A 68,450-nucleotide genomic window follows, 5' to 3' on the forward strand; every position below is an offset into this window, starting at 1 on the left:
CGTTTTGTTTCCAATACTTGTTAAGGGGTGCATTTTTAGAATATGGAAAATACGTGTTTAGGGTGCTTTTCAAGACGCCGTGGTCGCGCATAGTATCCACTCGTCATGGAAGTGGCCCCTCCTGGTTCGGGACAGTGGTAATTAGCCAAGTCTTAGTGGATGTAGATCTTTATACAGTGTGTATCAAAAAAAAGTTTACACTTTGAAAATGCCCTGGGAATTAAAAAATATACCACATGAGGGAAATTTTTTCACATATAATGTTGGGTTTGGGTCTCATCTATCCAATGAAAGTAAAAGTTTTGACAGAATGTTACACTTGAGTGAGCACTGTCCATTTTTGTAAAGCTCGCAGAAATCTGATTGCGCAGAAATGCTCGTTTTCACGCTGTGTCGAAAGGAAAGGGCGAATGTCAAACTTACCCTGCGAAACATTTCTCATACATTTCCCTTGCTTTTTTAGTAATTGAAATAAAACGGATACATTCAAGCATTTTGTAACAATTTTGCCACCCAAATTGAAATTTCAACACTTAGTAAGCACAACCTTTACCCTTTTTCTGCCAGCTGGATCTGAGGACATAACTGAATCTGAACAAAAGTTTATATCAGACATCTCCAGCATTTTTTCATTTTAATAATCATTTAAAGTGGGTTTACATTTCATTTTTATTTAATACTTGTTTCTCCACACTTTTCCCAAGCTTGACAATGATTTACAAAATGAAAATCAAGCCTAAGCCATTTCATGTAAATCACAGCTCAGTGTAAAGCAAATATCATCATGATGGCCTCGGTGTGTGGGTGAGTGGGGTGGGGCGCAATGCACTCTTCGAAGTGTTTTGGGCAAGGAAACAAGTTTTAAAAAAGTAAAAGATATCTTCAAATCAATTTTACTTGCTAAATTCCATGTGTTCTTCATGATTAAGGTCTACTGTTATTCGCATAACTATTTCAAAGTTCTGCGCAAATCATTTTTCACTAACTTTTCAAAAGTCAGTGGTGCTCACTCAAGCGGAAATATTTTTCGACAGTTATATCGTCATTTGCTTAAATGGATCTGTACCAATCTTTAAATGTGGAAAAATTTTCAGGATATTACAAATATATAATTTTACAGGATTTTTTCTAAGTGTAAACTTTTTTTTTATACGCACTGTATATGTGCATGTATGGATATATCGATAATATCCTGAGAACAAATGCAAATGTAATCTATAGTTTTCAAGTCAAGGGAATGTTTTGCTTCAAACCGAGATTAGTTGCCACTCCAGAGGGCCCTATTTTTCTTTAAAATCTTATATCTAATCTTAATAATTTGTACATTATATTCCTGTAGATGCGTCATGATTCTTCTCACTTTACTTTTTAATTTCTTACACAGGGATGGGGATCTTGAGAGTTTACGCCAGGAAGTCAGTGAATTACGGACCTCTTTGAAAGTAAGCAAGATTGAAGATTGCAGAATTTATAGTTTAAAGGAGCACAGGTATTAAGTCATGTCATAAGGGGTTTGATTGCAAGGATGAGTTAGAATTCCTAATTCCTAATTTCTTTATATTTCTAAACCCATCCCTCATTAAAGAAAGAATATTCAGACCTTTTTTCTACCTCATGACTTCAGAAATGGTTCAAATATTTTCTTAAATGTATCCTTAGTGCATACCAGCTTGCATTTTATGCTTTGAATTTGTGCTTGATCTAAAGATTTATTGTTTCTCATTCTCTTTCTATCTCTATATCTGCCCCCCTCGCCTTTCTCTCCTTACTCTCAGTCTGTCTATAGTTGTTCCCCTATTTCTCCCTCTTCTCATGGAATGTACTTGTGCAGTTGTGCTTACTTTATTTTACCCATTGTCATAATTGTATGATTGCTTCTCCCGGGGGGGCCACTTACATTGACAAGTGGATACCATGCGCGACCAAAAAAACACGTAAAAAGGATGTCTTTTTCACGATAGGGCACGTTACATACGTAACGTGATAAGGGTGTCAAAAACACAAAAATAATGAAAAAAGAGTATCTATTTCGCTCAGAAAATTACATGTTTAGGGTCGAATTTGTGGGGATGATAAAACAAAATTAAGATGTTTTATAAAGGATGTCCTTTTTGCCCCAACACTTCGTGTTTAGAGTCCGATTTGCGCGAGGTGTAGAAGGTGGGGTTGTACTAAACCAAATAAGGTAAAGCCGACGACCGAAGGACCCGTAACAATAAAACATTCCTGTACTTGTTTAGGGGTTCATTTCAGGGAATATTTGCCAAGAGTATCGTTTTGTTTCCAATACTTGTTAAGGGTAGGGTTTCACACGCCAATACTTGTTAAGGGGTGCATTTTCAGAATATGGAAATTACGTGTTTAGGGTGCTTTTCGAGACCCCATGGTCGCGCATAGTATCCACTCGTGAATGGAAGTGGCCCCCCCCCCCCCGGGTTGCTTCTCTTAAGCATAGTACAGCCCACTGGCTTTCTCCCTCCTTGCTTCTATCACTCTCTCTCTCACTTTCTCTCGCTTTCTTTCTCTTTCCCTCTCGCTGCCCCTCTATTTCTTTGCACAGGGTTTTTTCAGCTTGGTATACTAATTTAATATGCATGTGTGGTTTATTTTGCATGTTTGTCTTTTGTTTCTCTCTGAAGGAAGAAAAATGGTATGCTACTGAGTTGAAGAAGGAAGTGGACAGATTAAAGTCTGGGGAAGAGCCTATGTTAATAGTGAGCCAATTGTACACAAATATTTTAGCCTAGATTAAAAAAAATATCAGTTAAAGAGGAAGTTTACCCTTATGAAAAGTGTATTTTACTAAATGCAGGAAAAAAATATATATGTATTTGAAGGTATGAGCAAAATCCACCAAACCATAAGAGAGTCATGAATTCTCAAAGCTTTGATTTTGTGACATCATAAGTAATTAGATGTCCCGTGTAATTATAAATTCCATAAAATCCTGTTATGGTTCCTGGTGACTGAAAATATTTTTCTTAAAGAAGCTTGTATATGATAAGATGTCCAATGTGGAATGCACAGGTGAAGCAATTTTAGAGAAAATAGCATTTAATGGAATTTATATCACATGACATTAAATTTGTTTTCTTTCTTGTATAAAAACCAACTTCGTCAGGGGTGAACCTCTAACTAGGATTTTTTAAAATATATTTTGGAAGAATTTATATTCTTTTACTTCAGCAAAAAAGATTTTATACAAAGTATTAGGGTATACTGTTGCTAGATACTAATTGATCATTTTAACACCTGACAATAATTCATTTTCTGTTTTAATGTGACTGCAATGGAGAGTTAGAGGAAGCTATAACCAAACTTTGCAGACTTCATTACAATCATTATGGACTATAATACCCACTTTAAAATCTGGCATTCAAGAAAAGCAACTGTCCCTTCAATTTGATATTTTGTCTTCATAAAAATTCAAAGCTGATGTCAAGAAAATGTAGGCATTTCGTACAGATGGCAAACAGAATTCACACTAATATTTTGAGCACACTAATGGTATATGAATGTTGCTGTAACATAGTGTTTATACATGTATCAAACTACTCACTCACATATACCACGTTTACATACTACTTTATATGAATCATACATTACTAATTGTGACACCATTTATATAATTGTTTTCATTATGCATGTTATTTGATTAATATTTTGACAGGATGATACAGATTTGTTCAAAGAGCAATTGAAAAAGTCAGAGGAGAGCAGGTCACTCTGTAAGTACATGTTTACTGTGTTTGAAGCTGTCACAAAATTTGTAAAGCTTACTTGTTATAATTTTTGAAGATGTATAAATTCGACATTGAAAAACAATTATTAAGTTAAAGGAATCCATATGTGACTGAATAATAGGGAAAGAGAGGACCAGAAAAAATATCAAAATAATAATTTTTATTATTTTATCTTATTTCTTATAGAAAAATTTGTGCAGACCTTTTTTTCTGTTTGATATATCAACTGTAATTTACTATTATATGCAGTACCACACACTGTCCAGTCATATATATATATATATATATATATATATATATATATATATTTCTCTACATCTGTGTTTAAGACAAATATTTTTGTCTTCTTTCGTTGTTCATAATGCACCTTAACGCCCTCTACCTTCGTCTCGTGTATTATGACGGAATAAACCCATTCATAGACTTTGCCCTTTCGAAGGATATAGGCATATATATAAAATCATCTCTGAAAAAATTATCACAATTAAATTTTTACTTATGTATGTTTGTGAGTACATGGAAATTTATTTCAAGATTTGTGTTTCTTATATATGTGATTCTTATTTTAATGAGTCCCTGAATGCAATAATTTTCCGACATCACAATATACAATGATAAGCCATTACATCAGCTTAAAATATTATTTTGTCAAATGACACATGGCTCATTATTCCTACTTGCTTTAATTCATGATTATACAAACAGTATCTTCTGAGGTTGTACTTTTAAGACAAGATTTAGCAGAATCCAAACAAACAGCAGCTAATTATAAGACCATCAAAGATGCAATGGAGCAAAAGGCTGCTAGTTTGGTAAGAATAATATCATCTCTCTTCTATGTTATGATAATTTCCACTCTTCGTGAAAAAGATTCAGGGGTGGTATTCTAAAAAATCCTCATAATTTTTCTTGTAAATATTTTTCTAACTCAGCCAGATAACAGCTCGCTAAAATTCTGTCAAATTGGTATTCTGAAAATTGTCTTATCTCTGTAAGGACTTCCCTTATTTTATCTCTGACATGCCCCAATATGTTATCATCAACCAATCATTGAACTTTTTTATATGCTAAGGTCAACCAATAGAAGCATCTCTTCTGAAAAAAGTGCATTGTTGACATGAGGCGTAACTTCTCTTGCGCCCCTGATGCTATGCTTGTGTGCTACTGTGCTAAAAAGTACATGTAGCTGTTATCCCAGTCATATTTTCTCCAAAAAGATACATCATCTCAAATACCAATCTTTGATTGCTGAAAAGTCTACCAATCCGTCTCTGATATGTCTTCAAAATGTCTCTTTTTGTATAACTTGATGTTCTTGTGTGATGCAGCAAGAAATTATCATTTTTGACAGAGAAATATCACATGCAACATTAAGTCACAATAGCCCCATACCTCTTATAAAGTTTCTTGCATTTTGCAAGGAAGTTATTCAGGATGCAAAGATAAGAGAATTTTAAGAATACCTTTTATCTCAATATGTTATCTTGCGCACAGAGATATGAATTTGTTGTTTCTAACTTTACGCATCATTATTGCACTGACATCCTACACACTGAGTGAAAGTTACAAGAAAAGATACAAGAATTTTCGGAATTCGGATGTTATTTTAACTCTGAAGATACAAGAATATTTTTATTCAGACAATTTTTAGAATACGGCCCCAGTTTTATTTGATGTATCGCTGGCATAGCAGAAGCGAGATGCAGTGGCGGCGGCAGTGGTGGTGGCTATGGCGTTGGTGATGACATCATCAACATCAAATCTAAGCCAAGGTTAAGTTTTTGATATGTCATCTTAACTTAGATATAAGGACCTATTTCATGAAACTTGAACATCAGGGTAATTGAAGTACCACTGATCATGTCACATGAGTTTCAGGTAACATAATTAAGGTCAAAGGTCATTTTGGTTTAAACTACCTTTGACCATGTTGTAGTATCAATATTATAAATATTTTGAATTTTTAAGATAATTAAGAAAAATTAAAAGTCCCTAATCCATACAAAAATACATGTAATGATTATTGATTATCAGCAAATAGATGAATATAGTTTCGGGTCACTAAGCCAAGGTCAAAGGTCATATGAAGTCAGTTAACTAGTATCAACTTAAAACAAAAACTTAATTATCAGATACTTTTGAAACACAAGTCTTTGATGCGTAATACATTTTGATATAATGGTTAACATGTATCCCAAATCAAATGAGCATGATTAATAAATCTTAAGTTACTTGGTCAAAGTCAAAGTTCATTTGAGATCAATTAACTTTGATAAGAACTTTTATTTTGTCCTCACTTTAAAAGCAAATGACACTTGTGCAAGATGATAATTGGATATCACAAATGATACTCAACAAAGGAATAGCTTCATTCTATGCGCATTAAAATTGTGTATAAAGAGTTTTAGCCATGATGTGAGTAAAATTTCTGGTAATTCGATCAAGGTCATAGGTCATCTCATGTAAAAAAACTTAGATGAAAATTTAAGCAAATGGTCATATCCATTAATTTCCTTAATCCTTGAAACAAAGCATCCACAGCATTGATCCTCATGACCTCGGATTGTTAGATGTGTATTCCAGTGATAAATGAAAAATAGAAAATATTACATATTTCAATATCATAATGTCAACAGTCCTAAAATGTTGAATTGCATGATGCATGCAAGACTTCCAGAGGCATTTAACTTGTCTCCTTTTTTTTATCCTAACATTATGTTAGAATGAGACTGAAAGAATTAACTCACTGATTCCTTGTGAGAAATAGCCTTGTTAGAATGAAATGAAAACTCCATTGTAAAATATTATTGAATTATAGGGATATAGTATTAGTAATTAAGACAATGATAATGATAATGCAACATATGAAGCGTTCTTATCTCTACTGTGTGGAGTACTCAAGCAGCTAATTTTCATCATTATGCTTACTTTAGCATGTCTGCCATTCAGGCACCCATGTAAAAGCAATACAGCATGTAAACCAGTATTGTTAGAAAATAATTGGTATTGAAAATGCTTATGGTTCTTGGCATTAATTCTATTCTATAGACTTGATAATTTGTTGCACAGTATAGTATGTTTCAAGTCCTGACTGGTATTTTCCTTTGACGTCAATAGGCAGCTGATATTGCTACAATACGAGCAGAGCTAGATGAAGAGAAAGGACATCATTTAGCTCTCAAAGAAACCTTGCAACACACTCAAGTAAGTCAACATTTTGTATTTTCTTAGCCATTATGCTATTACTATGAAAATACAGCAGGATAATCAACTGCTCCTGATAAATTTGGGAGCTCTGTATGAAATTTTAATGCTCTTGTTGATATTATGTAGAAATATTAGAGTTATAGGTAAACAAGAAGAATGTCATCATGATTTTTCTGAATTTGTATATTTTATTCTTGTGTGTGACTGTTTTAAATCCATTTTATAACTTTCAGTTTGAGATGAGGGACAGGGAAAATCAAATCAAGGTATTGGAATCACAAGCATTACAAAGGTAATATCATTATCACAAATTAGCATGAAGTACACTATGAATGATAATATTTAGACATGAAATAATTACGCGCCTAGTTCAATGGTGTTTGTTGGTATTGGGTTTAGTTAATACACCAGCACCAAACATAAAATGATGCTGTTGCTAGAACTGATATTAATAGATGTGACAGTAAGAGAATACAACAGACCATGGCCCACACTGTTCATAAAAACATTAATTTGCTTATCATAAGTCTTGGAAAGATTCATTAAGCTTTTGCATGAAAATCTATCCTTCCTCCTCTGATTATACGGTATGTGTCTGACCAGATAACAATGGCAGCATGGTGTTATTGGGTGGTTTATAATGGTGATAAATTTATGTTTTATAATTGTTGGAATTTTTTTAAGAGCTCATATCTTGTATATTGCTTGAATTTTGCTTCATGAGTGAGTATTATTATTTTGAGATAACAAGCTTCATCATTTTTCAATATATTTTGTCGAAACAAATATTACATTAGAACTGCTGATGATGACATCCTAGTTTTAAAGAAAGAGTTGGTTAGTATACAAACTTTGATGGACCAGATGAGTCTTGAAGCTGAAGCAGAAAAGAAGGAGCTAGAGAAACAGTGTGGTGAACTCAAAACAAGGAATGAAGAGTAAGTTTACCAATATATTTTTTATTTATTTAATCTCAATATTGTCCTCAGAGACAATGTGTGTCAGTAGATGCATCAATGTAACTTCCATGCTCTTTGTTTTAGGATTTAATGTACTGTTGATCCCTAATGAACATAGATACTTCATCTTCATGGCCATGTTTTTATAATTTTGTGTAATTTATGTTTCTTTTAATACAGTATGGAAAATAGTTTGAGCTGGTCTTTTCATAGACTTGAAACTGAAATCCTGCAACCAAACGGCAAACAGTAAACAAGCTTGTGTCAGGTTTAATCTTAAAGGTTTTTCTCATCATCTCAAAGACTTCAATCTAGTTTTGATTAATGAAAACAAAAGGTTTGATTGTTATAGCATTGTTCATAGAATATTGTCAAGGCAATATTTTACAGAACAATAGGAAAATTTCATAGTGTGAGTTATTTCCCCATTGCTGCATTTTACTTCTTGGCAGACTCTTCATGTGTATATGTGGAATCATGGACTTGTGAGAATTGCCCAAGCCTTAGCACAACGACTTTACAAGTTTTGCATGGGCCCTCCTCATTCATCCTATCTATGTATGCATTTGTTTCCTCATTAATATGTATACCTATTGTTATGTAGTATGTATTTAACTTCCTGTTATCCTTTCAGTCATTAACCTTCACTTGTTACAAACTCCCCCAATGTCATCTAAGAATTCCCAAACCCCCAATACCATTTAACTCCTAAACCTTGACCATAAATGACCAACCCTCAGTGACGTCAGCTAACTTCAAGGAACAAAAGTTCTAAGAAGTATGACTCACACTTCCAGCCCCAGTCACTTGCACAGAGCATCACCACATCCCTTATACCAGAGAAAGTTTGATAGACAGTTACCGGTAGACCAATCAGATCAAATTTAGATCACTCCCACCTTAAATCGTTACACCCCCAAAACTAATGATATAAATAAGACTTCTTGATTATTGGAGATAGAAAATATACAGTAGAATACTACACCCACACTCATCCATAGAGACTGACTGACTTCAAGACTTAGACGTCCATCGAATATTAATTTAACTTCACAATCTCAATCTGAAACTTCTTAATTATTTTATATTCATCGTCTCCTATGATATCTGAATCTTCATGTACTTCGAACTGTAGCTGAATATTGATGATTAAATACTCTGTAATTTGAACTGTATAAATTTCTCCAAAGTTCCTTATTACGCTTCCCTATATTATAATTACCGATCCCAACACGACACTATCTTCATTACAGTGCAGATGCTCCTCATTAATATGTATACCTATCTTCATTACAGGGCAGATGCTCCTCATTAATATGTATACCTATCTTCATTACAGGGCAGATGCTCCTCATTAATATGTATACCTATCTTCATTACAGGGCAGATGCTCCTCATTAATATGTATACCTATCTTCATTACAGGGCAGATGCTCCTCATTAATATGTATACCTATCTTCATTACAGGGCAGATGCTCCTCATTAATATGTATACCTATCTTCATTACAGGGCAGATGCTCCTCATTAATATGTATACCTATCTTCATTACAGGGCAGATGCTCCTCATTAATATGTATACCTATCTTCATTACAGGGCAGATGCTCCTCATTAATATGTATACCTATCTTCATTACAGGGCAGACGCTCCTCCTTAATATGTATACCTATCTTCATTACAGGGCAGATGCTCCTCATTAATATGTATACCTATCTTCATTACAGGGCAGACGCTCCTCATTAATATGTATACCTATCTTCATTACAGGGCAGATGCTCCTCATTAATATGTATACCTATCTTCATTACAGGGCAGATGCTCCTCATTAATATGTATACATATCTTCATTACAGGGCAGACGCTCCTCATTAATATGTATACCTATCTTCATTACAGGGCAGATGCTCCTCATTAATATGTATAGGGGAAGGCGGGGTAAGTTGAGCATAGGGGCAAGTTGAGCCACAACCCCCAAGCCAATAATGAATGAGTCAGACATTGTGGTGGTGTCATGTATTGATGACCCATTGCATAAACCCTAACCCCACCACATTTTTTCAACTTTGAAACAAAAAATACTTTTTTAGAGGGAAAAATACAACTTTAGGCAAAAAAAGTAAAAAAGGGTTTGAAATAGATAAGTGCTTTTTACACACACACACACATCTTTAAATATAATAAAGACATAAGAACAACATTGTTAGTCCAGGCATGGATCTTCATTCTTGCCATAGTCTTTTACATGATGGATGCATGAGAAATGTGTGGATGCAAAATTATCGCATTCAGTTCGGACTATGGTAAGTTGAGCCAGCCTTCAAGGGGCAAGTTGAGCCATGGTAATTCTTATGGTAATGTATATTTAAAAAAAAAACCTAAAAAGCCATCGATATGCAGACAGAAAGGAGCAAATTCACATGACAGTTCTTTTACTTTTAGAGGATGTTAGTATTTATGAAGAATAAGCAAGTGAAAAGACTTTAAATAAAAATTGACATGCTGGTTCTTCCCGCATACATTTTGTACATAGTTTTTATGGCTCAACTTACCCCAGAAGGTGGCACAACTTACCCCACAGATGGGGCAAGTTGAGCCATTTGACATCGTTTTTTTCAAAGGTCACAATGACTTTCAGTGTGGGGGTAGAAAGTTGTATATAGGTGAAAAAATATTTCCCAAGAATCAAATCTAGAGGCAAGGTACTTATTTCTACAATATTATTAGTCATATCAATTCTAACATGCAAAATGCAAAAAGTGTCACAACTTACCCCGCCTTCCCCTACCTATCTTCATTACAGGGCAGACGCTCCTCATTAATATGTATACTATCTTCATTACAGGGCAGATGCTCCTCATTAATATGTATACCTATCTTCATTACAGGGCAGATGCTCCTCATTAATATGTATACCTATCTTCATTACAGGGCAGACGCTCCTCATTAATATGTATACCTATCTTCATTACAGGGCAGACGCTCCTCATTAATATGTATACCTATCTTCATTACAGGGCAGATGCTCCTCCTTAATATGTATACCTATCTTCATTACAGGGCAGATGCTCCTCATTAATATGTATACTATCTTCATTACAGGGCAGACGCTCCTCATTAATATGTATACCTATCTTCATTACAGGGCAGATGCTCCTCCTTAATATGTATACTATCTTCATTACAGGGCAGACGCTCCTCATTAATATGTATACCTATCTTCATTACAGGGCAGACGCTCCTCCTTAATATGTATACCTATCTTCATTACAGGGCAGATGCTCCTCCTTAATATGTATACCTATCTTCATTACAGGGCAGATGCTCCTCATTAATATGTATACCTATCTTCATTACAGGGCAGATGCTCCTCATTAATATGTATACCTATCTTCATTACAGGGCAGACGCTCCTCATTAATATGTATACCTATCTTCATTACAGGGCAGACGCTCCTCATTAATATGTATACCTATCTTCATTACAGGGCAGACGCTCCTCATTAATATGTATACCTATCTTCATTACAGGGCAGATGCTCCTCATTAATATGTATACTATCTTCATTACAGGGCAGACGCTCCTCATTAATATGTATACCTATCTTCATTACAGGGCAGATGCTCCTCATTAATATGTATACTATCTTCATTACAGGGCAGACGCTCCTCATTAATATGTATACCTATCTTCATTACAGGGCAGATGCTCCTCATTAATATGTATACTATCTTCATTACAGGGCAGACGCTCCTCATTAATATGTATACCTATCTTCATTACAGGGCAGATGCTCCTCATTAATATGTATACCTATCTTCATTACAGGGCAGACGCTCCTCATTAATATGTATACCTATCTTCATTACAGGGCAGACGCTCCTCATTAATATGTATACCTATCTTCATTACAGGGCAGATGCTCCTCCTTAATATGTATACCTATCTTCATTACAGGGCAGATGCTCCTCATTAATATGTATACCTATCTTCATTACAGGGCAGATGCTCCTCATTAATATGTATACCTATCTTCATTACAGGGCAGATGCTCCTCATTAATATGTATACCTATCTTCATTACAGGGCAGATGCTCCTCCTTAATATGTATACCTATCTTCATTACAGGGCAGATGCTCCTCATTAATATGTATACCTATCTTCATTACAGGGCAGATGCTCCTCATTAATATGTATACCTATCTTCATTACAGGGCAGACGCTCCTCATTAATATGTATACCTATCTTCATTACAGGGCAGACGCTCCTCATTAATATGTATACCTATCTTCATTACAGGGCAGACGCTCCTCATTAATATGTATACCTATCTTCATTACAGGGCAGATGCTCCTCATTAATATGTATACCTATCTTCATTACAGGGCAGATGCTCCTCATTAATATGTATACTATCTTCATTACAGGGCAGATGCTCCTCCTTAATATGTATACTATCTTCATTACAGGGCAGACGCTCCTCATTAATATGTATACCTATCTTCATTACAGGGCAGACGCTCCTCCTTAATATGTATACCTATCTTCATTACAGGGCAGATGCTCCTCATTAATATGTATACCTATCTTCATTACAGGGCAGACGCTCCTCATTAATATGTATACTATCTTCATTACAGGGCAGATGCTAAGATTAAGAATTTACAGACAGAGATAGAGAGTGCTCCTAAAAAGGAAGAAGTTTTAAAGTAAGCCAATTTATTATTTGTTATTTTTGTCACTGATAGAATAAACTTAGACAACCATATGATGTTGAGGTTTATATACTTCCCTTTTTTTGGGGGGTGTTGTATTAAATACATGTTTTGTTCTTAATTTTTTTTTTATTCTGATTCTTCATAATTTATCTAATTTTTTACAAACACCATTCTTACAATCAATTTTGTGTACTTCCATATTCTAATAGGTATCTATGTTATTTATCATCTTTTATTCTACTAAGGGAAAAACTCACTAGAATCTTATCTCTGTTCATTCCATTGTTAGATTGCAGTCCAGTATCAATGAGACATCGTCCAGTAGTCAAGCCTTACAACAACAGCTCAAAGAAACTACAGAGATGAATAATAGCTTACAACTCAAACTCACTGAGGTTTGTAGTCACTATTGTTATTATTATCAAAATATGAAAGTATGCATAATATGTGTATTCCTCATTTATTTTATCACTCTTCACTTTGGTCTTTCCCTTCATTTGTATACATGTATGTATTCCCCCATACAACAAACAGAATAACAACATTCACATGGGAACATACATTCAGGTATTTCAAGGGAAATTATCTTTCATGTATCAGACTGAGTGCATTTTTTTTTAAGATTAATACTTTATATCCCACATTATGTGCATCCTTGTGATTTTGTACACAGGTACAGGGACATTTAAGAGAAACAGAGGTTTTAAAGGAGAAAGTACAACAGGAGCTAGACTTCACCCGCCAGCAGTTCCAGCGAGATATAAGCACAAAAGACAACCAAAGTTCTGATCTACAGATACAAATGTCAAAGGTATGATAGGGGACAATGCAGGGGAGCTATATTTAAGTAAGGCAGCGTTTATGCGACCTCAAGCACGAATCACGATTTGAATCATGATTTGAATTATGATTCAAAAGACAGACATGAATCACAATACCAAAGAATCAGGGTTTAGACGACCTTCATTCTTAAAATGCTATTTCTCCTCGGATTCGGGCCAATCCAGTGCGCATTCACAATGCGCCGTTTGACACAGGTTTTTCACACGTGTTTCAGCTCTCGAAAAATCAGTCTTTTGCTTTCAGAATTCTTTCTATCATACCTCATTTTGTTTACTTCTATTCATCTTGTCGGTTTATAGAAGATGGTGTTTGGAAGTGAATTTCAGCGTCAATCCAATTTAATATTGACCCTGTTTACTCAAGAACAACTAAGATCATTGTCTGTCCAGTTACCTCATTTACTAGAACTTAAAGTTGAAGCCATGAAAAAAAAAATGAAAAGCCGTAGAAAATGCGATGACCAACAAAGAACTTGAAGTTGAATGCACATGACAAGAAATGCATTCATAGCACAGTATGACATACACTGAGCATAGCGTGCACCTTGATCTTGACAAGAGTCAAACCAGAAGAAGCCTGACACAGTGATGTCATAGAATCTTGATTCAAATCACGATCGCATTTATACGACCTTTTTCGTTCGTGATTCTACAGATACATCTTTCCAAACGCCCCTTTTTCTGTGTTTCATGTTTGTGATATGAAAGACGTTTATTTTTACTTTTGACCAAACGCAATCGTGATTCTGCAGAATCATGATTCTAGGGTTAAAAAAAGTGGCGCATAAACGCACCCTCATATTATTGAGCATATTTCTGTTCTGTAAATCCTTAGATTAAGTAACCTCACAATTTTATTTGATGTAAACTGGAATTCTTATTTGGTTTTAATTTTACATTGTTCTGAATGTATTTGGCATGTATGGTGTGTTTTTATGTAGCCAATTATTCAATACAAATTTCTTACTATGTCATATTTATATACTATGTTTATTTATGTCCTTCAGTACATTCTTCTTCTTTCCGTCTGTTTATACTTATTTGCACATTTTCTAACTCTATGTTACCTCCTCTAAATATATTTATTCTGTTCAAGATTTATTGAAACATATGATTGCAGCTTGACAGTTGAACTGATTCACAAAATAAAACAAGATACACATCCAATGAACTAAAAGGCAAAATTTCAAATATGGCATAATGCAAATGGTGATATTGGCATTACATCCATCTTTATTGTTTCCAAAGGCCAGTGATAAGCTACAGGAATTGGAAGTTGCCAATCAGAAGCTGAAGCAAGAACTTGAATTTAGTGAGCAGCAACATCAGCATCAACTCACCAGCAAAGAGAATCAAAATACAGAGTTACAACAGCAGGTAGACAAGGTATGTAGAATCATTTGCACGGGATTTGATGAATTGTCACAGACTAGCATGAATTAGATCTTTAACATGTTGCGTACTGCAATTAGATCACTCATGTAGAAGCCTGTGAGAATTCAGTAGTCTACAGGTTTATTGTGTATTATATCCATTATAATAATTATCTAGACAGATAAATGGTCTAAACCCCGTCATGTGACCAAAGATACTTCAAACCAATGCAACGAAATTGGCAAAAATGCCATGAATCCCAGCATCTGACGTCACAACCTGGGAATAGTACCCCAAGCCGCGACGTCAGAAGAAAAAGTTCAAAAACTATTTACTGGTGGGCTGGGCTTAACCCATACTCATGTGCACGTACAATGCGTGTATGTGATCAAGCCAGTGGCCTCACAAAAGCTAATAAAAAGAATTAATGAATTCTCTGTCAAAGATTCATTCAGTTATATCTACATTCCTAACTGATGTATTTAATTCCGATGACGGATATAAATCAAATATATACGGCCTTTGATCGGAGGTTTCAGGGTTTTTTTTTTGTTCAGGTTAATATTTCATGGTTTAATTTGCTGTTGGTTGAATAACCTCATTTTATTGTCTCGCCCACCGGAGGTGAAGGCGAGACTTAGGGATCCAAATGTCGTCCGTCCGTCGTCCGTCCGTCACAAACTTAATGACACATAACTCCACAACCGTAAGTCGATTTTCAACAAAACTTGGATGGTAGATGAACTTGGGGGACCTGCATGTTATGCTGCAGTCGGAGGTCACATGGTTAGGTCAAAGGTCATTTTCAGGTCAACGTTAAAGTTTACATGCAAGACTCTCTTATGACACCTAACTCCGCAACCGTAAGTCGCTTTTCAACCAAACTTGGATGGTAGATGGACTTGGGAGACCTGCATGTTATGCTGCAGTCGGAGGTCACATGGTAAGGTCAAAGGTCATTTTCAGGTCAACGTTAAAGTTTACATGCAAGACTCTTATGATACCTAACTCCGCAACCGTAAGTCGCATTTTAACCAAACTTGGATGGTAGATGGACTTGGGGGACCTGCATGTTATGCTGCAGTCAGAGGTCACATGGTAAGGTCAAAGGTCATTTTCAGGTCAACGTTAAAGTTTACATGCAAGACTCTCTTATGACACCTAACTCCGCAACCGAAAGTCACTTTTCAACCAAACTTGGATGGTAGATGGACTTGGGGGACCTGCATGTTATGCTGCAGTCGGAGGTCACATGATAATGTCAAAGGTCATTTTCAGGTCAACATTAAAGTTTACATGCAAGACTCTCTTATGACACCTAACTCTGCAACCGTAAGTCGCATTTTAACCAAATTTGGATGGTAGATGGACTTGGGGGACCTACATGTTATGCTGCAGTCGGAGGTCACATGGTAAGGTCAAAGGTCATTTTCAGGTCAACGTTAAAGTTTACATGCAAGACTCTCTTATGACACCTAACTACCCAACCATAAGTCACTTTTCAACCAAACTTGGATGGTAGATGGACTTGGGGGACCTGCATGTTATGCTGCAGTCAGAGGTCACATGGTAAGGTCAAAGGTCATTTTCAGGTCAACGTTATAGTTTACATGCAAGAGTCTCTTATGACACCTAACTCCGCATCCGTAAGTCGCTTTTCAACCAAACTTGGATGGTAGATGGACTTGGGGGACCTGCATGTTATGCTGCAGTCGGAGGTCACATGGTAAGGTCATTTTCAGGTCAACATTTAAGTTTACGTGTAAGGCTCTTATGACAAGTGTTATTCCATCCCAGTCATTTCACAATGCAGTTTCGATATAATTCTCTTGCGTGCCCTCGCAAATCACGATATTTCTGGTCATTTTCATAAGTTGGCGAGACGCAAAATTGCTTTTGTCTTGTTGTTCATGATACATGGTTCACCATCACTTAAGAGAAAATAAACATTATTTGTGATTACATGCTGCTCTATGTATTTTGTACCTTGCCTTACATAGCTCCAAGCATCCATCGATGACAGAGACGGTGAGATGGAAAGACTCCGGAAAAATTTATCTGAGAGTAGACTATCTGGTGAAGATCAAATCAGACAGACTGAACAAAGGCTAACATCTCTCAAACTAGAGCATAGTAAAGTAAGTTATAATTGAGTTACAGTCTTTTAAAAACCTCTCAAATAAGAGCACAGCAAATTGAGTCATAATTATATAATATTGACTGGCCTTGAGGGGAACGCCTAGTATATTGCCCTCAATAGAATCATATTGGCCCAAGTCTTTGGACGAGGGCAATATATTTGATGTTTCTCGAAAGAAGAGCCAGTCAATATTTTTATTATTATCCGAATCAGACATCTCGAGCAAAATCGTGAAAATTGACATATTTTACCCTTTAAGAATATGATTCGGTTTTTGTCTCACCTGCATAGCAGAGTGAGACTATAGGCGCCGCTTTTCCGACGGCGACGGCGGCGGCGGCGGCGGCGTCAACACCAAATCTTAACCTGAGGTTAAGTTTTTGAAATGACAGCATAACTTAGAAAGTATATGGACCTAGTTCATGAAACTTGGCCATAAGGTTAATCAAGTATTACTGAACATCCTGCCTGAGTTTCATGTCACATGACCAAGGTCAAAGGTCATTTAGGGTCAATGAACTTAGACCATGTTGGGGGAATCAACATCAAAATCTTAACCTAAGGTTAAGTTTTTGAAATGTCATCATAACTTAGAAAATATATGGACCTAGTTCATGAAACTTATACATAAGGTTAATCAAGTATCACTGAACATCCTGCATGAGTTTCACATCACATGACCAAGGTCAAAGGTCATTTAGGGTCAATGAACTTTGGCCGAATTGGGGGTATCTGTTGAATTACCATCATAACTTTGAAAGTTTATGGATCTGATTCATGAAACTTGGACATAATAGTAATCAAGTATTATTATAGAATGGATGGGAAAATCCCTGCAATCTGATTGGTTGAGAGCAATGCAAGAATTTTTACTGGGCTGCATGAACGATATCCCGATAATCAAACGATATCCACTGTAAACAAGCTATCGTCCGAAAAGGTCATTGTGATGTCATCGCGCATGTACTGTTACGCTTGTTTACGTCAAAATTTTGAATTTTCGATCAAGGCAGAATGAATCAAATAAAGGATGCAAAATGATCTGTAAGTACAAATACGTTACCGTAATTGTCATAGGGATTAAAACTGCCTGCATACTCGTTAGTTGAGAAGTCCAGACATACGATCTAACGTTTATAGATCTACTGGCACTGCCCTGGGCCGGGCTGGCTGTGCACAGCCAAATCTCCAGTGCGGGCCCAGGCAGCCGTAGGCACTGGCCACACACAGCTATGGCTGCCTCATAGTCATAGATCTAGTCAATGCAAAGCTGTATATGGCATTTTGGGTATAATGATGCCTTTGTGCCAACATATTATCAAGTTAGGCATACATATTTATGTTTTCCAGGGTTATCAAAGGGTCTGCATTACATTTTGGAATTTTCATGCATCCGGTAAAAAATCATGCGTCCAGTAAAAAAAATCATGCGTCCAGTAAATATTTTCATGCGTCCAGTAAATTGAATTTACTGGACGCATGAAATTATCATGCATCCGGTAAATCATTAATTTTTGTGGTTTATTCAATAAAATTTTTCCATTCTATAAAACAGATGATGCATGGGTTTCTTTCGTGGGTCAGTGGAACTGTGTGCACGCGGTAACTTTGGCATTATGGTCTAAACCCACTCGGCTGCGCCTCGTGGGTTAAACCATGCCAAAGTTACCTTGTGCACACAGTTCCTACTGACCCACTCTAACCCATGCATCATTTGTATACTGAACATCCTGTGCAAGTTTCAGGTCACATGATCAAGGTCAAAGGTCATTTAGGGTCAATGAACTTTGGCCGAATTGGGGGTATCTGTTGAATTACCATCATAAATTTGAAAGTGTGTTGGTCTAGTTCATAAAACTTTGACATAATAGTAATCAAGTATCACTGAACATCCTGTGCGAGTTTCAGGTCACATGATCAAGGTCAAAGGTCATGTAAGGTCAAAGAACTTTGGCCACGTTGGGGGTATTTGTTGAATTGCCATCATACACTGTATCTCTATAAGTGTATTGGTCTAGTTCATAAAACGTGGAAATAAGAGTAACCAAGTATCACTGAACATCTTGTGCGAGTTATAGTAGTTTTCAAAATCAGCACTGCTGCTATATTGAATCGCGTGATGCAGGTGAGACGGCCAGAGGCATTCCACTTGTTTTTTCATATTGAGCAGACTGTGCCTCTATTAAAGCTAAACAATTGTGTCCTATTTGCAATATTGCAGTATTGACATTATGACATATATTGTGCTGCGCTGATCAATATGACAAGTATCTCTTTCTACGTGCCCTCAGATGCCTGGAGGTGAGACCAGGGAAAATACAAAGGTTTATTTTGTGTAGCTCTCCACGCAAATTTAGTACACGCAGAAAGACAGAGGAAAATACAAATAATATACCTATCCCTTCCCGATATTTATGAAATCTAGGGCAATACGGTTTTGTAAATGACCAGCTCAGATGTCTGATACGGGTAATGATACCTTATAAACATAATTCACCATCATCATTTTCTAAACCAGTTAACCCTGAAAGGCCCGGGGGGGGGGGGGGCGGAATCCGCCCCCCCTCGACATTTTTCGTGATTAATCCGCCACGCGGAATTTTTTGACCGTGCCGCTCGCTGACTTTTTACTTTCAAGTCTCGCGCAACTTTTGAGACCAAATTTGCGATGCCCAGGTAGGCGGTTACAAAATTACGCAAAATTGCTCAAAAACGTGAATTCATGTACAAATCCAATGCAAATTGTGTATTTAGCCAAAATTCATAAATATATCATTATTTCTACTTTTACTGATTAGAATTAATTCATTTTGTCTTGTTTATGATCAGAATTAAGTCTGCAACAATTTCCATCAAAAAAACAATAAAAACAAAGTAAAAAAACACAAAAATACATAAGAAATTAAAAAAACAATAAAATACATTGAAAAATTTTGCGATACCAAATTTTTTTTGATGTACATTTGATCAGAATCCTACAAAGAGTCTGTGAATAAAAAATTAGCAATTTTTGGCAATAATAAGCTAATTAGAGCAAATGTTGTATTTCATGCATTAATTAGCATAATTAATTAATTTAAAAAAAATCTTATTTTTTCAGAAAAATTAATCATACAGCCTTGTAGATTTTATCGCACACTACCACCGTGCGATTGACGGCCGAGATCTCAGGAGGTGAGATGGGTCCAAATAACCTGGCTCTTTTAGGGTTAAATCATAGATTTATCCATATTTATCTGCTTTTTCTCTAGAGTCCTTTTCCCACACATATGTGTAACAAATCTGCTCTGTTATGAATTTCATCTTGTTTTCTTTGGCAATAAACTCACTCAATCATTCATGTATATTCTTAGTTTAGTTTAGTTTTCTCCAACGATATTGTAGGACTAAGCCTGTTCATCGATCAATGTAGTATGTCTATTGCTGCTCTCCTTCAGACAAAATTAGATGCGCTACTTATGTTGGCAGGGAGGGTTGGCAGGGGTATCGTAGCCAGCAAAAAATTCCATGAAAACACACGAGAATCGAAAATTACTCATAATCATAGGCAATCTTCTCCCAATGCTTATCTAGTCTATTCTTAAATGCAATCACTGAAAGCAGTAACTACATCTTCTGGGAGACTGTTCCACACATCTATCACTCGGTTAGCAAAGAAAAACTTACGCACATCGAGACGTGAATATCTTTTCTCTAGCTTTAAGGAATGACCACGTGTTTTACCACCATTTCTCAGACAGAAAAGCTCAGAACTTGTATCATAGTAACCATGCAGATATTTGTACACGTCAATCATGTCACCTCTTGTACGTCTGTGACTGAGTGATGGCAATTTCAGGAGGCGAAGACGTTCAGAGTATGGTACTGTAGGTGCTTAATACCTGGGATCAATTATATTCTGTATTTGTGTGTTATATTTTTATGTTTTTATTGACTTTTTTCAGATTGAGGAAGCTTTGAAAGAACAACAGGGTTTAGTGAATTCTCTACAACAGCAGCTTGATACAACCAAACACCAGTATGAAGAAGAGAGTAACCGTAGTGATGACCTGGGGTCCCAACTAAGAGACAAAGAGGCCCTATTAGAGGAAAATACAAGAAATCTTTCAGAAAGGTATAAGACAATTCAATCATTAAAAGACATTCTACTTGGTGAATTTATACATTTTATATTCTCAAGAGTGCTATAACTAATAAGAATATATTACATTGCTTCATCTATGTCGCATTTGTGGTAATATAAGTAAAATTTGGATAGTGTTGAAAGAGATGTATGACATCGCTTTTTTACAGTTATTTGATGTTGCTTCGTTTTCACTGTATGAATATTTATTTTCAGAGATGTTAAAATATCAGATTTGGAGAGTGCAATTCGGAAGCAAAAAGAGGTTAATGACAAAATGGAAGCAGAGAAAACAGATCTTATATCACAGGTAAGTCCAAATCTTCTCACTCTTTTAAAGCAATTCATGCAAATCAATTAAAATCTGAAGTTACATTGAAGTTACATTCCTTGTCTTGGTTGAAAAAAAATTAGATAGGGATGTTTGACAAAGAGTTACAGTCTGATTAAAAGTCATGTTTGAGTGAATGCACATGATATGTAACATGCAGTTTAATTGATTATTATGCAGTAGCCTATGATCATCATCTGACAAATGGGACAATGCATAATATACCACACACACACAGACTTTTCTTTGTGAAACAACCCCATGGCACTATCGCAATAGACGTTGTCATCTCTGAAAAGTTATAAATCATTGATAGTAATCATAGTAACAGATCCTTTTAGCCAATCATAGTAAAGGATTTCACCCAAATTTGTTTTCCTACCTAACTTTAAGTCAAAGCATTACATTATTAAAGAGAAGTAGAGCACCATAGATGATAAAGATAGTATTCATTCTCATATGTTGTTTTTTTCTCTGATATAGATTCAGGCAGGAGAAGGGGTTGAAACTGTCATTCAGCAACTTAAAGAAGAAGTAGTAAGTCCTTTTTTTTCTATTCCCTTTGAATAATGATTTAGAATACATGTCACACTTTTTTTCTTGACAACTGTTTTTGTACAATGATTCACTGTAATATACCAGAGCCACCAGTAGGTATCATATGATATAAATGATAATGCTATAATATGTCAGTCATGTTATTAGTGGAACCGCCAATCAAGGCTAATTTTGTTGTGAAACTCAACTTTTCACATACAGTTGTGCAATATATACAGTGCGTATCAAAAAAAGTTTACACTTAGAAAAAGTCCTGTAAAATTATACATTTGTAATATCCTGAAGATTTTTCCACATTTTAACATTGGTACAGATCCATTTAAGCAAATGACGATATAACTGTCGAAAAATATTTCCGCTTGAGTGAGCACCACTTACTTTTGAAAAGTTAATGAAAAATGATTTACGCAGAACTTTGAAATAGTTATGCGAATAAAAGTAGACCTTAATCATGAAGAACACATGGAATTTAGCTAGTTCAATTGATTTGAAGATATTTTTTACCTTTTTAAACTTGTTTCATTGCCCAAAACACTTCGAAGAGTGCATGGCGCCCCACCCCACTCCCCCACACACCAAGGCCATTGTGACGATATTTGCTTTACACTGAGCTGTGATTTACATGAAATGGCTTAGGCTTGATTTTCATTTTGTTAATCATTGTCAAGCTTGGGAAAAGTGTGGAGAAACAAGTATTAAATGAAATGTAAACCCACTTTAAATGATGAAACCTTAGTGAAAATGCTGGAGATGTCTGATATAAACTTTTGTTCAGATTCAGTTATGTCCTCAGATCCAGCTGGCACAAAAATGGTAAAGGTTGTGCTTGAAATTTCAATTTGGATGGCAAAATTGCTACAAAATGCTTGAATGTATCCGTTTTATTCAATTGACTAAAAGTGGGAGGGAAATGTATGAGAAATGTTTCGCAGGGTAAGTTTGAATTCGCCCTTTCCCCTTGACACAGCGTGAAAACAAGCATTTCTGCGCAAACAGATTTCTGCGAGCATTACAAAAATGGACAGTGCTCACTCGAGTGTAACATTCTGTCAAAACTTTTACTTTCATTGGATAGATGAGACCCAAACCCAAGATTATATGTGAACAAATTACCCACATGTTGTATATTTTTTAATTCCCAGCCTCCCAGGGCTTTTTCAAAGTGTAAACTTTTTTTGATACGCACTGTATAGTTGTTATGACATCATTTCTCATTTCTATGTACATCATAGGATGCTTTCCAAAAGGAAGTATCTGATTTGAATGCAAGTAAAGAAACACAGGCTGAGGAACATCATGAGAAAACTGAACAGCTTTATAAACAGCTCAAAGAGGTAAGACTTATAATCAATCTTCTTAGTTTAGTCTAGAAACGCATGTTTTCAATGATTCATTTCAATCTGATCCATATTCATGAATTTTGTGACAGAGGAACCAGTTTTATTTGAGTTATTTATGTGGATAATAATGTTAGAATGTGTAAAAGATTCAAGATGTCACTTTTCATGTACAATTTAAAGGCTATCCTGATACAATTTTTTTTTTTTTTTTTGGGGGGGGGGTCAATGGTTACTTATAAATATTGTTTTATATGGTAGTATGATGAATGCAGTTTTCTTACAAATTAGTTCTACCATTATTACCATTGTACATGCAGTAAAGATAATGTAAAGAATAAACATTATTTTCCTTGTAACATTTAGCTTCTAAATGCAAATTTTTGCTCTATATTCTTAATATTAAGACCAAGAATCAACTTGAATCTGAGAAATCCAAACTAGAAAGGACAGAGGCAAATCTTGCTGATACAACCAGTAAGTTTGCAAGCACGCAGGAAAAACTCGTTGCTACAGAAGCCGAAGTCAAATCAAAAGTAAGATTGCACTTTCATTTTTCGGTAGTTTTACAGATTTCAGCCCTTAGATTTAAAAAAATCTCTTTTCCAAGTTTTTTTTTTTTTTATTGAGCAGGATGTTCATGACAACAAAATTTTACTTATCTCTGAGCCTTTTTTTGTTTTGTTGCTAAATATGTGAAGAAAAAATGAACAAAAAGCATTTGTTAACAACTTTTATATTTTATGAGTTCTGATCTGAAACAATGTCTTTTAAGTTTTCAATAATCGTATTATTGCATGTAATTAATGAGGGTTCCTCATGCTTTAAAATAAATCTCTGACATGATATGTTACCTTTTTTTATAGAATGAATTATTACATGCTGCTGAAGCGTCCCTTGCTACCCAGAGAGCTGATCTTGAGAGTCATCTTAGAACATCACAAACAGCTCTTGAAGATAAACAGAAAGATATGGATAGGATCCAACAACTACTCCAACAGGTAGGCGTAAATATGATTGTTCCATTATAACAGTAAAAACCTCTCTTTATGATTGGCTTTTTAGTTGTTAGTATTCTGTTTTATTTGATAATCCTGAGACAAAGCAATTAATAAATTTTCAAATTTTCTATATCAAAAAGTCATTTTGCTATGTACTTTTAGCTCTGCCTTGTAAATGCTTTGTGAATTAACTTTATTTGTGATGGGTTTTTTCATTCAGAACTATGGAATTCAGTATTGCCTTTATCTTATCATATTTGTTTCTATTTAGGAATATATTCATTTGCTGGAAATTATTAAACATACATCAACAAGTGCAATGAGCACCTAGCTATCTTATGCAGATACTGGTGCTCTACAAGAAGCCTCCATTAATATTTTGTATTAACTTTACAAGTATCAAAGTACTTTTATCAAATCCTGTACCCTTCCCTTATCTGTTGTAATTGTTTATATTTTCATAGTTTTCTTTTCCATTTCAATGATTTTGTTTTCTTAGACCAAGGAAGAATTAACTTCATCAAAGGACCAGGTCAAAGGTCTTGAAACACAGATACAAGAGGTCAAAGGTGAACTGACCAACAGCCAACATCAATACTCCTTATTACAAACAGATCTGAAGAATAAGGTTAGTCATACTGGTCAATCATAACAAATCTTTATGATAAGATAGAATTCATGATGATTTGTATAATTATTTGTTTATAAGTTGGATAATAGATTAGTCCTGTCAGTATTATTGTTAAATGGGTGCTTCAGGCTGAAAGTAATATTAGATATCTACATAATATAGGGTAAAATTCAAAGAGCAAATTGCTGAAAATTCACAAATATTAAAGTTATTGAGTTTTAAAGTTAAGCAATATTTCATGAAAACAATCATATGCTTGCCTTCATGAGTATTCATTAGGTGGGCTGATGTCATGTCCCCACTTTCCTTTTTCTTATGTTATTACATGATTCATTGATTAATATCTTGGTTGCTGATTAATTCTTCGCTCTGTTACAGGACAGCCAGATGTCATCAATTGAAGCTTCTAAAGATGCGCAGAAAGTAGAGATGGATGAGAAGATAACTAATATTCAAGCAGTGGTCACTGAGAGACAAAAAGCTCTTGATCTTATCACTGAACAATTTCAAAAGGTAAGTCTTTCAAATAGCTCTGCCTGCCATGACGTATCGACATATTGTGTTCAGAAGTGGACATTACAATTTTGTATAATAAGAGAGGATATTGCCCAAACCTTCATCTTCTCATATAGTCATATACAATTTAATTACATTATAGTTTGAATATATTTGGGCTATGCACTTGTGTGCTTGAACATTTCTTAATCAATTCACTTTGATCAGTGTAAGTGTAATTAAACTGATTAGAAATCATAATGGGTACATTCACTCTCATCAGTTGTTACCAGAAAAATGGAAGTATGTGTATATTTTATTTCTTAAAAGCAGTGTAAAGCTTAATTTGGTAAAGAGCCAGTATGTAAATAATGTCAGTATCATCTAACATTCCATTATTAAAAAAGTTTAATGGTCATAGATGTTTTCTGAGCCATTAAATTCAGATTTAGCTTCTAGCACCTTGTCTCAGTAATGACTAATTTTTAAAAATAGCCTTTTGATCACTTACTAAAGCTATAATCAAAGAGTTTTCCTGAAATCTTTAGCACATTCTATGCTTGAGAAGGGGTTTTATAGAAAATGGACAAAAATAAGCAATTTTCATTGGTCACCCTATCAAAATAGATTCTGATGAAAAATCATTAATTTTATCCAATAAAACATAATTCAGTATCCTTGACATCATAAATGTTTTAGTTATGAAAGAGCATTGTAACATGCACTTTGGAGATTTACCAAAGCTAAAGATAGCCTTAATCTAGATAAGCAATTAGATCATATTTTTTTACAATGATACAGATTATGATAATACTATGCAGCATGACAAATATACCAGGCTTTAAGTAAATATGGCAGGAATTATTCATCCGAGGTTGGACTGGCATTACTATTTTTCCCAAAGGGTGAAGCCCCGAGGGAAAAATAGTAATTTTGCCAGTACAACCGAGGATGAATGATTCCCTCTATACTTTCAAAATTGCTTTATATCTTACTTTAATAAGTTAGAGCAATAGATCTTGATAATCTAGTTCTTGTATTTGTAGTTCATCCTTTTTTAATCTGAATCGAGATAACCCTGCTGCGCTGAATGACCTACTTTTTCTGATGCCACGCGCTCAGCGCGCGGAACGCGTAGTACTTGCACCATCATGATCTTTGACATAAATGATGGAATAGTGCACTATTCCATCATTTATGGCACGGAATAGCAATTTTTCTTCAGTGGGCATTTCATTTCCAACATCATCACAAAATAGTGAGAATATGTTTGGTCACATACATGATTTAATGTATGTAGGATATAATGCTCAATATCATGTTACTGTTCTTTTTAGACATTCAAAGATCTGACATCATGTGAGTCTAAGCTAGCTCAGACAGAAGCTTCTCTTCAAAGCACTCAGGATCAATTAGCTTCCACCAACAGCAGTTTAGCTAAAACAAAAGAAGAACTGTGCTCCACCATGGAAAGCCTGGAGTCTAAGTCTACTGAGTTATCAGACCTCAAAACAAATAGTGAAAAGGTAAGGGGGACACATTCAAATTATAGAGGAGAGAGTAATACTATTTATTAGATTGATTATGAGAGCCCTTTCAGTACATGCTGCCAGAATCAATAGCTTTTATTTAATCAGTTTCAAATGTTTAATTTCATTCCTTCAGTAATTTTTCAAGAAACATATTGTATTTCATGATATAATTTTGACCTTAGTCCCTCTTCAGAGTTTTAATCATCTTGTATGTATATTTTATTTAAAAAATATCTATGTATTTTGTTTATTCCCCAATTTTAGAAACAACCTTAATCCTATGAAAAATGTTACCAAATTCATATTTCCCCCATTGCAGTCGATTGGTGAAAGCAAAGCCACAATATCAAGATTACAGCAGGAGAGAGAGGAGGTAGCATCAAAACTTAATTCCTCTAATGCACAACTTCAAAATCAGGTAAGTTCTTGAAGCAATCTACAAGGTACTTATACAGTATGGCTGTACTTTAATCATATTACAGGGGTTTTCTCTGCTATTAGCCTTAAAGATTAAAAGTCATCACATAAATGTTTTCTTTGCTATGATTAATCACAGCATAGAATCAAAACATTTTGACAACTTTCTTCTTTGAATAATAAAATAGACTCAGTCTGGGTGAACACCATTCATCTTTATTCTGTCTCATCCACTTTTTATTTTTCTAGCCAGTTTAATGCCAACGATACTCCACAATAAATAAAGAATTGCACTTTTTATTTTATTTCAGTTAACAATGGTGACGGAAGAAAAGAATAATCTTCAAGAAACTTTTAATTTTCAACCATACTTCACAATAAATCAATGAATTTATATTTTATTTCAGTTAACAGTGGTGATGGAAGAAAAGAATAATCTTCAAGAAACTTTGAATTCTCGAGACACTACTCTGCAAGACAAGGAACAGATCATCAAACAACAAGAAGAACAACATGCACAAGAAAAGGTTTGAACATTCCAATTTTGTCTGTCTCTCTGTGCCTTCTACCCTTCTTCTTTTCTCTTTTCTTTCCCTTCATTTCCCTTCCCGTTCTCCATCTTTCTGTTTCTCCATATCATTTTTTTTTATTCAATCTTCAATTTTCTGGTTTTGTCTTCCAGTATAGCTTCTTCCTTTGCTAATATAAAACAAAGTGTTATGTTGATAAATAAACTTTCCTTTTTTAATCCTGTCCCAAACTTTTGTGATGTAACCATTATCATTTTTATGATTGCTTTGCATTTTTCTCTCCTATGTTTTCAGACCAAGTTCACAGAAGAGATGACTAACAAGCTGACTTGTGAGCAAGCTAAAGTCTCAGAGTTAACCACTGTTCTTGATGCTACTCAGATGCAGCTTGTTGAAGCTAAGGTAGGTGTGTCATCATTGCAGAATAGTGTTCCATGAGGATTGTTCAGACATGGTTTAGGGAGCTCCTGCAAAATAATTGCTGCATGATGGCAGTAATGCTTTGAATGCAAAGTTAATGAAAACAGCACTGCTTTCTTGTTAATTACAGTCATAATGAATATGTTAAATGTGATTGGTGGGGATTTTCACTTGATTGCTAAGAAAGCATGGACACATGTTAGCAAACAACCAGAGGGCTTAAGGTCTTTCTGAGGGGCCTGGTAGTGACGACATATGTCCACCAAAGGGAACTAGTGCATCAAGAATCTGAATCAGATTGTCCAGAATCCAAAACCGTGCCATTCTGACACCTATGGCTTCCTGATATCTGAAGTTTTCAATACATTTTGTCTTTAATTTATTGTATAGCATTCTACAAACTCTTTAACTAATCCAGTGTCCATTATTATAACATAGTTTGAAACATGCTTATTTCAGCATAACTTTGATTTAATATGAAAAAAATCAGTTCATTCTAATTATTGAATGTTTTTGTATAAAATGATTCAAACTTTGCGTGCTATTGATAAAATTTTCATTTGATCTTGTTGAATTCATGTAGGCTGGATTAGCAGAGAAGACACAATCAGAGTTAGTTTTGACAGATAGAGTATCAGAGCTTGAAGCAAGCCGAGTCTCACTCCATGCCGATCTTACTGCTGAACAAAAGAAGACTGCTAGTTTGAAGAAACAAACAGAGCTTCAAGATGGTACACTTGCAGATAATGTAAGTGATTGATATATAATACATCCAATTTAATCGTTGAACATCCTGTTTCCATCCATTTACATAAAAAGTATTAGAATCAAGCATTTATAAAAATCTGTTTTTTTTTTACATATACCCTCTGAACAGGGAAACAATTTTTAAAAATCTAATATGTGTTAATAATATTTATAGAATGCTTAAAGGAAATCAGAGGCGTTTCTTTTAAGTATCAATAATCATTAACAATTTATCAATAGAGTATGAAAAAATAAAGGCAGAGCTCTTATTCTGTTTTAATTTTAAAGTTACAAGTGAATGAGAGATGTATATTTTTAAGATCATTATAGAAGATCAAATATAAATGTAGATAATGAAAGAAGACGTGTTCTCTTTTATGAATATTAGAAGGACAAAAAAAGAAAACATGGATAGAAGTCCTTACAATTTTCATTTATTTCATAGTCTGAGTGGATATGAAATTATTAAAATGCTGTGGCAATAATATTCATGGTTTCATAAGTTCTTTTGAAATTGATTATTCCATTATTGAAGACAAATAAAGTTGCAATGATATTTATGTAAAGAAAGCAGTGATTTATTGTTTGCTTTTCTCTGATTTTTAAAGAAATTATTTCTCAATATTTTAGATTGCCAAGTGTGAGCACCTGGAACAGCAGATCATCACCAAGGATAACATACAGAAAGATATGCAACAGAAGATTGAGGTAATGCACTATACATTACAGAACTTCAACCGTGTTGTGGTATCAACATTTAAATTTAACCACTGCATGATTTTGAAATGTTCAAGATAATATTGAAAGTATAAGTCTATATCGCGTTAACTTACATATAATCGTTATCAGGTATCGGGAATTAGAGCAAGGAAATTTCAGGTCGCTAAGTCAAAGGTCATTTAAAGTTAATGAACATAGTATTACAATGTTTTTTGGATGGATGGATTTTTTTTCAAATCTCTTTAGGAAAAATTATTCGTCTTAGTTTTTTTCAACAGCAATTTCTTAATTGATTACAAATGAATTGTATGCAATACCTCTTAGTCATTGTGTTTGATTTAAGGAAGCTTTGTGACAAGTTTTCATAATATAGAAATCTATTTTAACAATATGAAGATGATATAAAATATATCTTATCATTTCTCTCTCAGATATTAGAGAAAGATTTGGCAAAGGAATGTGAACTATGTAGGAATTATGAAATTCAAGTGGTTAAACTGGAATCCAAGATCAAGGTATGTGTATAAATTGAAATTATTATTTTATTCCATTATATTTCTTTTTCGGATTATTTTGTTTTCTTTTGTTTTCTGTTTGTGGAGTCACTTCACTTCACTGGGCATGGTGGCTCAGTAGTAGAGCATCCGCCTCATGAACGGGAGGTCTTGGGTTCGATCCTTGGCCGTGTCATTCCAAAGATTTTTAAAAATTGTACCTTCTGCCTTCTTGCTAGGTGCTCAGCATTTAGACTGGAGAAAGGTAATAATAACACTATGTTATACAGGGCCCGCTGGTAGAGCAGTTTCCCAACTGAAGTGGCTACCCTGGGTATGTTATTATTACGGCTTGTTGTTTTGTTTATAGGAGCATGGTGATAAATCTAGTGCTCTTCAGACAGAGGTTGAGAGTCTTCATACATCACTTACTAAGATAGAAGAAGACATAGAAGTTGTTAAAGGCAGTGAGGCTTCTCTTTTATGCAGTGTCAAAGGCTTGCAAGAGGTATCACTAATATTTTAATTTTCATTGATTTTTTATTTCAACTTTTTTAACTAATAGCCAGTATACATATGTCACATTGTACTGTTGCAGTGGATGTCTTTATACCAATATTTGGTAGATTGAATGATGATATTCATATGATACAGAATATTTGTAGACTGATGTGTGTTCAAGTCATGGTGCAAAGTCCCTTTGGATTTTATTGAAGATTCAACTTGAGAATGGTGCCTTAAATTCAGGTACAAGGAAGGAACCAATATGTACCCATTCTGATATGCATAAAATATCCATTATCTTAACTCAATATGTGATTGCTCCCATTATTCTGGTCCCCGTCTTACAAAGAGTCAAGATTGGACGGCCAGCAACGTCAAGATCTATTATGCATGTTTGTTCAAAATATTTTCTAGCCTTGATGTATATTCATGCATTCATTGTTTTCTTGAAAATTCACTGCGCTTCTCTTTGCATACAAAGGACATGGTGCAAATTTTTGTAGAAAAAAATGATGACACTGATGGATTTCCATAGATTTATGATTGATCGGATCAATTGTAACTCTTTGTAAGACGGGGCCCTGATGAAACCATACTTCCCAGGACATACAGCTTAGGGGTATTTGAAAGGTAAATTGACCCAACAATTTTGAGAAATTAGGATAAACTAGTCAAAGAGGGTTTGTGAGTAGCTGTTGTCTCACACATGCCCATGCCTCCCAAACAAGGATGTCACAGAAGTTGTAATGCAAATCTTAAGCTGTCTAGTAAGTAAAGATATGCACTATATGATACTTCCAAAATACCTGATGAATTCTGTACGCAAGATTCATTTTCTTTTATAGAGGAGCTTAAAACTAAGAACCTACAAGGAAAGTTTTTAGTGTCATTTGATGTTACTAGTTTATTCACAAATATTCCTTTAGATGAGACTATTGAACTTGCTGCTGATATTATTCTGAAGAATAACAATGATGTAAGTTTTAGTAAAGATGAACTGATTGAGTTGTTCAAATATGCTACCAAACAGACACATTTCCTATTCAATGGTGAAATGTATGACCAGATTGATGGAGTTGCTATGGGCTCTCCTCTTGCCCCTACACTGGCAAATCTATTTATGGGCCATCATGAAAAGAAATGGTTGGAAGAGTTTGAAGGACCCAATGTTCCATTCTATCGCAGATATGTAGACGATGTGTTTTGTATTTTTAACAATGAAGATGAGGTTCAAACCTTTCATGACTATTTGAACTCCAGGCATCCTAATATAAATTTCACTGTTGAAAAGGAAGAACATGGACAGTTGCCCTTTTTAGATATTTTAATCAACAATAGCACAGATGTTTACACTACTTCAGTCTTTCACAAGAAGAATTACACTGGATTGTATACAAATTTTCTCAGCTTCACCTGTTTAAAATACAAAACCGGATTGATTAGAACTTTGATAGATAGGGCATACAAAATTTGTAGTCACTCTCATCTCTTTGATGCTAGTATCGAGAATTTGAAAAAGGTGTTGAACAGAAATATGTACCCAGGTTGGTTGATCGAAAGGTCGTTGAACCAATACCTTCAAAACATCCAAAACCGAAACAATGGTCGGGAAAAAAAGACTACAAGATTTTTCAAGTTACCTTATATTGGTAAAGCATCAAAGGAACTTGAAAAGAGAATCAACATTATGGTTAAACAATATTGTCAAGATCTTCATATTACTCTTTCTTTCTCATCCTTCAAGCTCAGTTCTTTACTTTCTGTAAAAGATTCCATTCCCCAGGAGCTTCGTGCTCGTGTCATATACCAATTTACATGTGCAAGATGTAAAGCTCGCTATATTGGTCAAACCAAGCGTCATTATAAGACACGAGTACAGGAGCACCTGGGGAAGGACAAAAACTCCCATATCTGGAAACACCTGCAATCATCACCCCAATGCTTGTCAGAATGCAATACCCACTGTTTCAAAATTCTCGATACTGCTCAAACAGATTTTCAACTTAAAATAAAAGAAGGGCTTTTCATCAAATGGAAACAACCTCAACTAAACCAACAGGTGTACAATTACCAAATAATGTTATCCATTTAATTAACCCACCCCTATCTGATAAATCTATAGACACTGTAAAATTTTTTGCTTCACTCCATTTAATAATTGAATTCATTCCTTGTAATCTTATGTAACTACATTCTTGAAATTTTACTTGACATCCTAACTGTATAAATACCAATGACTCTGTTTGTAATTTTCAGGCTGATGATGAGGTGCAACACCTCGAAACATGTTCCGTTTATTAAAATGTTATGTTCTATTCTTTATTTTTGTATGCACTATATGTTTAAACAGAATGGCCCGTATTCTGATAGCAGGTTTAATTTAACCCTAGTCTAAAGTTAACCCTGGTTTAACTAAACCTCCTCTAAACCTCACCTCTGGTCTAAGTGTAGTTTAATTATTTTGGTATTCTGATAGCCAGGTTTAACTAAACCTGGGTTAAACCTGGGTTTAAAATTCTTTTTGGAAATAATCAGCCTCTTTTGACCAAGACTAACAACTTTTCGGTAAATTACTGCTGCAGGGGTGACTGCAACAAAGTTGAAAAAAATGTTACTAAAGTTGTTTTTTCTTGAAAATTTTGATTTTATGGAAACTATTTACAACTATTGTAGTAAAAGAAGAGCATTTATCACCCATATATGGTAAGAATTTTTATTCAGATTATCTATATTATTGTTAATTAAATTACCGAATCATTTCAATCCCAAACCGAGTGACTTGCACATTTTTTTGTGTATCAGTCCCATTTATTACTTTTCATGTATTGTTTGTCAAAATCTAAATTGAATAGATTCCTCTCGACATCTTTATTCTAACTTAAGTTGAAGTAGACCTAAGGGAAAACTTTTGTAACTTTTGAGATTAGTCTTGGGTCTAACATTAGGCCTAAATCTAGCCTAGGCCCAAGATCTACAACTAACATCCGTCTGTTTGGAGGAGAATTGAACATTGTTTTGACTTTTTTACTTTCCTGAAGGCTGAACGAAACGTAACTTTGTAATAGTCTAGACTGCCGTAGTGGAGCAACCGAGACTGAAGCTACATAGGCCTAGATCTAACGTTAGACTATTGCTTATTGGTCTAGGCCGAGAACATTCAGGACTTAGCCTGGCTTAGCCTTAGGACAGGGATAGATCTATTTAGATCTACATGTAGGTCTAGAATAGATCTGACTTAGATCAAAAGCTTCAGTCTCCGACTGTATTTTGGTTGTTCCGCTAAGTACGAGTACGACACTCGACAGTCTAACGTTATGTTGGCCTAGTCTCACCAATGTGATATGACAGTAAATCAATGTCAGAAACTTTTAAATAAATCCCCAGAAACGACGGTTATACCTGTCTACAGTGCTAGATCTATCGCTATGCATTGCTTGTCAACTACGCCTAAAGTTAGATCTAGTCCTAGACTAGACAGGAATAACCGTCGTTTCTGGGGATTTATTCAACAATTTCTGACATTTTACTATATGTATTTGTGAGTGAGCCAACGCAGTTCAGCGGAACAACCAAAATACAGAGACTGAAGCTTTTGGTCTAGTCCTAGACTAGAGACTCTAGTCTAGACATCTATGTAGATCTAGATCTACTCCTGTTACTTTTAGGTCCATCTGTTTGTTTGGAGGAGTTTTTATTTCATACATTTTGGGGACTTGTTTAGATCTAGGTTTCCAGGACTAGAAAACAGGCCTTAAACCTAGACCAACAGCTCAGTCTAGACTAGGGCCTAGATTTTGTAAGAATTTGATCTAGGCGGCCTAGCCTGTGCTTTCTTCTATTCATTCTAGATTCTATTTCTAGCCTAGCCGGTAGCCCTAACGTTAGGACAGGCTGATCTAGTCTACTTTTTGATCTAGAATTCTCTAACCTAGGCCTAGATCTAGATCTAGACTAATGACTTAGACTAAAATTTAGACCCTATCTAGAACTATATCAATCTAGGTGTACATAGTAATAGGTCTAGATCTAGAGACTTGTAGACTCTATCTCAATGTAGATTCTAGGTCTAAAAATAGTAAATGTAGGCTAGATCTAGTCTACTCATTTAACGTTAGGCCTGAAGGAAGTAGGCTAGGGATCTAGCATTGGATTATTTCTAGGACTAAAGGATCTTGATCTAGGCTTAGATCTAAAGCTAGGGGCTGTAGTTTGAGATCTAGAGTAGAGGTATAGCCCCCCCCCAAAAAAAAAAAAAAAAAAAAATAGAACTGAGCCCACAGCTACATGTAGTTATCTATGTAGCCAAACAATAGTTAGCATTGACCATTGCTCAAAACATACATTTCATGAGCATATAGGCCAATGTCATAAAATGAAGAAGTAGTTCAATCCACATCATGCTGTTTACACACTTATTGATTTGATATGCTGTTACCATGGCAACACATTTTCCAATATATGTCTTGCAGATCTATACCTCAAAATCAATGTGTGAGCCAACTTTTATAAGAATTGGTTGAAAACTAATAGAGGGGTTCAAACCACAAGATTTTCACCTAATTTCATTGTATAATATGTTGTTACCTTGGCAACACGATTTCTGATACAGACAAAAATAGTCTTGCACATCTTCAACTCAAGACTAATGTGTGTGCCAAATTTCCTGAGCATTGGTTGAAAAAAGATGAAGGAGTTCGAACTACAAGATTTTCACCTTATTTTCGTTATATAATATGTTGTTACCATGGCAAAACGATTTCTGATACACGCCAAAATATGTCTAGACATCTTTAACTCAAGACTAATGTGTGTGCCAAATTTTTAGGAGAATTGACCAGTTGAAAACTTATAAAGTAATTCAAATCACAAGATTTTCATCAAATTTTTGTTATTTTATTTGTTACCATGGCAACATTTTTTTATAAAGGCATAAAATATGTTTTGCACATCTTCACATCAAGACTAATGTTTGTGCCACATTTCATGAAAATTGGTCAAAAACTGAGGAAGTAGTTGGAATAGCAAGATTTATACATAATTTTTGCCATAATATACTGTTACCATGGCAACACAATTTCTGAAAAAGCAAAAAAAAAATTCTTACACCTCCTTACCTTAAGACCAATGTGTGTTCCAAATTTCATGAAATCGGTAAAATACTGAGGAAGAAGCTCGAATACAATATAGGTATAAACTCTAAAAATTTGTTGGCCATGATATGTTGGATTTAAACCAGGCTTAAACTACCCCCTGCGCGAGTTTAACTTTTTGAGGATTTATTACCACACTTAGACCAGGATTAACTTAAACCTTGCTATCGGAATACGAAACTTAAACCTAGGTTTAAATATGGCAGTTTATTACCACACTTAGACGAGGGTTAAGTTAAACCATGAGAATACGGGCCAATGAAATTACTGGATTCTCATACATTCATGGTCGTGAAAATAAGGCTCAATGTGATCTCTAACAGTTTTCTTTGACTTTACTATTTTCCAGATAAAAAGCTCCTTAGATCACAAAGTCACTTCACTAGAAAATACACTGCAAGATAAAGAGAAATCATTTAGTGAAGAAAAGGTAAGAGCAATTTTTATCTAGTGATAAAGACATAATTCACTTTAAACAGCTTCATAATTTTTTGATGGAAGTCTAATGTATATTTTATAAAGCAATTAGTTTATCTACTGATAGAATTCATGTAAATCTTAATCATCATTTTTTCCTTTCTGAAAATTTCTTAATTTCTTGTGAACTTATATTAAGACTAGAGCTTGTTAACATGCTGTTGTCTTTGCTGTATATTGGGAATTAGGTAAACTTAATTATTCTCTTCATATTTGTATTATTGTAGTGATCATGAAGTGTATGGATTTTAGGGGATGTTTTGTCACTTATCAAAAGAAATCTACTCAAATCTGTTTATTGAATTTATTCTAAGACGGTAATAATGAAAATTGTTCTTAAAATACTCTCTTTTTCTTTTTGTACAAGTGATAGTTAATGTGTTGTCTCTTACCATCTACATCTATAAAGTTGAGTGTGTTTGAATATCGTTTTCATTAAGGTATATTTCTATTTACCTCAAAATAAAAAATGTAAATAAAACGATTTTGTTTATATTGCAGGCTACTCTTACATCTAGCTTAGAGGAAGAGAGAAACACTGTGAGAGAACTGAGAGAGAGTCGAGATGGTTTCCAGTCAGAACTAGAACAAACAAAGACTTTACTTCAAACAGAGAAATCAGAAAGAGAAAAGGTAAAAATCACACAATTGTAAAAACATATATCGACAGCTTTAATGAAGAATGTTATTCCATATTCCATTCAGGTGTGTTTCTAGTAACAAGTGTTATATATCAATGAAAAGATTATTACAAATCAGTGAAATATTTTGCACTAAATATTCCACTCATATTGTAAAATCGTCATCTTACTCTCTCGATTGGATAAGCCAGAAGCTGAGGTCAAGGAATTTGTAAAATGGGACAGGATTTCTCTATATTTACTAACGTTAAATTCATTTCTAGTTGTTTTCACAGATCTGTGGCCAGCATATCATCCCGGGGGGGGGGGGGGGGCACTCAGTATATAATGCATAGTTGCTAGAAAATGAATGGCACATTGCGCCCAAATTCACACAAAGTTATAAGTTCTGGCAACTTGCTGTCGTTACTTTTTATGAAAATTGCCGTCATGCATTTGAAAACTTGATTCTTCGATGGCTATTTGAAGTTTATCGCACACGGTCGGTATTGATCATGGGCGCTGCCATTTTGTATTACCCGCCAGACCGTTTGCGCGTTGCAGTGGAGGAAACAGCGTGCACTCGGTGCGCGCGCGATGGCTGCATTCAATTCATGCATGCATGCAGGCGCTAGGATAACCCAGGGAACTCCGTTCGCGGGCGCGAGCTCCCTGGGTTAGCGCGCTAGGCGTGACTACGGTGATTTGTCAATACGGGAGTTCTTTCGTGCGAGCGAAAAAACAAGAAAAGTTTGTGAAAAATTATGGCTTTTCAACGGAAATTTCTTGATCGAGGTGAAGATGCGAGGGTGAAAGGGATCAACGCTTCAGTTTGTGAGAAATGGACTTGGAAGTGGGTTGAAAAATCAGTGGATGGAAGGGTGGCAAGTGAGTGCATATGGAAAATTGAGGAACCCGGTAAAGCTTACTGTACGTGGTGTAATAAGGAAGTCAAGTACGCGAATGGCGGCTGGAGCATGATCAAGCAGCACATGTATGATGCTCACAAGTTTTACTATAGAATTATTTAATGTACGTATTGTGCATTTGATTCAGAAATATTGAACTCAAAATGTCATAAACCTCTAACTTGTATAATTGAGAGGTATTGTTGCAAAGCGCATGCACTACCAATGAAAGTATATTTCCTGGTGAATTTAAGCACTTTGTGCCTCAGAAACACAATTCTTTCCCTTTTATACAGCAAATTCCAGGTACTTCATGGTGTTGAGGAGATGCCTTCTAGATCCTTTGAAAACCCCCAAATCCATGACCTTGCTGGACCCTCGGCCGTTAGGTGCGAGACTCTGGTCACTTCGCTCCCTACGTTCACAAAAAACAGATATTTTTTAAAAGGGCCACTCTCAGGCCTGTTGCCAGGTCAATCAATGATCAGAGTCCCATAACTCAGAGCTTAGCAATTGTTTGCAATAATTAGCAAAGATTACTATTTGCTATGGATTATACAGAGTGATTAATACAATCAGTCATAAATACCAAATCTATGATCAATCACTAGGCTTTGTGATAAAGGGTCCTTATTTGATGAATTTCTTAATCAACATTACAGTTGTAATAGTAGTAGTATTTCAAATGCATGCTCAAACTAGTGTAGTCGGAGATGTAAAATTATTTTGTTTTTATGATGAAATGCAATTTTATACTAGAAATAAAGTAATAACTTTATTCATTCAGTTCAAGAAGGTTATGAGTCTGTCAAAGAAGTTCATGTGTGAATCATAGACTGTCCGCATGTGAATGAAAGGCTGCTTATGCCAAATGCCTATCATTCCTTTCATATTGTAGGAAGTAAGCTCTCTACAAGATGCTAGACAACTACTGATCACTCAGAAGCTAGAACTACAATCTCAGCTGACAGAGAAAGATAATGAGCTATCTACTGCCCTTGCTGATCATGAAGAAACTAAACAAGTATCTAAGAAGGTTCAAAATATGCTACGGGAGGAGAGTGCTGCCTTACAAAGCAAACTGGTTAGAATACACTTCTTTCAACAAATGTTTATTATCTGAAAAAAAATGTTATTATCTGAAAACAAGTCAAAGTGAGTTAAGTTGTAATTAGCTGGTACAAAAATAAGGTAATTATTTTAATAAATTGTTCATTGTAAATTGATTGTGGTACACTCCAGTTATGCTAACATGATTAGAGTCCCTCTTTTTCAACACATACACTTTTACAACATTAAGGCTATATCTGATTAGGACAATTTATTAATAAAAATCAAAACTTACTGTCAAAATTTATGCTGCAAAAAATGAGATGATATAATTAGACTATGCAATGATTACTGGTTTATTAAATTATATAATAACTTTCATGACTTAAACACTGCATCATTCTGCTGAAGATGTTGATTCTTAATAAAAGAAAGTTGTAATCACTTCGCTCGATAAACTTTTTATTTTAAACCAAAAGGTTGATAAAATACGTGTTTGAGTATCATATGAGTACTAAAAATAAGTATTCTTAGAAATTATCTTTTGAAACTGATTGTTATGCTCTTTTGCTCTCCTCTTTTTCTCTTTAGGCAAGTGAAACACAAGCCAAGGTAGAAGCACAAGAAGAACGAGAGCGTGAAGAGCAACGTTACACTATGCAGCTAAGCGCCCTCAATGAGAACCTAGGTACATTACGTAGTGACATGATGCATGCTGATACACGCTGCAAAGAACTAGAGAAATCTGTAGAAGACATGAAAGGAGAAAAACATGGTAAATATAGTCTCAACTTTTAATCATTTAATCTCCTGTTTTTAAGCATGAAATGGGTTAAGACATGGAACCCTTTGCCAGAGATAACTCAGGCTAGATACTTTGGAAAATGTGTCTTGATCTGAATTCGAATTGTGTTAAAATGGTTAAACAAGTTTCATGGGTGAATATAGTGTTTTTTTTCTGTTTGATTTTCACAAAATAAGTGAAGCATTGTTTTGATAACTTAGGTGTACTGGTAGGACATGAACATCAATGTTGTTAGCTTAGCAATGGGTCTTGATTGCACAGTGCACCTCCAGGGTGTGTAGACCTACATAGTATGTGTGCAAGCCAAAATAAATGACTGGGATAATAGACTATATGCAAAGAGCTTAAGAGAAGTCATTGCAGTGTGATTATCACTCTAAAGGTGAAATATATTGTGAGATATGTGGGATCAACAAAGTATTTTATTGCTGTATAAAAGGAGATATGTCAATGTTCAGATCATACAAAACTTGTAACTGCTTTCTGTATGTGCAGGCCAATCACTACTCTCTCTCTCTCTCTCTTTGTGTTTAGTTATGGAGGCTACAATTCAGAATAGTCAAGATGAAAGGAGAGCCCTGCTGGAAAGGTATGACATTATTTTATTAAAATGGATATGAAATAGTTGAATGCAATGAAAGACAGATAACACACAGGACTAATTGTTGTAGTGAATAAAGTATCTTTGAATATCTTGCTGATTTATTTGATTTCTATTTATTTCTGCTTAGGTGCTTGACAAATGAGAAGGATGTTGAGAAGCTTCAAGCAAAGAATGCTGAATTAAGAAGAAAGCTTGATGATGCACAGGCAGCGATGCATGAGCTTGGTCGAGAAAATCAAGCTCTTCAAATCACTCAGACCAAAGCAATCGGAAGGAAATGGGCTGATGATAAGGAGGTTCTTAACTGCATGGCCTGTAGCAAATCTTTCTCACTATCTGTTAGAAAGGTAAGTATCTTCATCTTTCTTTGCAGTTATCTTTACAAAAATTGTTTTCAAACTTGATAATGATGAAAGCAATTTGGTCATAATATCTGATAAAAACTGTTTACATTAGACTCTTGCTGATGATGCTCATACAAAGTGTTTTTCATTCTTCGTATGCATGCAGATATTTTTTTAACTTCATTTTTGTCTCGCCTGCATAGCAGAGCGAGACTATAGGCGCCGCTTTTCCGACGGCGGCGGCGGCGTCAACATCAAATCTTAACCTAAGGTTAAGTTTTTGAAATTACATCATAACTTAGAAAGTATATGGACCTAGTTCATGAAACTTGAACATAAGGTTAATCAAGTATAACCTAATATCCTGCCTGAGTTTCAGGTCACGTGACCAATGTCAAAGGTCATTTAGGGTCAATAATCTTAGACCATGTTAGGAGAATTATTTTCAAAATCTTAACCGAAGGTTAAGTTTTTGAAATGACATCATAACTTAGAAAGTATATGGACCTAGTTCATGAAACTTGAACATAAGGTTAATCAAGTATTAGTGAACATCCTGCTCGAGTTTCAGGTCATGTGATCAAGGTCAAAGGTCATTTAGGGTCAATGAACTTTGGTCAAGTTGGGGGTATTTGTTGAATTACTATCATAACTTTGAAAATTTATGGATCTAGTTCATGAAACTCTGACATTAGGTTAATCAAGTATTAGTGAACATCCTGCCTGAGTTTCAGGTCACATGACCAAGGTCAAAGGTCATTTAGGGTCAATGAACTTTGGCCAAGTTGGGGTATTTGTTGAATTACCATCATAACTTTGAAAATTTACGGATCTAGTTCATGAAACTTGAACATTAGGTTAATCAAGTACCACTGAATATCCTGTGTGAGTTTCAGGTCACATGACCATGGTCAATGGTCATTTAAGGTCAATGAACTTTGGCCGTGTTGGGGATATTTGTTACATTATCGGATGGGAGAATTTGGAGGGAGAAGACGTGTTTTTGCTTTGCTCTGAATATTGTCAACAAATAGCCGAAAGTACTTGGAAATGACTGCTACATTTTACATTGTGTGAAAGCTAATTGGACACCAAAGCCAGTGATGTGATTTTTATTGTTTGACTTTTGAAGACTGCCACGTTATCGTCGGTAAGAACATTAATTTTCGTCAATTTTAATATTCAATCTTGTTTGAAAGTCAACATCACGCGCGAGATACTAACGCGCATCACTTAGACGCATATGACTTTACACTAAAAGGCATCTTTGAAGCGCAACATCCATCTCTATCCATCTCATCCAAATCAGGTCGGGTCAGTGTGACGTCATCGATAAACAGAGTATGCCAGGACCTAAGAAAAATCAATCCATAACGTTCGAAGATTTCATTGAAATCAAGTCTGAACTTCAAAAACTAAACAAATCACTAACATCACAACTCAATGAAATTAAATCTGGTCAAGATGAGCTTCGAAAATCTGCTGAGTTCTTTAGCGATAAAGTGGATGAGCTCACCTGCGAGGTGAAAAGGCTGAGTAGTGAGAATGCTTCTATGAAGAAAGAAAATGAGGATCTGAAAGCAAAGATGACGACACTTGAACACCAAGTGAATGATTTGGATCAATATCACAGAAGGATCAACTTAGAAGTGGCAGGTGTTCCTGAGAAGGAAGGTGAGAATGTGAGGGAGGCTGTCCTTCACGTCATGAAGAAAATTTCACCAGAGGTATCCAACGACGACATTGATGTGACACATCGACTTGGTCAGAGAAGAGAAGGTGGTCCAGCCAGACCAATCATCGTTAGATTCACGACCAGAAGGATTAGGGATACTCTATACTCAGGCCGGAAAAAACTGAGGGAAACATCAACCCGTCAACTGGGATTCTCAAGAGATGAAGGAAAGGTGTTTCTCAACGAAAATCTAGCCCCAGCTAAGAAGTCTCTCCTGAAGAAGGCGAATGACGAGAGAAAGAAGGCGGGCTACAAGTTCTTATGGACAGTGAATGGCACCATTCTGGTGAGGAAGGGCCCGAATGTTCCACCGGTTGCTATTCATCGAGAAGAGGATCTGAACAAAATTAAGTAAAACTCTCTTACGCATATATGTTTATATTATACTGGTGTTTTATGTAAATAATTATTGACTTTGATATGACTACGAACATTTCCAATGATTCCAATGATGTTATTAATGATATTGGTGCTAATAATGATGAACTTAAAATTGATTTAGATCCAAATGATGGGGCTTCGAGTGTCATATCCTCAAACTACTACACTCAGGCTTCAGCCAAAAACATTTTCAAAGGTTTACCTTCTTCCTGCTTGTCTATTTTACATCTAAATATCAGAAGCCTTAACAAGAATTTTGAACAATTTTGTTTATTTCTAGATAACTCAGGTGTTTCCCAAAATACAGTAATAGGTTTAACTGAGACATGGCTGTCAGATAAATATATTAATATGAATGCACTCCCAGGTTATGATATACTTACAAATAATCGTGTTGATAAAATTGGTGGTGGTGTTGCAATTTTTGTGCCGAGTCAATTTGAGTATGTTATTATTGAAGACATGAATTTAATGAATGAAACTGCAGAAACTTTATTTATTGAAATTAGTGATCGTGATAACAGAAAACCTGTATTGGGAGTTGTTTATAAGCCTCCTCGCAGCAATAGTGCTGATTTTCTAGACACTTTAAATAATTTACTACATTATCATTCTGTTCAAAACAAAAGATGTATCATAATGGGAGACTTTAACTATGACCTGTTAGCGAGTGATACTAATATTTTTGCAATTGACTTTTTAGAGACATTCCTTTCTGCCTCTTTTTTGCCACTTATTTCTAGACCCACTAGAATCACTAATACTTCCGCAACTCTGATTGACAATTTTTTCTCCAATATACGTTTAGAATTTAAAGCTGGTATAATTATCTCAGACATGTCTGATCATTTCCCAATTTTCATGTATTGTTCTAAATCAATATCAGCCAAACAAACTTCCCGATTATGTTTCTAAGAGGCGTGTGTATAGTGATATAAATATATCTCGTTTGAAACAGAGTTTAGAAGAAGAATCTTGGGATGATGTATTTAGTACAGATTGTGTTGACGAGTCCTACGAAACATTTATTGATATCTTCATGAGTCATGTTAATGAAAATATTCCTTTTGCAAAGCCCAAGTCCAAAAATTATAAAAGATCACCCAGACTACCTTTGATAACGAATTCAATTCTTCGTTCGATAAATAGAAAAAATAGATTATACTATAAATATATATCAAGATTAACTGAGAATACTCGGAGCCAATATACTAATTATAAGAATATACTAACAGGGGTCATCCGTACTGCTAAAAAGGCATATTACCATGATCAATTTAATCAATGCAAGAATGATCTTTAAAAAACATGGAAATTGATCAATTTTACCATCAATAATGGACCTAAGTTTTCAAAGATAACTAAGCTTATGCATAATGATTCTATTATTGAAGATAAAGTTCAGATGGCAAATATTTTCAACAATTACTTTTCACAAGTTGGATTTAAGCTCTCTAGAAGTATACCAACAAACTACCATTCATTTCATCAATATCTGGGGGATAGAAATCAAAGTTCTATGTTTTTCTCTCCTACGAACCCACAGGAGATAATTAAAATTATATCTAGCGTAAAATCAAATAAAAGTGCAGGATTTGATATCATTGATAACAACCTTTTACAGAAAACTATGAATTACATAATTGACCCTCTTATTTATATATTCAATTTGTCATTATCATCGGGAAATATTCCAAAATCAATGAAAATTTCTAAGATAATACCAGTCTTCAAAAAAGGTGATAGTTCTTTAGCAAGTAACTACAGACCGATTTCATTGCTTACAAACTTATCTAAAATTCTTGAAAAATTGGTTCACATACGAACCATATGTTTTTTTAAAAAGCACAACATCCTATCCGATACTCAATTTGGTTCCCGGGAAAAGAGTAGCACTTCCCATGCAATACTTTCTTTAGTTCAAACAGTTGCCAAAGCTTATGACAAGTCTTCGAATACGATTGGGTTGTTTTTAGATTTTTCAAAAGCATTCGATACAGTTGATCATAACATTCTCCTTTATAAACTTTCTCATTATGGAATAAGAGGGGAACCACTAAAGTGGTTCAAGAATTATCTAACCGTGCGTTCACAGTTCGTTTCACTTGATTGTAATATTTCTGAACGTAAACCTGTCCTTTGTGGAGTTCCACAGGGCAGCATTCTTGGCCCACTTTTGTTCATTACTTATATAAATGATATTGATAAGTCATCTAGATTGCTTCAATTTATACTTTTCGCTGATGACTCTAATATATTTCTGTCGCACCCCGACCCAGAGCAATTGACGCAAATATTCAATGACGAACTAAAAAAATGTTTCTAATTGGATAACAGCTAACAAACTCTCTCTTAACCTAGAAAAAACTAGCTACATGCTATTTAGCAACAAGATTACGACTGTACCAAGAGATGTAATTTTAAACAATACTGTCATTCAAAGAGTGCAATCTACTAAATTTTTGGGACTGATCATTGACAAAAAACTTTCTTGGAAAGCGCATATTGATAATATTTGTAAAATCATTGCTCGCAACATTGGTGTCATTAGAAAATTAAGTTACTTCTTACCGCATTATATTTTGTTATCATTGTATTCAACCTTAATTTTACCTTACTTGAATTACGGAGTTGTTGCGTGGGGTAATGCAGCGAATTCTCAAATTAATAGACTTTTTATTTTACAAAAAAGAGTAATTCGTATTATTAGTCATGCAGAATTCAGGGCACATACAAATATTCTGTTTTTGAAAAATAAAGTCTTGAAGGTTAAAGATTTATATTCTTTTCAACTCGGACAATTAATGTACAAGTTTATCAATAAACAATTACCGTTACCTTTTAATAACATGTTTGTAAAAAATGATACAATTCATAAGCACTTCACTCACCAGGCGAGTTCCTTTCATTTACCTCTGAATAGAACATCGTTTGCACAGAAGATATTTGTTTTTACTGGTCCAAAATTATGGAATTCTTTTTCAAAGGATATTATACAATGTAATTCAATACAAAACTTCAAAGGAAAACTTAAAAAATATCTTCTGAATTCATATTAGATTATCGTTTTTTTCCAAAGTAATGTAATTCAGAACTTAATATGTAAATGTGTTTATTAATTTCTCTTTGTATATATGTTTAATCGTTTTATGATTTCTGTATACAGTGTATACTGAATCATTTATTTTTATTATTATTTATTTATTTTTATTTGTTTATTTTTTATTCATTATATATATATATATATATTGTTTATTTCTTTATTTTATCTTATTTTTTATTCATAGAATTTACTTATAAAAGGGGGCCTTCACCCTACAAGCTCTGCTTTTTAGTTGGTCTCCTTCCCTTTCGATTTCATGGTATTATTGTATTATAAAAAATGATTTAAATGTTATATTTTGTAAATATGTACATTGAACTATCATTGTAAATGTAAAAAGATTGAAAGAGAAAATAAATGAATTGAATTGAATTGAATTGAATTACCATTCTAACTCTGAAAGTTTATGGATCTAGTTCATAAAACTTGGACATAAGAGTAATCAAGTATCACTGAGCATCCTGTATGAGTTTCAGGTCACATGACCATGGTCAAAGGTCATTAAAGGTCAATGAACTTTGGCCGTGTTAGGGGTATTTGTTGAATTACCATCCTAACTCTGAAAGTTTATGGATCTAGTTCATAAAACTTGGGATATAAGAGTAATCAAGTATCACTGAACATCCCCTGTGAGTTTCAGGTCACAAAACCAAGGTCAAAGGTCAGTTAAGGTCAATAAACTTAGGCCATGTTGGGGTAATTGTTGAATTGCCATCATAACTTTGAAAGTTTATGGATAGAGTGAATGAAATGTGGACATGGGTGTAGTTGACAAGTCTTAAGTCACCGTTCAAATGTCATTTATGGTCAATGAACGTGGTATTATGTCATTATATGAATGGTGTTTTTGTGAATGATTATTTTATAGTAGTTTTCAAAGTTAGCACTGCTGCTATATTAAATCGCGTAATGCAGGCGAGACTGCCAGAGGCGTTCCACTTGTTTTCTTTTATATCATTATTGGCAGCAGTTAACACGTTTTCATTGTGTTTTAATAAATGTTTTTTCTTGGTTTTATATTTTCCACAAGATATGTTATCAGAGTTGTGCGCCTAATTCCCATTTATGTGTTATATTAAATCTGTTTGATTAAACCATGTTCAGTGACTGATTCTTTGTTTATCAATGCTTTGTATTTCAGCACCACTGTCGGAACTGTGGTGACATCTTCTGTCAAGAATGTTCAAGTAAAAACACCATGATTGCATCAGCTAAGAAACCTGTCAGGGTTTGTGATACTTGCTACGTCGAACTCAACAAATGAAGCCTCCATCAATACTGCTTAAAAGAATCTTCTGCATGACTGCGTAGTGTTTAATATGGGAAAAAACTTTTCCAGATTAATTTCATTTACATTGTTCTTTCATTAAGGAGCAGAGAGTCAGATCTATGTCTGAAAGGAAAGCAGACTGATACTGTTTTATGCTGCACATTGCTTATGTACTGTGTTTTATGGTGCCCATTATCTATGAGTTTCTTGATCACCTTATAGGGTAATGTGATCACTTCTGTATATGACTTCTTTGACTCCATTGGCGATCTTTAAGACACATTATATGTTTACAGGTCAGATTAATGTTATTTCTTGTGAGCCTTTCCAAGATGAAGAATGGGTAATCCAAACATTGTGATCTTTTGTATATGTTAACTACTTTATCCACCAAGGATGACAGTTCTGATGTATAACAAAACTTTCTGAAACAAACTGATTTTTTTTTCAACCCACCATGAACTCGTCCCTAATTTATATTCATTGAACTAAATTTTTAACAGTAAAAAAAAATTGTTACTTTTACAAGCTACTGCAATGTAGCATTTGATTGCTACATTGATCAGCTGGTAATAAATGTATCTTTTGAATTAAGCATTTTTGTCATGCCTCCACCCTCACCCTATGTAGGTGGTGGTTTGAGGTAACATATTTTTGAGCCGTCAGTGTCCATCCATCCCATTATTGTTCTTGCTATTCATTAAAGAAACCAATAGATCAACTTCAAACTTGGTCCAAGTATACATATCGGATTGGCAGTGATCATCTGTACATTTTTTGCTAATATGAAAGAATCATTCTGATTAGTTTCTGCTCAGTATTTTTAACAAGTCTTGGGGGGGGCTGGGTTCACTGCATTTCAAGAGTTGATGGACAGTATCCACAAGAATTGTCCTAAAAAAGCACCCTATCTGAAGATTTAAGGGAAGGCCATCAGGACACCCTAATCACAAATTTTGTGCATGTGTCCCAGATTTGCCCACCTGCACACCCTAAACAGTGATTCCATTAATTGTTAAAATAATTGATACCTGAAGGATGTTCCACAGTTAAAGTGAAATTAATGTCATTTTCAACAAACTTTGCACGTAGATACTTTAGCACCTGAATATTCCAAATATGCAAAAATTAGCATGGGTCCATGTGCTTGATTTTTTGCTATAGAGCTTAAAAGTTCACCCAAATGGATGTTCTTAAGACTTGAGCATTAAAAAAAATTGGCGATTTTAGAGCTCAGAAGATCGCTACAATGAGTTTAAACCTCTATTACTCAGTCAAAATCCATGAAAATTACATCACATTTTGCAATATTGTTAATAATTGTATCCTTAAGATGGAGAATCTATTAATATTGCTATTTGTTTGCTCTTTTAAGTCTAACAGCGCTGTCACTTCTTAAAAATGGTGTGAAACAAAAACCCACTCTCAAAACTGAAATTTTAGTAACAAACTTGAGAAGTACTATGAATGCTGCGCTTTATTCAAAACCCTTGTCATTTTCACAAAACTTTGCAAAATTGTAGAGGAATTTATACCTAAGAGGTGCAAACATTAAGAAGTAGGGGTTCATGTGCTTGTTTTCAAACTTTCAACACTTTTATTAGAGCAAATGTGCTTTTTAAAACACAAAAAAAAAATGCACCAAATGCTTTGTATCTAAGTGAGGAAATATTCCAAACCACTCTACCATTTATTCAAACTCGGGTCATATTCATCATACAGCACTGCAGAGTAAAGTATTTTGAAATTGTAGAGGTATTTTTAAGAAATGGACCATGGAATAATTCCAGTTTATTAGCTTCATAAAATTACACATTGGATCTGCGGTTAGAATGCAGATAAAGAGAAAAATCAGCTCATACCTAGCTGATTAATCACCTGTTCATTGTGACGTCAGCACGCAAAGTGTAAAATATGTGCAGATCATGATGCGCACAAACATAACTATGGAACATCCTTAAATCAGTATATTCCCATTTTTGTGATTTTTTGTGAATAACATTAATTTATGCATTTATGATGTACTCTTAGTTAAATGAATGTATTTTAATTGGAGAGAAAAATTATTTTGTTGCCATAAGCTTGAGAGAAGGAACACATGTGTGATTGAATGCCAAGTTTTTAAAGTGCTAAAAAATCATTTTATATCCAAAATATTTTCCAAAAATTAAACTCAAGATTTTGAATGAAATAGATTTAAGTGGTGACCTTGAACCTCTGTCACCTTGCTATTATAGAGGGCTTTTATAGAGTGACATCTTACTTTCTTGTCTTTCAAAAGATTATTGAAATTTATTTTAACATCAAAATGAAATGTGAAACTTTTCAGTTTAGATGGCAAATCTATTTGAATACCAGTAATGAAAAAAAAAATGTATTTGTCTAAATTAATTCTACAATGTCTAAAAAAAAATTCATCACACCAAGGTTAGAAGTGTATTCATGTTCAGTAATACTTGGTGCAACTATTTCAATTGTTGAATGCTATATCAAGAATCTGTATTGGAAACACCCCTTCATGATGGCTTCATCTGTTTGGATATTTATTTGTATTTCTCTATGGAAGTGTAAATTTATATTTGCCAGAAGAAAACTATTTTCTTTTCTTTATTTGCGATACAATGTATTATTATTCATGTTTATTTTGTTGATATTTAGTCTCATCATCATAATAATTTTTTGTTGGCCTTAATATCAAAATGCAATTATAATTCTTTGGTTTGTATATTTTTTTTTTTTTTTGATGTGCTTAATTTGAAAAAAGAATATTTTGAGCTTTAAAATTATTAGTTATGTTCACTTTTCATTCCTTTGTTAAACCACCAGACATTTTACCTTTTCTGTTCACTATATATGTGTATTTTAAGGTCGGGGTCATATGAATTTAATATTCAATCGACCAATCAAATATCACTATAAAGTAAATTCATTGAATTTATATTTCATTTTTATATACTCTATATTTCTCAAATAAAAGCCAGATATGATGTGTAGATTCTTATGGATTTCTTATTGAAGGGAAGTTGTTTCATTGCAATACTGAAATTCTAATTTTTCATTGTTGTAAAGATATCAATTTATTTATTTAAATTTCTTGTAAAAATAGAGGAAATGGGTTGTTTTATTGTCTAATATTTTGTTCTTGTTTTATTGACATTCCATTAATCAAGATGAATTATTCACATAGTTATGTGATTATTTCTGACATGTTTAGGCTATGAATTATCATTTCCATTGTTTATTTGAAATTATATTATTTTATTAGGTTAAGGATGTGATACTAGTATATTACATTGTCATATGCACATACAACCATTTTCTTTCCACATTATATTTTGTTCATATCCGTTTCAAGTCAGAAAACATGTCATTCTTGTAATTAAGATCACAGAAGTAGGTTTCCAAACAGTTAATGCACTGACAGAAAATTGAATGTATGGAAGTTTCCTTCAACCTACTCTCTATACTCTACAGGGCGATATAATTGTAGTTTAATCAAATGAAAATAGTTTCAAATTATAGAGTCATTAGGCAAGTAGTTTTTATATCATTCCCACTAATTGTAGCCTTGACCATGTTGTTTAATCAAGACCCTAACATTTATATCTAAAAATCGTTTGGGATCATTCTTATCGATTTCATAAAAGTGAAAAACAGATGTTTTGTTAATGATGTGACAGCTAGCTACCACCATGTCAAGTGAATGATCGACTACTCCCACTGTCTAATCTGTATGCAAGGTGATACCTTAAGGTCCCTCATAAGTACTGATCAAGGTTCTCATCATTCTAAATGTGAAAAATAACTGCCATTTATTTATCGAAAGTAAACCAAATGTAATAAAAAGGACAAATAAATGTGTTTATTATTTTCAGTTGTTCATGTGTACCAAATTAAGGGAGACTTTACTGCCTATTCCTGAAATTTGAAATGCAAAAATCTCCATATATGCCAGTGGGTGTAAGGGTATTATATAAATTCATTTTGCACATTTCAATTCCTTCCAGACTATGTATGTATCGTATATATGTAATTTCAAAGGTGCACCATAAGAAAATAAACTAAATGCAAGTTGTGTGAATTGGGGTATGTTCCTGTATTGCAAAACAAACATTATTCAGTCATAACTCCAAAATCCAAACTAAACTTGATTTAAACCACACAGAATCATGAATTTATGATTTGCATCTCATTTTCAAAGTTACAATTAAGCAAAAATAATTTTACTTACAGGCCCTGTTCACTTTACAAAATGTAAATCCCTTGTGTATCCTTTCCATGTCTGACTAATTATCTGAATTTAAATTATTTACTGTTTTTCTGTGTCACGAACCCCTTTGCTGACTTACATTGGTACGTTAGTGAAAATGAAGAAATAAATTTTGTAGAAATTGTGTTTAGTGGCAATTTAGTTAGTTGCTGTTGTCTGTCTTGACCTAATGAAATATGTCTCGAATCAATTATAATCCATCTTGCTTCCATACTGGTTTTAAAAAGTCAGATTAACAGTTTTAATGATATAGATTCGGACTTGAAATGAATTTCTTTTAGAAATTATCTAGTTTCATTGCATTACTACGATAGTATACATAGGAATGTTTTGTAAAATATTTACTGATAGATTCAGTAGTTATGATTAGAAGTAAAGCAATGTCTATATTTAAATAAATCTAATAAAAATATCAAACTTGCCAAGAAAAAACGTGTATTTTTGCATTTCATCAAGAACTTTTACAACTGCAATATCATGTGTATCTCTGTCCTAAATAACTTTCATTTCTTTAGCGTATTAGTGAGAGGGCATCAGGGTTTGCCAGGGGTAGTATAATGTGTAAGAGACACTATACTTACTGAGAGAAAGGTCTTATTTAGGGTAGTGTATTGATAAGAAAGCACATCATCAGTGATGATTTTCTAGATATTCTTGATATTGCACAAATATAATTTGCAATTGTTGCAAATTATAAAAGGGAGCTTAAGATTTCGCACCCAAGGCTGTGAAATGGAATCTTCTCTCCCCTAACAGTGCATTCCCCTCCTTATCATTTGAGATACATTTTAGTAGTAGTAGTAGTAGTAGTCATCCTTGTTGATAAAAACCATCACTATGAATATTTTCAAGAAATATTTTAATTTATTCCACAATTGTTTACATTTGATTGAAACTTGTGTCCATTGCACATTTCATGACATAGTTCACATATAATTAATAAGTAAATTGCACTCGAATTTGTGATTCTTACAGTGAAGTTGAGGAATATCTTATGATATTTAAAAAAAAATATGTAAAGTAAAACTTTTTATGGTTTGCAATAGTATCACTATAATATGCCTCTAGAATGAATTTATGTTGTTTTTTATTACATATTCATAGTAACAGTCTAATTACTACAATTAATTCATACAAAATTTGAATATTTGACAGAATCAAATTAGTGTGAGGTTAAATTATATGTTATCCTTTCAAACTACAATTCATCTGATAAAATAGAATTTATGTCACCTTTATACTGGCAATTTGCTTTATTTTACACATTCAAAAAAATCTATAGAGCTTGTCAATAAATTAACATGATAAATGGTAAATGCTCAATTGGAATAAAATTGTATGCCATTGATAATTTTTTTTTTAATTCTGTGTTGGAACACAATTTCTATATTAAAAAGCAAATGAAAGTTATGTCACTGTATTTAAAGGACAAGTACACCCCATCAAAAAGTTGATTTGAATAAAAAGAGAAAAATCCAACAAGCAAAACACTGAAAACTTCATCAAAATCGGATGTAAAATAAGAAAGTTATGACATTTTAAAGTTTTGCTTAATTTCACAACTGTTATACTCACATCCTGGTCAGTATGCAAATGAGGAGACTGATGATGTCATCCACTCACTATTTCCTTTGTATTCTATTACATGAAATATGAAATATTCTAATTTTCTCCTCATTGTCAAGTGAAACAACGTACACTTAATGATTGATTCCTCCATGAAAATGTGGAACTAGCATTGCTTAAAACTATTTGATTCAGTCAAGTTGGTCCATATTGTCAAATCTGTAAAAAATGAAATATTGTATAATTGAAACAATAAAAAACATGAGAAATAGTGAGTGACGGACATCATTGTCTCATTTGCATGCCACTGAGTTGTGCATATCACTGTTTTGTGAAAAATAAGTGAAACTTTAAAATGACATAACTTTCTTATTTTACATCCAATTTTGATTAGTGTTATGCTTGTTTGATTTTTCTCCATATATTCAAATCAACTTTTCGTTAGGGTAGACTTGTCCTTGAACATATTTCCCTATTCTTAATTTATACAGCTTGTAATCCATTCATTTTGCATGTATTTATTTCTTTGTTTGCTAATTTGTTAATAATTTTCAATTGAAAGCTTTATCCTACATTTTGAAGAAAACACAATAATCCTTGCAGTACACTGCACATTACACCCACTTTAATATTGACAGACATTCACTTTGTACAAACCCTGGAGCCACGGAATGATTTTTAAAGTAAGGGGGGCAAAAGTTAGGGGCTGACCATGCAAAAAATCACATTCAGATGGTCATTTTTACATTTTTGTATATGATTTTGGAAAAAAGGTGGGGGACTGAAGCCAACTCAGCCCCACCCCCTCCCCCCCCCCCCCATTCCACAGCCCCTTAAAACCAATGTTAAAATTCTAATCTATAGTAAAATAATAAGAATCTGTTTAATTACAAAATATACATGATATAAAACCAATTTAATAACCAATTATCAACCAAAAACAGTATTAAGCTTGCTACTTTATCATTATTCTACTCTTATGATACTCTCTGAGAAATGGGTTCTCTTGAAGGCAGTTAAATCAGATTGATCAACAATTCCTAAGAGATATGCTAACCTTATCATACTTCCCAGGGGGGGGCCACTTCCATTGACGAGTGGATACCATGCGCGACCATGAGGTCTCAAAAAGCACCCTAAACACGTATTTTCCTAACTCTGAAAATGCACCCCTTAACAAGTATTGGCGTGTGAAACCCTACCCTTAACAAGTATTGGAAACAAAACGATACTATTGGCAAGTATTCGTTGAATTGAGCCCCTAAACACGTACAGAGAGAGATTTCAATTGTTATGTCACAGATGTCGCGGTCGTCGGTTTTACCTTTACCTACATCATTGGGTTTAGTACAGTCCCACGCGCAAATCGTACTCTAAACACGTAGTGTTGACTAATTGGGGCAAAAAGTACATCCTTTATAAGACATTTTAGTCTTGATTTTTGATACCCTCGCAAATTTGACCCTAAACACGTAGCTTTTCTATCGAAAATTGATACCCTTTTTAAATTATTTTAGTGTTTTTGACATTACGTTACATACGTAGCGTGCCCAATCCTGAAAATGACATCCTTTTTACGTTTTTTTGGTCGCGCATGGTATCCACTCGTCAATGTAAGTGCCCCCCCCCCCCGCCCCTCGGTCATACTTTCAAATGATAAATATTTTCTAGAGTCTATATTCCAGTCAGAGGACAATACCTTTAGCTAATTTTTTTTTTCTAATTGATGTCTGATAATTGGACCCAAGTTCTCCTTTTGCTTGAATTCTTTGTTTCCTCCTCTCTCTCTTCTCATTCATGTAGTGAACAGATCGAAAAAACTAGTTACACATATATCTGTCTGTGTTCTTAAAATATATTGGCTTCACTAAACAGAAGGAAATTTAATGCAGTCCTTTCAAAACTGAGTCAATTTGTAGTTTTTTATATACTTGTTGCTAATAGTGTACCCCATTCGCAAGATAGTTTTTCTTCTCCAAACTGACATACCTGGTGACTCAAGAGAAAGTAATTTTACTGACATTGCCATCTTAATTGATCCTTTTTATCTTAACTATAATTGTCAATTCATACAGGATAACCTTCTCCAGGAATTACCACAACAGATAGCAATATGCATATGGAATGGAAATTTTAGTTGTTGATTCTAACAATATTAGCCAATCTGCAAAAATAACACACTATTAAGCAGAAACAGCAATGTGCTAGACCTCTTCTAACCAAGCAGTATTTTGCACCAATATTGTAACCTATAGTGCAATCAGAGTCTTTTGGTACACTCACAAGATGATGCACATTTTACTCTTGACTGGGCTTTTAATTCTGGTATGATTCTTCCTTGGGTTTGTCACATCTTCAACAGCCTTCACCGCAGCAATGACAGCTTTAGCTGCTGCTTCAGCATCACCACTCTGAGCAGCTCTGGCAGCTTCAGCTGATGCTTTAGCAGCAGCATGACGTGCACTCCTACTTGAAGTCGAGGTAGTTGCACCAGGGGCATGACCATTAATATTGGAATTGTCTTCATGTTCATAGATGTATTTTGCCATTGATTCAGCAAGAATGACAGCTACAAAAGCCTTGGCGACCTGAAGAATGTAAACCATGATGTTATCAAAATGAATAGATGTTTCATTTTTTGTAATCTATTTTAATGACATAATGACATTCTTAAATAATACTTAAAGCCACCTGTTAATATCCAAGAATACATAAATCAAATCATGTGTCATACCTCTTCCTTTTCAAGACAGGGGCCGTGGAACGTTTTTCAAAGTGGGGGGGCTGAGCCAAAAGTGGGGGGGGGCTGACCATTGACCATGCAAAAAATCACAATCCTATGGTCATTTTTACGTTTTTGTACACGGTTTTGGAAAAAAGTGGGGGGCTGAAGCCCCCCCCCCCCCCCCCCCCCCCCCGCTTCCGCGGCCCCTGCAAGACACAGATAAGAAAGATAAGTAGATAGATAATCCATTCAGGTATGAACATATAGAAGAGAGATCAGACACAGAACTTATCCTAAAGTGACAGATCATATCACAGGAGCAGACGCAAGGTCTATAATATCAAGCTTTTCACCTACCCTCCTTGCTTCCTTGATCTCATCCTCTTCACTAATCTTTGTTGTATTTTCTTCGACTAGATCCCACTTGATCTCTACTGGTTTCTTCTTAGCTACCTTCTTATCCTTAGCCATTGGAGAATCCCTTGATGCACCATCACTGGATTCCTGCACAATAATATCAATATCATAACTTGTGAAAGTAAGAAGTATACGTACTATAATGGAAAAAGAAGACTCGGTTTGATCGTAACATGTTGTAATATATCTGTAAATCACTCAAAGGCATCATTTTGATGTATAAAGTGCTCTATAAAAACAGAATCAATAAGTCAAGGACAAATTTTAGAAATACTTGAACTTTTTCAAAGGCATGTTTATCTAATATTTTATTATCCAAAGATATTTTGCTGATACTTTTACCTTAAATGGTTTTTAATGGAATGTGTCTCATGGATCAAGTTGTAAGATAACCTCAAGGGAAAGGCACTCCAGCAAACACTCAATGGACATAAACTTACCTTTTGTGGTGTGGAGTCTGAGCTACCTGTGACTTCTTCTGAGAGTCTACTTGGATCAGGTAGAGTAGAGGGCGTCTCTGAGATTGGACTTGGACATGTGTCATTGCCGTCAGTAGCAGAAAGAGCTAAGGCTTCTAGCCATTCATGAACAGATTCAGATGGTTCCCCTGTAAATACAGCCACATTATTAATTTGAGCTTGTGTATATTTATTTTGTTTAATTTTTCTTTACAGCAAGATTGGCCAGTTCAATTTTCTAAATTTCTTTCTTTTCTATAGCAAACATCATTCTACATGAAGATACAAAATACATAACGATATGGAAAGATTAGAAAAAAAACCTATCAACACACACTGAGAATGGATTAAACGTAATTTGAAAATGAGAGATATGGATAGCACAATTATACTTCAATTAAATTAATATGTTTTACTTCTTAATGAACAAGGAATGTAATTTTTTTTTCTTTGATGAACATCATTTGCTTTTCATTTCAGTATTTCATTTAATTGGCAAAGAATGGTTGATTGCATTTCTTGTATTTTCTTAGCTGTACTTTAAAAGAAATCCCTTACCAAGGGTTGGGAACATAAGTCCTAGATCAATCTCATAGCTGGCTCCATTCTGTGATAGGTTGATAGAAGTGTTTCCAGTGAACAAGGTATGTAAGCAGAGCTGCAGAGGAACCTCGGGTGCTACATCAATCTCTGAACTACTACATGTATAGAACATGTTGAACGGGGTTATAGTAACCTATGGATACAGTAGAAAGCAATAACAAAATTACATGCTTAAACAACTATTGCATGGGGCAATAAAATGGGGTGGAGTACTATAATTGAATATTATATGCTTTTATCCACTAACGCACAAGTTCACACACAAGGCACATAGCCTCAGTGCACACACTCCCACGCACAGATGGGACGACAGTTATCCTAAACCTTTGAGGCTCTGCCCAACTTCCACCTGCCCATCAGTTTTTATTATTATTATTTATTTGACCAATATAAAAAGTACATACACATTACATGAGAATAAAAAAAATTACAGTACATGAACATGCAAATGCAAAGAAATGCGGGAACGGCATGTGGGTCAGGGGGCACAAAAGCGAAATCCATCACTGTTGCCCGAAGGCATGAGCCCCCACACATGCTGCTCCAGAGACATGAATAAAATATATAAATACTCTTACACAAAATATTGCACGTTAAAAAAGGGAATGCTGAAAAGGGTGCCAAAATAATTAATTAGATAAACTTGAGATGCATTAGAAAAAAAAAAAACATGGACATAGACATAAATGATGTACAGAAGGAGACAACAATTCTCACCATGTTATAGAATCCAGGCCATTCTCGAAGAAACTGTTGAGTAATAAGAAGAACTCTTGCGATGGCTCCCCAGATGAGCTCAGTAGCTCTCTGATCTCCTTCTTCATCAAGATCAGATGTAACGCGTCCAACAACATCAAGACATGGACAATACTCAGTCATCTCAGGTTCATTAATATTCACTAGAGCCTGAAAGAACGATCATATCACAACAAATTCAATTTATATTCAAGGAAACAAAGAAACATAAATAAATAGCCCATGATAAATAATCCATATAAGTTGTTTTAATAACAACAATAGTTCCATTTATAGTGCTTAATGTTTTGTATCTGTAATAATCACTTTGTGTGCTTACCCGGTTAATGGATCCATCACTGTTCCACACATAAAATGCACCATATCTACTCCCTAGGGAGCTTCCTGGCAACCAGGGTTTTTTTCTTCCATTACACACATACCAAATTTACATTAACATTCACATCCTACCGGGTACCCAACACCTGAGTGGAGAGTTACAAACGTGGATAATTGCCTTGCCAAACGACTTTTTGGCCAACTGATCCCATTTTAACATAAGAATTTAGATGGTACACCTATAGGCAGAGGCTTATCCAGACATCATTATTAAAGAATATATTTCCTCTATGTTGTCTGTACAGTATCGTTAAAGAATTGTAGCTAGTTGAATGATACAAAATCTTTGAATTATTCGATGATCTACATTTCCCTAAATTAATTTTGGTTTCTGATATTTTTTGTCAAACTTTAGTATGAAGATCGTGCACCTAACAAATAATTCACATTCTGTTTTTATAATGTCATATATCGTCTTATCATTGAACGATTGTGTAGCAATTTTTTCAGGTCAGTTCATCTACTTATTCTTCTGGAGAAATATTAACAGAGAAAATGCAGAAACTAAAAAGAGTCTAAATAAACCTGAACAGCAAAACAATATTTTTAGGGGAATTAGTTCGCACTGGAGAAAACAAATCGAGAATATCTGCATTTATATTTTTCCTTTCAAAATGTATGATCTATCACTGTTCAAAGGATTTAACTGGCAATATTTAAGATTTGATATCATTGTTTCCAATAAGATCCTGGTATACAGCTATAATACATCAAATAAATCGTGTACGAATCTCTATACGGGAGGAAATATGAAAACATGCAATCATAACGTAACCGATAAGTGAATTTATAGCTATACATTCTTGGTCAGCTGAGTGTGAATCGCCGCTTAAATAATTTAATTTAATACCATCAATGACATTCTGAAGTTAAATGGAATTTCGATAAGCTGTCTGGTTTGGATCATTAGATATCTAAAATAAAAAAAACCAAAATGCTGAAAACTGTGGCAGGGGCCGCGGAACCGGGGGGGCTGGGAGGGCTTCAGCCCACCCACTTTTTTCCAAAACCGTGTACAAAAACGTAAAATTTACCATATGATTGTGATTTTTAGCATGGTCAGCCCCCCCCCCCCCCCCACCCACTTTGAAAACCGTTCCGCGGCCCCTGTGTGGTCATGTTCATCTTTGGAATCACATAATAACTGACATATAATGGAAGAGGATTGAAATTTGGTCTCGATCACGTCTAGATTTAGTTATAACAGTGCGCATGATCCACTAGACTATTTACACTTTCGACTAGCTAGGGTAAGAGGTTCAGATCTACAGTTTTTATCAAACAGTCATTTTTGGTTTTGTTTCAAAACAGAGGGAGTAACTTAGATGTACAATGTAATATGAACAAAAAAAATCAAAGCAAATATAAGCCCCTCCCCATTTAACAATATTGTAACGGTATACAATCGAAATATGATTTTATTTTCATTTACTTTTGAAGCCTTGTTAACCTAGGATCACCTTGATTAAAAGAGAGTGAAATTATTAATACTGCACTTAAACGCTTTCTTTCTGATTCAGTGTGGTTCAGTCGATGCTTTTCTTCCTTCAGTAAATACATTTAGCGTCACTTTTTTCAACTTAGCCATTTGAATTAGATCAAATTTATATCAATATGTATTAACTGTATTCATACATTTATAAGATTTTCATTCTATATAGGACACTTTTGGTAATTGTGGTTAACATGTGACAGGCATAGCAACAAGTGTTTGTTGAACGCAAATCACTTTTGAAAAAACACAGAATTTTGATAGCCAACGTTGAACCAAGTATCTAAATCAATTATCATCTTGATATTAATATGTAGGTATCTTTCACTGTACACCATTTAATGAGTTACAATAGGCCTAACCATTTGGTAGGGAAGTATACACAATCACACCCACGAAACCTACTCTAAACCGACCAGTGGTATGTATTTGAAATAACCTAATATTTGTTCTATCTGTATGGATTCGGTTTCGTATGTTTGGCTGTATAAAGCTGGTCAGTATGCAAATGAGGAGACTGATGACATCATCCATGCAGTCACTATTTCTTTTGTATTTTATTATATGAAATATTATGATTTTCTCCTCATTAATTGTCAAGTGAAACAACAATAATTCCTCCCTGAACATATGGAATTAGCATTGTTTAGTCAAGTTGGTCCATATTTTCAAATTTGTAAAAAATGAAATATCGTATACACTGGCGTACCTAGGATTTTCCAGGATTTTCGTCAGGGGGGGGGCAAAAAGGTCTTTCAAGCTCGTCAGGGGGGCAGGGATACATGCATGGGTGGTGGCTCGTCAGGGGGGGGGGCAGACTGCCCCTCTGCCCCCCCCCCCCCGTAGGTACGCTAGTGATCGTATAATTCAAACAATAAAAAACAAAAGAAATAGTGAGTGAGGGATATCATCGACTTTCTCATTTGCATGTCACTGAGTTGTGCATATCACTGTTTTTTGAAAAATAAGCTAAACTTTAAAATGTCATAACTTTCTTATTTTACATCCGATTTTGATGTAATTTTCAGCGTTATGCTAGTTTGATATTTCTCTATTTATTCAAATCAACATTTTCCTGTGGTGGACTTGACCTTTAAGCTAGTTTCTATCCTTCTCCCAAGAAGATGGGCTGCACGTGACTGCGAGTCGGCCCTTGATGTTGCATAACACAAGGGCAGACTATTTTTACGAGCGATCGAGACCCTGGACTAACAGATCTGTCCTCGACGTGAGGTCAGGCGAGGTAGCACGCGACAGAGATCTGTCATCGTTGGGCGAGGTCGCACGCGACTGATACCCCTTTCATAAACCCAATAAAACCCAATTATGCGGCTAATAGCAGCATAATTTGGTCGTAAAATCAGAGGAGGACAAGAGTTATCCGCATTATTCTGATGCTGCTATTATCCGCATAATAGCGGCATCGGGACAAGATTTTGAGTTTATGAACGTATTTCCAAATAATGCGAATAATTGCCATATGGTGCGGTCACAATTAAGGTCACCCTTTTCCAACACAACCGCATCGGAGGGGGCGTGTCCAGTTGTCATGACGATTATCCGCCTTTTTCAGGACGGGCGCTCGTAAAAATAATGCGGATAATTTTCGGAGTTTGTGAACGCAATTTTTATTGAATTATCCGCATTACTCTTAGGCGCATGGGCGGAAATCTGTCCCGAAAGGTAGGGGGGACCACAGGGGCGGATCCAGCCTTCGCCAATAGGGGGGGGGTTCAGCCATATTTTAATCACCGATTGGCCGCTCGATGATGATTTTTAGCTTTATTCTTATAAATCAACATAAATATATAATATCATAATCAATATTTATATAATGCGAGCGCGAAGCGCGAGCAAATTCTTTTTGTTTTTGTTTAGGGGAGGGATTTTACGTATTTTTTCCTAAAATTTTAACATTCTGGGCAATGTTTGTTATCCCGAAAAAGATGTGTATGCAAATAAATAAGTACTACGAACGCGAAGTGCGAGCAGAAATGATCTGATGGAAAAGGTACCTGTTAAAGACTGCTTGCAGTTAGCCATGAAGACGTTACATATTTCAACAATCAAATAATGCGAGCGCGAAGCGCGAGCTGAATTTTTTTGAAATTTTATCTAAGGAATGGAAATTCTAAGCACTTTGTGTAACTTAAACATATTAGGTATATAACTAAACGATTGATGCGGAGCGCGAGCGGAAAATTTTGAGATTTAGACCTAAGAACGAAACACTCTACATGTATTCATGTTCTGTCATGAAAAGGATGAGTAATTGGAGGTCTTCCTTACATTAATAATGCGAGTGCAAAGTGCAGCCAGAAAATGTTTACATACGTTTAATTTGAACTGATCGAAAAGGTACTTGTTAAGCAGGGGCGGATCCAGCCTTCGCCAATAGGGGGGGGGGGCGGATTTTATTTTCGGCCATATTCTCCCCGATCGGCCGCTCGAAGATGATTTTTGGTTTCTTTGAAGGGGTAGTCCTAATAGTCATTTCTTAGCTTTATTCTTATGAATAAATTTAAATATATAATATCATAATCCTTATTTATATAATGCGAGCGCGAAGTGCGAGCAATTTTTTTGGGGGGAAATTTTATGTATTTTTTCCTAAAATTTTGAACATTCTGGGCAATGTTTGCTATCCTGAAAAAGATGTGTATGTAAATGAATAATTACTACGAACGTGAAGCGCTAGCAGAAATGAACTGATGGATAAGGTACCTGTTACAGACTGCTTGTAGTTAGCCATGAAGACGTTACATATTTCAACAATTAAATAATGCGAGTGCGAAGCGCGAGTTGAAATTTTTTGACATTTTTACCTAAGGAATGAAAATTCTAAGCACTTTTTGTAATTCAAACAGATAGGTATATAATTAAACAATTGATGCGAGCGCGAAGCGCGAGCGGGAAAAAAAATCGAGATTTAGACCTAAAAACGGCACACTCTATTCATGTTTTGTAAATCATGAAAAGAATGAGTAATACGGGATTTTCCTACATTAATAATGCGAGCACAAAGCGCGAGCAGAGTTTTTGATATTGTGATCTGAAACTGGATAACGATTTAAATATAGAACAAGTTGAGTATCTGAATAAACATGCGCGGGCGTGTTTCATATTCAGACCTAGAATCTAGGCATTCTACACATCTTTTATTATGAAAAATCAGAGCGAGCGCGAAGCGCGAGCTTAAACTATATGATATTCCAATCTGAAAAAAAAAGTTAATTTCAGCTATTTATTTCAAGCACTTTGTAGGAAAATCGTGAGGTGGATATGGATCACACTTAATAACGAGCTGATATTTTTCATTATTATTTGAGTTTTGACATAGGACTGGGACATCCTTAGGACATGTCATATGAAAATGATGACTATCTTACTATCCCTCTTGCTAAGCGCGAGATGAAACAAAAGGGACAATTTAATCATTAAATTAATATCTTATTTATTAATGCCCAATGAGGGGGGGGAATCTGATGATATTATGGCCTGAAAACTGGACATTTCAAGCACTTTTGTAATTCTGAATAGAATGCATCAGTTAAAATATTTTTTTTACCATTAATGCGAGCGCAAAATAATAGGTACTTAATAAATCGAAATTTGCGAGCGCTCAGCACGAGCAGAAAATTTCAATATTCAGACCATAAAGCTATCATTTTAACAGAGCACCTTTTAAAAATCAGTTTGTAAATCACACAAAATAATGAAAGTTCGATTTCCGAGGTGAAATGTGTAATGTATATTGACTTCCAAACTTGATATTTAAGATCCATATTGAACAATCACCTAACAGGCAATGCGAGCGCGAAGCGCGACCGAAAATTTTATATAGTGACATGAAAGATTCTTTTTATTTTCCAAGTCTTCCCCTCATCTTATTTTATTCACTCTGGAAAATTTGACAAGCAAAAAAAAAGTATTCACCCAAAATGTAAGGTCATTTAGTTCAAAAGACATGTATTATTTCGAATGTGAATGATGCATTTTTTTCCATCATAAAAGACCAAAAATAGTAGGGGGGACATTTGATATTGTGTCCCCCCTACTATTTTTGGTAGGGGGGACACGTCCCCCCTGTCCCCCCTGGGATTTCCGCCCATGCTTAGGCGGCTAATTGGAGGATAGGTTTTATTGGGTTTATGAAAGGGGTATGAGAGACTATCCTTGCCATTACGTAGGCGAAGGACGGTCGCTCTTGGCGAGCAGGCCCAAGTAATAAATAAAGTCCTGACCTCAGCTGGGAAAGTTGGAAGGACGCTCAGGCAAAACGAGATGTAAACATCCCGCAAACTACGCCTACGACTGCGATTTACAAGCTAGAAAAGGCTTGCTCTCACTGAATACTGAGTGTTTATAGATAGAAGAGCTCGATCTATCATATAATGATATCCAATATCGGCCAAACTCCTAATTCCGTCCGTACAATCGTATCAAAGTTCTATCATTACACTTTAATAATATATGAAAAATAACTATCGGAAGTTTTTATACTATGCCAAATATTGAGAATCTAGATTTAGGAAGTAATATTCCTTTGAGATGAATAACGTCTCAAATGTTCGAGACAGCTACTAGGTTGGATTATTTAAGTTTCGAACGTGGTGCAAATTTAGAATACATCCCAAGCGATATATTGAAATATATTCCCAATCTAAGATGACTAAATCTAAGTTTAACTAGAATATCCCAAATAAACATCACATTGTGTAGTTCACCATTTCAAGAACTGGATATTGATTTGGGCTGGATAAAAATGATTACAAATACTACATTGTTTATCGATTGTGAGCTCAATGTGCTCAGACCATTTCTAGGGATCACTACAATTATTGATCCACTTGCTTTCGCCAACTTACGCTCCAGAATATTCTTTTTCAATGGGATTAAAATATCATCAGATTTGTGGAAATCTTTCTTTGTATAGGTATTGGAATATCTCAAATACAGGAGCTTATTTTACAAGATGCGTTTTTAGAGGATAATGGTTCACAATACTCACCCATGCAAAACAGTAAACTACATATTCTCGATCTTAGTGACAATAGCTTTGTAAACACAAAAAGGGGGTTTCTAGATTTACTTATCCTTCATACTCTTATCCTTAAAGTATACACCCGAAGAATCAAAAGTATTTTATAATGACTTTATGTGGTCATCATTGTAAAGGGGAAGTATTACTAATCAGATTATAACTTCACTTTTCAAAATAGTGATCAGAGTTTGCAGAAATCAGCTCTCAAAAATGATTTATTTTCATGCCATATTTCTGCCTTCCACCGGTCCTCCTGCGAGCTCCAGCTGAGTGACGTCACACAATGAGCAGTGAGCTAGCAGCTGAGCTGACAGCAGCCCATTGGAGACAATCTTTCCAATCAGCGTTTTTTGCTCTTAGAATTGTTTATTCCTCTTAAGATTGGTCTTGTTATATAGATAAAAGTTTGAATTTACTGAACAGTGAAAAAAAGTGCACATTTAACGTATTTTGGTAACCGATATTTAGCTTAGAAATTTTTTTTTTCAAGAAATATATGTGAATAAACAAAGCATATTTTCACGTAGAAATCACACTTGCGTCACATTAATATTATAATCAATATAAAGCATAGACATTCTTCTTTATGACTGAACAAAAATTATGAAATTTCATTAAGTAGCAAAGTCAGGAACCACAAAAAAACACGGCAATATCCATCGCGAAATGACTGAAATTGCAGTTGAATTGCCGAAGCATTATTAGGCAACAGCGGCGAGCGGACTTTATTTCATATATCTTAAAAATGCCTTTCCGATAGGGCAATGTTCTGTGGCCAAATGCGTTGGCCATTGTTTTGTCATGTGCGAGGACCCTGCTTCGAAACTCGGATTTTTTTTTCTGGGTATTATTTTTTTATTCCTTCCCCGTCCCTACCCATCGTTTTTTCTCTTTTTTATTTTCTTGTGAAATTCTATTCAGACCTGTACTTATCAAATCTTGCTTCTTAATTGCTGCTTTTGATTTTCAAGTTCTTGATTAGATTATTTCTACTCTTATTTGGGATGGGAGGGGTAGAGTTAAAAGTCAAGTCCACATCAACTAAAAATTATTTGAATAGAGTAATTTCCCTTGTTGTTTTTACTCAAAACAGTCATATACACAAAACAATGATATGCAAATTAGAGTTGTCACTCACATCATATTCGTTTCTATTTTTTGTGGCATTTTGTTTTTTATTCTTTGCAGATTTGACGATAGGAAACTCTTCATCTGATCACAATAGGGTATATTTACGGAACTGTTAATATAGTAATTATATAAATTTGAATCAAAGTTTTTATGAAATTTCCTTCAATATCTTGTTATTTTTCTTTAAATTCAAATGAATTTTTGATTGCGTGGACTTCTTCTTTACTCTTAATGTAGGGAATGCATAGCAAAATTTTTCCAGAAACAAAATTGTCTTAGAATATGCAAATCAGTAATTGGACACATGTTCACTTTTCTTTCATCCAGGCCACTTCCTCATATCCACCAGGCTTTCAGTCTTATAACAAAAATGATGAACCATCACACAACAGCACACAACATTCACAGTGCTTCACAATAAATATTTCACTTCTGTTCATACATGCAATAAATATTGTGGAAAACAAATAAAAGGCGTACCCATATTCAAATACCGTTTAAAAGGACAAATATATTATACCTTTCGAGAAAAATCAGCACGTTAAATATCTGATAACAAAACATAATTATGGGGCACTGCAAGAAACTTATGTTCAATTGCAAATCAAGCGTAAGTCTTAAATTCAAATTCAAGCGTAATAAGGTCGAGTTGCAATCGCAATTCAACTACATGTTTAATCAAAGGACTTACCCTTGATTTGGGACGTGTGATTGAGTATAAAATTTCTCGCAAAATGCCCTAGTAACATTAAAATTGTTCTTTCGCTTTAAATTGTGTGTTATTATTTTTGACAAGCTGTGTTATTATTTTTGACAAGCTGTATTCCTGTCCAAGTCAAATTTCTTAGTTCTCTCCAAAACTGTGCTCAAAATTGTTTCCAAGATTGATAAAGAAAAATTTTCTTTTGTATCATTATCAGTCCACAACTTGCAAACCGTAGGTCATGGAAAGAGTGAAGAAAAAAATGGCTATATCCAAATCATAGTAAAAGGACATGATGGAATCTCCCAGATTGAGGTAGCAAGCAGAGACCAGAAGTCACCAGAGTCAGCAAGTGTGCAGATCTGTGTGTAGAAGAGAGAAAAAAGAAATAGTTTAAATAATCAAATCAAAGTATGAATTTAATTATCGTGATGATTGATGACGTGCGGTGGCATGTAATTCCCGGTCAACAACAAATGATAGTAGGTTTAGACACCTGAAAAGTTCCACTCAGAACACTGGTGCTCTACCTCAAGTGATGTTTGTGTAGGCCCAACTCCACTTCACTACCGCTACACTACCGTACATGTACGCCACACCTACCCGGGTAGGTGTGTAGCGTAGTGTATGCTGTAGCAGTAGTGAAGTGGAGACTACACGAACATCACTTGAGGTACGGTGCTCTCTCGAGTCTCTGTGTCATTACAAAGATTGCATTTATCTTCATTGTTGAAGGCATTACGCATACATATATGCAGCAACATTCTAATCAGAAAGAAACACCAGACTCTAATTTTGGCCCACACAAGGGTTCATTACATGCCGCCGCGCACAGAAAATTCAAGCCATAGAAGTCGTGTGTTGTGGACCCTAGAAGTGAGATCCCAGCACGCGCGACCCACTAGTTAGAAATCCACTGCCAAACGCGGTTCGTGGTGCGAGGTTAGTATACTAATACTAACCTCGCAATACGTGTGAGTGATTTTGGCCAGGAATCAGGGTAATCACTGCTGAAAATTTGTCTGGCTTCATGACATCGGCATCATGGTGATATAATTCTGTGTATAATAAAAACTTAAACATTCCTCTGAAACAGCAGATTTTCAGCCATGGTCCATACCAGTGCTCCTTAATAATTTAATCGCCTGCCTGAGTCCTGACCAGTTTTAGAAATCTGAAGAAAAAATCTGCTGGAATTGTGCAAAAACATTATTTCTAAAATAAAGACTTTTTAATTTTAATAGTAGTTATGCCAAAATGCATGATTCTAAACTTATATCAGATCTGTATCTGCCATCTGACCTGAATGCATCGTCAGAACAAGTACAGTTTCCAAACATGCTTACCTTGACTTTTGACTGGATCAAACAGCGTAACCTGCAACATGCATCGGGAGCAAGTGAATGGGACCGTGCAGCTTGGAGTTTTTCAATAGTTAGTAGAGCAACACAACGAAGACTGTCGAGTGGAAAAATCGATCTTTCCAGTTCACAATTCAATAAAAAACGGGCAAAATGACACAGTTCTGGTTCCCTTATAGTCTGAAGTTGTCGAAAACAGAATTCGGATATCACAATACATGAAGAAAACGGTAAATTCGAAGAAAAATAGAGACCAGAAAGGTGAATCAGCTAT

General features: G+C 34.8%; 2 protein-coding genes across 4 annotated transcripts; one reads left to right on the forward strand and one right to left on the reverse strand.

Moving 5' to 3' along the window:
• The first annotated feature begins 1,331 nt into the window (after positions 1 to 1,331).
• LOC129256739 (early endosome antigen 1-like) lies at positions 1,332 to 51,965 on the forward strand. 3 transcript variants are annotated; one of them, XM_064097679.1, is made up of 35 exons: positions 1,332 to 1,442; positions 2,640 to 2,714; positions 3,671 to 3,728; positions 4,449 to 4,555; positions 6,861 to 6,947; positions 7,184 to 7,242; positions 7,748 to 7,888; positions 12,552 to 12,620; positions 12,919 to 13,024; positions 13,303 to 13,440; positions 14,720 to 14,857; positions 16,846 to 16,983; positions 20,930 to 21,099; positions 21,325 to 21,418; positions 21,923 to 21,976; positions 23,230 to 23,331; positions 23,742 to 23,870; positions 24,201 to 24,335; positions 24,835 to 24,963; positions 25,345 to 25,479; positions 26,799 to 26,987; positions 27,313 to 27,411; positions 27,818 to 27,937; positions 28,235 to 28,342; positions 28,944 to 29,108; positions 29,738 to 29,815; positions 30,259 to 30,342; positions 30,692 to 30,829; positions 36,325 to 36,405; positions 36,954 to 37,085; positions 38,879 to 39,064; positions 39,622 to 39,805; positions 40,370 to 40,424; positions 40,567 to 40,786; positions 47,144 to 51,965. In XM_064097679.1, exons 1-35 carry the CDS (start codon positions 1,347 to 1,349, stop codon positions 47,264 to 47,266), a joined length of 4,122 nt encoding a protein of 1,373 aa, XP_063953749.1. In that variant the 5' UTR covers positions 1,332 to 1,346; the 3' UTR covers positions 47,267 to 51,965. The 3 variants fall into 3 exon arrangements, with proteins under 3 accessions (XP_063953749.1, XP_063953751.1, XP_063953750.1); XM_064097681.1 differs by lacking the exon at positions 30,692 to 30,829; XM_064097680.1 differs by lacking the exon at positions 2,640 to 2,714.
• A 2,862-nt stretch (positions 51,966 to 54,827) lies between these two features.
• On the reverse strand, positions 54,828 to 58,214 carry LOC129256115 (uncharacterized). Its single transcript, XM_054894395.2, has 5 exons — positions 58,029 to 58,214; positions 57,267 to 57,444; positions 56,691 to 56,857; positions 56,191 to 56,337; positions 54,828 to 55,696 (listed from the first exon to the last, which is right to left on the reverse strand). Exons 1-5 carry the CDS (start codon positions 58,188 to 58,190, stop codon positions 55,388 to 55,390), a joined length of 963 nt encoding a protein of 320 aa, XP_054750370.1. The 5' UTR covers positions 58,191 to 58,214; the 3' UTR covers positions 54,828 to 55,387.
• Between the last annotated feature and the right edge of the window lie 10,236 nt (positions 58,215 to 68,450).

Source organism: Lytechinus pictus, chromosome 3 (assembly GCF_037042905.1).
Source record: "Lytechinus pictus isolate F3 Inbred chromosome 3, Lp3.0, whole genome shotgun sequence".
NCBI classification, from domain to species: Eukaryota; Metazoa; Echinodermata; class Echinoidea; order Temnopleuroida; family Toxopneustidae; genus Lytechinus; species Lytechinus pictus.

Coding starts and splice junctions, on each gene's coding strand:
- LOC129256739 (XM_064097679.1), top strand. CDS start 1,347: ATGATTCTTCTCACTTTACTTTTTAATTTCTTACACAGGGATGGGGAT. Junction 13,441..14,719: donor TACAGATACAAATGTCAAAG/GTATGATAGGGG, acceptor TTGTTTCCAAAG/GCCAGTGATAAGCTACAGGA. Junction 39,065..39,621: donor CTGCCTTACAAAGCAAACTG/GTTAGAATACAC, acceptor TTTTCTCTTTAG/GCAAGTGAAACACAAGCCAA.
- LOC129256115 (XM_054894395.2), bottom strand. CDS start 58,190: ATGACTGAGTATTGTCCATGTCTTGATGTTGTTGGACGCGTTACATCT. Junction 57,445..58,028: donor GGCCTGGATTCTATAACATG/GTGAGAATTGTT, acceptor CTGTATCCATAG/GTTACTATAACCCCGTTCAA. Junction 56,858..57,266: donor ACTTATGTTCCCAACCCTTG/GTAAGGGATTTC, acceptor CTGTATTTACAG/GGGAACCATCTGAATCTGTT.